This window comes from Engystomops pustulosus, chromosome 8 (assembly GCF_040894005.1).
Source record: "Engystomops pustulosus chromosome 8, aEngPut4.maternal, whole genome shotgun sequence".
NCBI classification, from domain to species: Eukaryota; Metazoa; Chordata; class Amphibia; order Anura; family Leptodactylidae; genus Engystomops; species Engystomops pustulosus.
In genome coordinates, this window is record NC_092418.1 from 66,762,192 (window position 1) to 66,834,280 (window position 72,089).

The 72,089-nt window shown below is 44.4% G+C and overlaps 1 protein-coding gene across 1 annotated transcript; it reads left to right on the forward strand.

Moving 5' to 3' along the window:
* The first annotated feature begins 42,764 nt into the window (after positions 1 to 42,764).
* Positions 42,765 to 58,730, forward strand: LOC140074568 (gamma-crystallin 2-like). The gene is made up of 3 exons (XM_072119561.1): positions 42,765 to 42,853; positions 58,023 to 58,265; positions 58,364 to 58,730. The coding sequence occupies exons 1-3, from the start codon at positions 42,845 to 42,847 to the stop codon at positions 58,637 to 58,639; spliced, it is 528 nt and encodes a 175-aa protein (XP_071975662.1). The 5' UTR covers positions 42,765 to 42,844; the 3' UTR covers positions 58,640 to 58,730.
* Positions 58,731 to 72,089: the final 13,359 nt, after the last annotated feature.

Genomic DNA, 72,089 nt, shown 5'->3' on the forward strand with positions numbered 1-72,089 from the left:
GTACTTTGACAAGCCTAAGTAAGGAATTGTATAACTTGTTTTGTACTCTTTTCAATAAATGTTTATTGACCATAAAGCTGGACATGTGGCACGAACTGGCGCTGTACGCCTTGGAGGTTCTTGCCTGCCCTGCCGCTAGCGTGTTGTCCGAGCGGGTTTTCAGTGCAGCTGGTGGCATCATCACCGATAAGCGTACACGCCTGTCGACTGACAGCGCTGACAGGCTGACGCTTATTAAGATGAATAAAGCCTGGATTTCTCATAATTTCCAATCTCCACCAGGTAAAGGAAGCTCAACCTGAATAATTTATGCACTCCTCCTCCTCCTCATTTTCCTCCTTCTCCTCATTTTCCTCCTTCTCCTCCTCTTTGTACACTAAAGCAGTAGTACACTGGCTCTAGCTATAGTACTTTATGCATTTAATTTTTCTGGAGGGCCACCTACCCGGTCCTCTGTTTTAAACAATTTTTGGGAGTGCCACATACAGGCACTCAATCTATTCAATTTTTCTGGAGGGCCACCTACCTGCTCCTCTGGTTTGAAAACTTTTTTGAACTGCCACATACAGGCACTCAATCTATTTCATTTTTCTGGAGGGCCACCTACCTGCTCCTCTGGTTTGAAAACTTTTTTGGACTGCCACATACAGGCACTCAATCTATTTCATTTTTCTGGAGGGCCACCTACCTGCTCCTCTGGTTTGAAAACTTTTTTGGACTGCCACATACAGGCACTCAATCTATTTCATTTTTTTGGAGGGCCACCTACCTGCTCCTCTGGTTTGAAAACTTTTTTGGACTGCCACATACAGGCACTCAATCTATTTCATTTTTCTGGAGGACCACCTACCTGCTCCTCTGGTTTGAAAACTTTTTTGGACTGCCACATACAGGCACTCAATCTATTTCATTTTTCTGGAGGGCCACCTACCTGCTCCTCTGGTTTGAAAACTTTTTTGGACTGCCACATACAGGCATTATCCAAATTAAATTGTCTCCATAGCAGCCTCCGTCTCCATTGCTACCTCCAAAAGTCGTCCATATAGCTGCCTCCATACATCGTCCCCTTATCAAACGAGGTGTGTCAGGCAGAAATTTGGGTTGTTTTCATGGATTCCACATCAAAGTTGTTAACTTTGTCGCCACCCTGCTGTGTTATCCACAAAATATACTGTCAAACTTTTATCATTTACCGATATTATTTCAGCGCTTCTTGCGCTTCTGTTTACATTCCCCTCACCCGCCATATCCTAAACTTATAAGAACGCTACTACACTTGATCTTATACAAAAGGTTCTTAGAAGTGCAGTTTGGGGAGTAGCCTAATGACAGGGGCTTGGATTGGCGAAAGCTCGCCTGGCAGCGGAGCGCCAGCTCCATGCACATCATGCGCTTCTTGCGCATCTGTTTACATTCCCCTCACCCACCATATCCCAAACTTATAAGAACGCTACTACACTTAACTTGGTGCAGGCTGAGACCGAGTCTGACCCTGGGGCTGGTCATATACTGCCGACGCAGAGGATTGCGGGGCCTACCTCGGTCCAGGTCTCAAAGGCCTAGTATACCTCCTCCTCCTCCCACCCCTCCTCCACCTCCTCCGAATTACCATCCGTGGCCATGGCTTCATCAGTCGGTAGCTCTAGGCACAGCAGCAGTGCCGTCGCTAAGCGACAGCAGGCGGTGCTCAAACTGCTGAGCCTAGGCGATAAAAGGCACACCGCCCAAGAGCTATTACAGGGCATTCCACATCAAACTTGTTAACTTTGTCGCCACCCTGCTGTGTAATCCACAAAATATACTGGCAAACTTTTATCATTTACCGATATTATTTCAGCGCTTCTTGCGCATCTTTTTACATTCCCCTCACCCGCCATATCCCAAACTTATAAGAACGCTACTACACTTGATCTTATTCAAAAGGTTCTTAGAAGTGCTGTTTGGGGAGTAGCCTAGAGACAGGGGCTTGGATTGGCGAAAGCTCGCCTGGAAGCGGAGCGCCAGCTCCATCCCAAGATCCAACTAACATAGTTTTAACTGCAGCACCTTTAATCTACTACTAGTTCACTGCCTCCATAATAATAATAATAATAATAATCTTTATTTATATAGCGCCATCATATTCCGTAGCGCTTTACAAATCATAGGAAACAAATACAAATGTAATGTAACAGAGCACAACATTTGTATGGAACAACAGGAGTGAGGTCCCTGCTCGCCAGAGCTTACGGTTTATGAAGATGATGGGGTAACACGAGGTAAAAGAATATTTAATGGTCTAGCCATTCTTCTTAGGGAATAGAACAAAATATAATAAATGGAATTGCTGTCGCTTGAACCACTCAGCCGTCATCTTATATACGAGGTCCAGGGTGAAAGGGACTGCAGAGAAGTCTGGTGCCTGTTGGTTGCTGGATAACAGATGGGAGGACGACACAGGACGCGTTAGTAGAAGAGTTAAAACTTCATGCAGTTAATGAGTGTTAAAGGCTTGCCTAAAGAAATGGGTTTTAAGAGCACGTTTGAAACTTTGGAGGTTAGGTATTAGTCTGATAGTCCGGGGCAGAGCATTCCATAGAATTGGTGCAGCTCTAGAGAAGTCTTGGAGACGCGAGTGGGAGGTCCGCACTAGGGTAGAGGTTAATCTAAGATCACTGGCGGATCTAAGAGCACGGGTTGGGCGATAGACTGAGATAAGAGAGGAGAGGTAGGGGGGTGCAGCATTATACAGAGCTTTATGGATGAGGGTTATTATTTTAAACTGTATTCGAAAGGAGACTTGCAGCCAGTGCAGCGACTGGCATGAACTGAAGGCATACATGGTCCCCTTATCAAACGAGCTGTGTCAGGCAGAATTTTGGGTTGTTTTCATGGCTTCCACAACAAACTTGTTAACTTTGTCGCCACCCTGCTGTGTAATCCACAAAATATACTGGCAAACTTTTATCATTTACCAATATTATTTCAGCGCTTCTTGCGCATCTGTTTACATTCCCCTCACCCGCCATATCCTAAACTTATAAGAACGCTACTACACTTGATCTTATACAAAAGGTTCTTAGAAGTGCTGTTTGGGGAGTAGCCTAGAGACAGGGGCTTGGATTGGCGAAAGCTCGCCTGGCAGCGGAGCGCCAGCTCCATGCCAAGATCCAACTAGCATAGTTTTAACTGCAGCACCTTTAATCTACTACTAGTTCACTGCCTCCATACATGGTCCCCTTATCAAACGAGCTGTGTCAGGCAGAATTTTGAGTTGTTTTCATGGCTTCCACAACAAACTTGTTAACTTTGTCGCCACCCTGCTGTGTAATCCACAAAATATACTGGCAAACTTTTATCATGTACCGATATTATTTGAGCGCTTCTTGCTCACCTCCTTTGGTTCCTCTCTGCCACCCATTGGTTTGAAGCCTGAGTCCATTTAGGGTATGTCGCCATGCCACTCTCTAGCCTGCCGCTGCTGCCGCTGCCTCTGCATGCCGTCCCCTATAGTGTCAGGGTCAATTATTGGATGTTTTAGATGCTATCTAGCTTCATTCTGTCACTCTGTCATGGCCATGCTGTTGCCCATAATTTTGGCATAATGGTGCGATTAAGCAGCCTCAGAGGCATCCATGCATGCTGCCCCTGCTGTTTCCTGTCCATTTCCGTGGTGTTTCCATCCTTTTCTGAGGTTCCCAGGTGTTTGGCCAAGCTTCCCTGTGCAGAGCCTTGGTCCCCTTGAAAAATGCTCGAGTCTCCCATTGACTTCAATGGGGCTCGTTATTCGAGATGAGCACTCGAGCATCGGGAAAAGTTTGTCTCGAATAACGAGTACCCGAGCATTTTAGTGCTCGCTCATCTCTACTGTACACTGCTGCACTACAGCTGGTCCTACAGGATTTGAATCCTCCGCATTCTGAAGTAGTCCTATTGCAGTAGATGGATGATTTACTTATTTGTGCCCCTACTATAACAGTGGGCTGTGAAGCCACTATCTCTTTAAAACAGCATCTAGCTACAAAACGATGCAAGGCATCACAGTACAAACTACAATTTTGTTAATTGAAAGTTGTGTTTCTGGGTCATTGTATTTCAGCTGGAGCACGTCATCTGACTGATGAAAGGAAAAAGGCAATTGAATTACTAAACCCACCTGAGGGAATTCAACAACTCCATACCTTTTTGGGTCTAGTATTTTTTGAAGGCCTTGGATCTGTTCTACATCCTTCTTTATGCAGCCATTGTATGATTGTTTGGCCACTCAGCCTTTCCAACAGTAGACTGCTTCTACTCACTAAGATTGACAATTGTGTCAGCCCCAGCTCTAGGTACACCAGACTACTCTAAGCTGTTCCTTCTTTACTGCACATAGATCAAAGGACATGCAACAGGGGTCCTAGTTTAAAAACATGGTTAACTGAACGGACCAGTGGGCTACTACTCGGATTGGATCCTGTAGCCAAAGGAGCTCCATTGTGTGCCCAAGCAGTAGCAGCAGTCTCATTACTGTGCAGAAATAGTACTAGACTACCCAGTTACTATCTATACCCCACGTGATTTGCATAGCATTCCTTAACAGGTCCAACCAAAGCACTTGTCCAGGGCTAGATAGTTAAGATTGCAATGTGCCCTACTACTGCAACCAGATGTTTCTTTAAAGAGATGACAGGAAATACTCTTATTTTAAAAACTTTGACTGGGCTCTGACCCAGAAAACCACTGGGGAGGAGAAAAGGGTCTGGTCAAGAGTTGGAGCTTGGGAAGAATCGGGTCTATGGAAGATAGGACCAAGGATATGTCTGCCAAGGTCCTTGTAGCTTCTGATGGCTCACGCTCCTTATTGTCTAACTCATGTGTCTAAAAATGCTATGTGCTCAGTAGTGGACAAGCAGTGGTTTGCTCCAGGGTTTACCACAGTTGCAACTACATTTACTCAAGCATGCTTAACATATGCAGAACACAATCCAGGTAGTGCAGTGAAAGTCTCACAAAAACACACACTGATGCCCCTCTATCAGTTTCAGCGACTGCAGATTGATTTCATACAGCTGCTGAAAATTGTTACATATGAGTATGTCCTTGTGTGTTGATCTTTTTTCAGGATTGCCGTAAGCTTTCCCAATGCCCAAAGCCACTGCAAGAGCTATCGCAAAGAAATTGATGTCTGAAGTTTTTTGCAGATTTGGCTTACTAGAAATAATAGAATCAGGTACTCCTTTTACTGGAGAGTTAATGCAAAATGTAATGGAAATGCTGGGGGGAACACACAAGTATTTCACATGCCATATCACCCACAAGCCAGTGGAAAGGTAGAGAAATTAAATGGTACACTTAAATTAAAATTTCAAAAAGCGAGTTAAGAGACTTGGAGTGTTTACCATTGGCCTTATACTCAGTCAGGTATACACCAAACAGGAGTCTCCATTTGATATTTTATTTGGATCGGCACCAGGGCTAGCCCTATATTTCCCCCAGACATTACAGTTGCAGTGTGATTATTTCACCAGTTATGATGAGAGCCTCCAAAAGAGACTCACAATGGTACATAAAGAAGTATATGCCTCCATTCCAGATCTGGATAACCAAGAAGGAACTAATGCCCTCCAACCGGGAGATTGGGTAGTGATAAAGAGACAAAAAACCCACAAGAGCCGAGATTTGATGGTCCATTCCAAGTCCTCCTCACCACAGCCACTTCAGTAAAGCTTGATGGAAGACCAAATTGGATCCACTCCAGTCATCATGAAGTTTTGGCATCAAAACAAAAAGATGATCTTGTTCCTGATGTTGGTATTAATGACTCCATTGCAGATGGGGAAACAAAAAATAGGTTTATAATATGAAATACGACACTGACGACTATGTGGTTTAACACATCTTTACCAGTATTTACTATTTATTTATATTTCTGTTAAAATAGTAAATTTTATGTTGAAGCTCAAGTTTGATAAGACTTGAAGTGATATAAATTATAAACATCTCACTGCATCCCGAGGGGCTGTCACTTGTAGCTGTGTAACTAGGCCAGGGAATAAATACTTTAATTCCTGGTCAGGGACAGTCTGAAATACAGGAGATGGGATTACACTCCAAATGAGGCTATAACTTGTGTTAGCTAAACAGGGGAGTGCCTCCTTAGAAGAATGACCATAACTAGAACCAATAATAAATGGAAATGTAACCTAACATACCTATATACCCCTATATATACATATATATATATATACCCTGTTATAAATATTAATCAGCCTTCCCCTGGGGATGAAGGCCTTTATGTATTAGGACAATACATTGCAGGAAGAAACACTCAACAAGGGACATTCAGGTTGAGAGCCATTTCCGAACAGGAAAATGAGGTGATTGAGATTTTGCAGGAGTAACAAAGGCTGGTTCAAGTTTTAAGGTTTTAAAAGGTATAAATTATAAGATAAGATAGCTATAGAAACAGGTTACACTGAGAGGAATGAATGGTTAATTTGCATGAGATATACAGTGAATCAAAATAATACCTCAAACTGTATAGCATGTGCGCCGCCCAAACCCCATCTAGGAACTATTCCATCTAAGCTCTCTGAGACTAATTAAGAAGGTCTACAATGTATTTTAGCCCAGCATATGAAAGTACCAATTACCCATGCAATACCCTTTCTATGTTATACCCATCAGCAAGGACAGATCAGTTGCCCCCTAGATTCCTGCATATCCAGGGAATTACACTTGTTTCCAAAGGACCAGTAAAGGAGAGTCAGTAGGGAACTTAACTGCTGACTTCTGTAAAAATACTATTTTGTAAATGATGATAAAGATGGATATGAAGCACAGTGGTTCCTTAGCAGTCCTAGCCATAGTTTGGTTATATGGGGGTTATGTGAAGACTTGAAACTTAGACATATATTGTCTTTAAATTTGTGTGGCAGTTGTCCTTTTACTCAAGTACTTATGTCATTCCAAATGATCTCTTCAGAGGAGATACAAAGAGGTAAAATAGATGTAAAACACCTACAGTCATGGCCAAAAGTTTTGACATGATCTGTTGCCCTCTGGTTTTTATGTGTGTTTGTCAGATGTTTTTATCACATACAGAAATGCAAGTGCAATCATATTATGAGTAACAAAAGCTTTTATTGACATTCAGAATGAGTTAATGCAGCAAGTCAATATGCAGCAAGACTTCTTCAGGACCTCTGCAATTCTCCCTGGCAGCTCTCTATCAACTTCTGGACCAAATCCTGACTGACAGCAGTCCATTCTTGCACAATCAATGCTTGCATTTTGTCACAATTTGTTGGTTTTTGTTTGTCCACTTGTCTCTTGATGATTGACCACAAGTTCTCAATGGGATTAAGATCTGGGGAGTTTCCAGGCAATGGACCCAAAATCTCTATATTTTGTTCCCTGAGCCATTTAGTTATCCCTAGAGATGAGCGAACATACTCATCCGAGCTTGATGCTCGTTCGAGCATTAGCGTACTCGAAACTGCTCGTTGCTCGGACGAATACTTCGCCCGCTCGAGAAAATGGCATCTCCCGCCGTTTTGCTTTTTGGCGGCCAGAAACAGAGCCAATCACAAGCCAGGAGACTCTGCACTCCACCCAGCATGACGTGGTACCCTTACACGTCGATAGCAGTGGTTGGCTGGCCAGATCAGGTGACCCTGGAATAGACTAGCCCCTGCCCGCGCTGCTCGGATCATTCTGTGTCTGGATGCCGCTAGGGAGAGAGCTGCTGCTGGTCAGGGAAAGCGTTAGGGTGTTCTATTAGAATAGTGTTAGGCAGGAGTGATTCTACAAGAACCCAACAGCCCTTCTTAGGGCTACAATAACGTTATACTTTTTTTTTTTTATTTGCTTGTGGCTGGGCTTGCTGGCACTAGTAGTGCAGCATATTGTGAGGAATTTGCTGGGAGACCTGCGACCGTTGTGTTTAGCTCTTAGTGACACGCATATCCACCTCAAACACCGAAGTGGGACAATTTATTAGGGGTTTGATTAGAATTAGGCAGAGTCTGCTGATCTATTTATTTTTTTTACCTTTATTTCATTTTATAGCTCAAACTCATCAGGCACTGCACAAAATCCAGTTGTGTGCTGTCAGTGTAGGTTAGAAACTAGCCATAGCAATAGGATAGAATCGTTTTGTTAAAAAATAAATAAAAACAAAAAAAAAATTAAAAGTTTACACTTTAATTTGGAAAATGTTTAACCCGAGGGCTAGGGGTAGAGGACGAGGGCGTGGACGTGGGCGTCCAACTACTGCAGGGGTCAGAGGCCGTGGTCCTGGGCGGGGTGAGACACCACCTGCTGATGAGGGAGCAGGGGAACGCCGCAGAGCTACACTCCCTAGGTTCATCATGTCTCAAGTTACTGGGACTCGTGGTAGAGCACTGTTGAGGCCAGAACAGTGCGAACAGGTGATGTCGTGGATTGCGGACAATGCTTCTAGCCATTTGTCCACCAGTCAGTCTTCCACGCAGTCCACCCATGTCACCGAAATCAGCACTCCTCCGGCTCCTCCACCTCAGTCTCCTTCCCCCCAGACCGCCCCCTCCCAGCAAAATTTGGCATTTGAACCGGCATACTCTGAGGAACTGTTTTCTGGACCCTTCCCACAGTCACAAACCACTTGCCCGGTTGCTACTGAGCAATTTTTCGATGCCCAGGTTTTCCACCAGTCGCAGTCTGTGGGTGATGATGACATTATTGACGTAGTGGAAGAAGTGTGTAAAGAGGTGTCGGACGATGAGGAGACACGGTTGTCAGACAGTGGTGAAGTTGTTGTCAGGGCAGGAAGTCCGAGGGGGGAGCAGACTGAGGGATCGGAGGATGATGAGGTGACAGACCCAAGCTGGGTTGATAGGCCGGGTGAACACAGTGCTTCTGAGACGGAGGCGAGTCCTATAGCAGAACAGGTTGGAAGAGGCAGTGGTGGGGCCAGACGGAGAGGCAGGGCCAGAGCTGGTGCATCAGCGCCAAATGTTGCCCGTAGTCAAGCTCTCGTGGCGAGGGCTAGATTTTCAGAAGTCTGGAGGTTCTTTAAAGAAACACCGGATAACCGACGGACTGTGGTGTGCAACCTTTGCCAAACCAGGATCAGCAGGGGTTCCACCACTACTAGCTTAACTACCACCAGTATGCGCAGGCATATGAATGCTAAACACCCCACTCAATGGCACCAAGCCCGTTCACCTCCGGCCGGGCACACCACTGCTCCTTCCCCTGTGTCATCTGCTAGTCAGCCCCCTGCCCAGGACCACGGCCCAAACACCTCCCATGCGAAAACCCCATCTTCGCCTCCACGATCCTCCACAGCATCCACCAGCGTTTAGCTCTCCATACCCCAGACGCTGGAGCGCAAAGGGAAGTATAGCGCAACCCACCCACACGCCCAAGCCCTCAACGTCCACATCTCCAAGTTGCTTAGCCTGGAGATGCTGCCCTATAGGCTGGTTTAAACATCATGGCGGCGGCCGCCCCTCGGTATTCGGTCCCCAGCCGCCACTACTTTTCCCGATGTGTCGTCCCAGCCCTGCACAAGCACGTGTCAGAGAACATCATCCGTGCCCTGACCAACGCCGTTTCTGACAAGGTCCACCTGACCACGGACACGTGGACGAGTGCTGCTGGGCAGGGCCACTATATGTCGCTGACGGCACATTGGGTTAACTTGGTGGAGGCTGGGACCGAGTCTGACCCCTCCTCCACCTCCTCCTCCGAATTACCATCCGTGGGCATGGCGCCATCAGTCGGTAGCTCTAGGTTGTGTGTGACAACGGCCGTAACATGGTGGCGGCTCTGCAACTCGGCAGACTGACACATGTGCCATGTCTGGCCCATGTGTTAAATCTCATAATTTAGCGTTTCCTCAAGACATACATCTGTCTGATTTGCTCACGAAGGTGCGCCGCATCTGTGCGCATTTCAGGAAGTCCAGCACAGATGCTGCCACTCTCAGGGCAGCGCAGCGCCGCCTCCAGCTGCCCGCTCACCGACTGTTGTGCGACGTGCCCACGAGGTGGAATTCAACATTAACCATGTTATCCAGAGTTTACCAGCAGCGCAGAGCGATTGTAGACTGCCAGATGTCAACTTCCACCAGAACTGGTAGTCAAGTCAGTCAGCTTCCTCAAGTCTACAATGAGGAGTGGACGTGGATGTCTGATATCTGTCAGGTGCTGAGTAACTTTGAGGAGTCAACACAGATGGTCATTGGCGATGCCGCCATAATCAGCCTCAACATCCCGCTGCTTGGCCTGTGGAAAAACTCTCTGGTCAGCATGAAGTCGGAAGCTTTGCGCTCGGCACAAGAGACGGGGGAAGAAGATTCCCTTGTTAATAGCCAAAGCACCCTTAGGTCTGTTTCTCAGCGCATATCGGAGGAGGTGGAGGAGGATGAGGAGGAAGAGGAGGAGAATGTTGGCGAGACAGAAGAGGGGACCATTGTTCAGTCCTTCACTGTTCAGCGTGTATGGGCAGAAGAAGAGGAGTTGGAGGAGGAGGAAATGGACAGTCAGGCCAGTGAGGGGAGTGAATTTTTGCGCGTTGGGACTCTGGCGCATATGGCAGATTTCATGCTAGGCTGCCTATCCCGTGACCCTCGCGTTCAAAGAATTTATTCCAGCACCGATTACTGGGTATTCACTCTCCTGGACCCACGGTACAAGCAAAATCTTTCCACTCTCATCCCTGGAGAGGAAAGGAGTGTGAGAATGCATGAATACCAGCAGGCCCTGGTGCACAAGCTGAAACAGTATTTCCCTTCTGACAGCGCTAGCGGCAGAGGGCGTACTTCTGCGGGACAAGTAGCGAGGGAGAGTAGGCGAGCAGGCAGCTTGTCCAGCACTGGCAGGGGTACGCTTTACAAGGCCTTTGCCAGTTTTATTTCACCCCAGCAAGACACTGTCACCTGTCCCCAGTCTCGGCAGAGTAGGGCTGATCTTTACAGAAAGATGGTGAGGGAGTACGTAGCTGACCATACCATCGTCCTAAATGATCACACAGCTCCCTACAACTACTGGGTTTCAAAGCTGGACATGTGGCACGAACTGGCGCTGTTCTTGCCTGCCCTGCCACTAGCGTGTTGTCCGAGCGGGTTTTCAGTGCAGCTGGTGGCATCATCACCGATAAGCGTACACGCCTGTCGACTGACAGCGCTGACAGGCTGACGCTTATCAAGATGAATAAAGCCTGGATTTCTCCGGATTTTCATTCTCCAACAGGTGAAAGAAGCTCAACCTGAATAATGTATGCACTCCTCCTCCTCATTGTCCTCCTTCTCCTCCAGGAAACTGGCTATTTTTTGCCAGGGCCAACTGGCTCTAGCTGTAGTATTCTATGTATTTAATTTTTCTGGAGGGCCACCTACCCGGTCCTCTGTTTTAAGCAATTTTTGGGAGTGCCACATACAGGCACTAAATCTATTTAATTTTTCTGGAGGACCACCTACCTGCTCCTCTGGTTTGAAAACTTTTTTGGACTGCCACATACAGGCACTCAATTTATTTAATTTTTCTGGAGGACCACCTACCTGCTCCTCTGGTTTGAAAACTTTTTTGGACTGCCACATACAGGCACTATCCAAATTAAATTGTCTCCATAGCAGCCTCCACATGTCGTCTTTTTAGCTGGCTCCACACGTTGTCTCCATTGCTACCTCCACACGTCATCGCCATAGCTGACTCCAAAAGTCGTCCATATAGCTGCCTCCATACATGGTCTCCTTATCAAACGAGCTGTGTCGGGCAGAATTTTGGGTTGTTTTCATGGCTTCCACATCAAACTTTAACTTTAACTTTGTCACCACCTTGCTGTGTAATCCACAAAATATACTGGCAAACTTTTATCATTTACCAATATTATTTCAGCGCTTCTTGCGCATCTGTTTACATTCCCCTCACCCGCCATATCCTAAACTTATAAGAACGCTACTACACTTGATCTTATACAAAAGGTTCTTAGAAGTGCTGTTTGGGGAGTAGCCTAGAGACACGGGCTTGGATTGGCGAAAGCTCGCCTGGCTGCGGAGCGCCAGCTCCATCTCAAGATCCAACTAACATAGTTTTAACTGCAGCACCTTTAATCTACTACTAGTTCACTGCCTCCATACATCGTCCCCTTATCAAACGAGCTGTGTCGGGCAGAATTTTGGGTTGTTTTCATGGCTTCCACATCAAACTTGTTAACTTTGTCGCCACCCTGCTGTGTAATCCACAAAATATACTGGCAAACTTTTATCCATTAACAATATTATTTCAGCGCTTCTTGCGCATCTGTTTACATTCCCCTCACCCGCCATATCCTAAACTTATAAGAACGCTACTACACTTGATCTTATACAAAAGGTTCTTAGAAGTGCTGTTTGGGGAGTAGCCTAGAGACAGGGGCTTGGATTGGCGAAAGCTCGCCTGGCTGCGGAGCGCCAGCTCCATCTCAAGATCCAACTAACATAGTTTTAACTGCAGCACCTTTAATCTACTACTAGTTCACTGCCTCCATACATCCCCTTATCAAACGAGCTGTGTCAGGCAGAATTTTCAGGTGTTTCACCAGATACATAGTGGAACGCGGCCCATCTGTCGCCGCCATGCTGGAGACCTGAAGTTGCAATCATAGCAACGCAATATGGATGCCCCATACTGTCGCTCTTAATCATGGAACCATTTCCGTAAAAACAATTAAAAATAGAACCCCTATGCTATTCCATTATTCCTAGGTGAAATATTCAAAGACCCGGCCTGCTTTGAAAATTATAATTTTTTCAAAGTAAACGCTTCTGGCCCCCAGGCCCATTTTGGGTGGGGAGGAGCCGAGAGACAGGGGCTTGGACAGGCGAAAGCTCGCCTGGCAGTGGACCGCCAGCTCCATCCCAAGATTAGGCAGCCTCAGAGGCATCCATGCATGCTGCCCCTGCTGTTTCCTGTCCATTTTGCCTCCATGATCCTCCACAGCGTCCACCAATGTCTCATTTCAACTCTCTATACCCCAGACGCTGGAGCACGAGAGGATATGCAGCACATCATCCCCTTATCAAACGAGCTTTGTCAGGCAGAATTTTCAGGTGTTTCACCAGATACATAGTGGAACTCGGCCCATCTGTCACCGCCATGCTGGAGACCTGAAGTTGCAATCATAGCAGCGCAATATGAATGCCCCATACTGTCGCTCTTAATCATGGAAGTCGTCTCCATGGCTGCCTCCACATGTCGTCCCCTTATCAAAAGAGCTGTGTCAGGCTCATTTTTCGGGTGTTTCACCAGATACGTTATGGAACTTGGTCACTATGTCGCCACCATGCTGTGTTTTCGACTAAATATACTGTCAACCTTTTGTTCACATAGGAAATCATTTCACCTCCTTTGGTGAAACCTGAGTCCATTTAGGGTATGTCGCCATGACACTCTCTAGCCTGCCACTGCTGCTGCTGCCTCTGCATGCCGTCCCCTATAGTGTCAGGGTCAATTATTGGATGTTTTAGATGCTATCTAGCCTCATTCGGTCACTCTGTCATGGCCATGCTGTTGCCCATAATTTTGGCATAATGGTGCGATTAAGCAGCCTCAGAGGCATCCATGCATGCTGCCCCTGCTGTTTCCTGTCCATTTCCGTGGTGTTTCCATCCTTTTCTGAGGTTCCCAGGTGTTTGGCCAAGCTTCCATGTGCAGAGCCTTGGTCCCCTTGAAAAATGCTCGAGTCTCCCATTGACTTCAATGGGGCTCGTTATTCGAGACGAGCACTCGAGCATCGGGAAAAGTTTGTCTTGAATAACGAGTACCCGAGCATTTTAGTGCTCGCTCATCTCTAGTTATCCCCTTTGCTTTATGGCAAGGTGCTCCATCATGCTGGAAAAGGCATTGTTGATCACCAAACTGCTCTTGGACTGTTGGGGGAAGTTGCTCTTGGAGGACATTCTGGTACCATTCTTTATTCATGGATGTATTTTTAGGCAAGACTGTGAGAGAGCCGATTCCCTTGGCTGAGAAGCAACCCCACACATGAATGGTTGAAGGATGCTTTACAGTTGGCATGAGACAAGACCGGTGGTTTCGATCACCTTGTTTTCTCCAAACAAGCTGTTTTCCAGATGTTCCAAACAATCGTAAAGGGAATTCATCAGAGAAAATGACTTTACCTTAGTCCTCAGCAGTCCACTCCCTGTGGCTTTTGCAGAATATCAGTCTGTCCCTGATGTTTTTTCTTGAGAGAAATGGCTTCTTTCCTGCCCTCCTTGACACCAGGCCTTGTTCCAAGAGTCTCCGCCTCACAATGCATGCAGATGCACTCACACCTGCCTGCTGCTATTCCTGAACAAGCTCTGCACTGCTGGTAGCCCGATCCCAAAGCTGAAACACTTTTAAGAGAAGGTCCTGGCACTTGCTGGTCTTTCTTGGGCGACATGGAGCCTTTTAGGCAATAATGGAACCTCTCTCCTTGAGTTCCTTGATGATGCGATAGATTGTTGACAGAGGTGCAATCTTTCTAGCTGCGATACTCTTCCCTGTTAGGCCAGTTTTGTGCAATGCAATGATGACTGCACGTGTTTCTTTAGAGATAACCATGGTTAACAGAAGAGAAACAATAATGCCAACACCAGTCTCCTTTTAACATGTCCAGTGGTGTGATTCTTACTTAATAATGACAGAATGATCTCCAGCCCTGTCCTCATCAACACCCACGCTTTAATGGAGCAATCACTAAAACAATGTTTGCTGCTCCTTTTAAGGCAGGACTGCAATGAAGTTGAAATGTGTTTTGCGGGAAAAAGTAAATTTTCTAGGCAAATATTGACGTTGCAATTAATTGTTGTTAAGCCGATCACTCTTTATAACATTCTTGAGTATATGCAAATTGCCATTATAAAACCTGATGTAGTAGACTTTGTAAAAATTAACATTTGTTTCATTCTTTACATAGAACAAGATGGTCAATACCAGAAGGATATTTTGACCCTGGGATTTATATAGACAGTATTGGAGTTCTCAGGAGAGTACCCGATGAATGTAAAGCAAGAAATCAAATAGCCGCTGGGTTTGAATCGGTTCTCTTTTGGTGGGTTAAACTTAATTACATTTACTATAATCAAGAGTGATTTATAAATTACACTAGGGATGTGTTAAGAGGAATAGCAGAACAACTTGGTTCAACATCCCTACTGACATGGCAAAATAGGATGGCCTTAGAGTTCTATATAGGAGGGGTCTGTAAAATTTTTGGTACTTATTGTTGTACTTTTATCCCAAATGAGTGGAACCATATGGTGTCCAGTTTGTTTATCGCACTGACGGTTGTGACGGCATACGTGACATGCGGATGATGCTGTATCCTTGCATCAGAGGACTTCTTCAACGATTAATAAAACTAATATATATATATAGATAAAATCAACTCTTTCTAAAGAAGAACTATAATTCAGAATAAGATATGATCCTGCTTCACTTTGGGGAAAATAACTTGAAAACCCGACAGTAACCTTTTGCTACTGAAGTACCTACAGCAGGGAAGGAAGCATCATTTCTTTTCTCAAAAGGAGGAATTGATGGGAAAACCCTATAATTATAGTTACAGTAAGTTACTCTTTTAGTCAGCATTTAAGACACAAAGGAATCAAGTTCTTCTTTGTGTAAAGTGTATCTTTAACAGTGCAAACACTAGTTTACAATCTTAACCATAAAACTTATATAGCAAACCCACATGTGTCAACATAAGAAGGAGTATAGCAGGTTAAAATAGAGCAACAATTGCTTTTTTTTTGGTCCCATAGAAATAAAAAGTAGAGATGTAGGGGAGACAAGGAGAGACAAAAGAGCACTCCTATAGTGTGTTACCCTCGTTATATTTGGATTTATTGTGATGTAGTGATACACTCACCTTTTGGAGTTGTGCAGGTAGGGCACAACTCCTAGTGATGCTTGGTATGAGACTCAATGCCGCTGCCTCGTTCCGCTGCTGGCTCCCCAAAGGTCCATATGCAGTAACTTGAAGAATAAACAAATAGCATCCAGTAAGGGTGCGTTGTTCTCCTATTTGGAACGTTTGTAAAGGAATCGGCGCTGGCTTGCTCAAAAAGGACTATTTTTTAGAATAAAAAGTTTCTTTTATTTAATCCAATTACAATAAAAGGAATGATGCGTTTCGCGCTCATGCTGAGAGCTTCATCAGATTCATTCATTTTTAATTCTTTTATATTTTATTGCCATAATTGGCTTAAATAAAAGAAACTTTTTATTCTAAAAAAAAAAAAAAAAAAGCCAGCACCGATTCCTTTACAAACGTTCCAAATAGGAGAGCAACGCACCCTTCCTGGATGCTAATTGTTTATTCTCCATAGAATTATAGACACCTTAAATAGGATCCTATTTTTAAGCAGGATCCCCTATACACTAATATTTATACCTCTGAAAACCATAGGCTGATTGTCAGCTCATGTACATACACATAGATTGTTTCAAAATGTATTGCTGTATAAGTTCACCTTAATTCACTCCCTGGGTGACAGCTGGGGCGTTTATCCAAATTTGAGGGTGATCTTGTTATTCATCTTTTGGATGAGTTTTCTAGCTGCTTTCTACACTTCCCACCTTACACCTGGCTTGATTTTGGTAGCAATTCAGTCTCTGTACAAGACCAGTAGCCTTGTAATCCCCAAATGCCTTGTTGCAACCTAGCACCCAATTATCCGCTGCATTTTGACCATACCTGGCTGCCATGGCAGACTGGTTGGCTAGTAATTCCCTAGATGCTTTGCTGCAGTCTAGCATCCAATCATGGCGGCAATACTAACCCAACTTACCCCAGGTCAATCTAAAATAATTCTCCATCAAGAGATATTGCTGTACCATAAGAGTACATACTTATACAGAAAGAAAGCATTGCGTTGTGGACAAGAGAAATCTATTTATAGTAGATTTTATCCATGAATAATAAATTTGGTTTTTATTGTATTTATTTTACAAAACACTTTCATTATCAAGTAGACTTATTTTTTTTATTGATTTATCATGAGAAAACAAACAAACCTGTCTTCTTCATTTTTTTTTGAGAATATATAAACTACTGTTTCAATTGTAATGCATACCTGATGAAGGCTTGAGAACCAAGCCAAAACTCTGAAGAGAAGAGAATAGAAGAGCCAGCTAACCCATACATTGGAATGTGTTTTTTCCTCCTGAGTGCCAGATACCTAAATTTCTCTGCTCTGCCCTTATGATTCATTGAGTGCTGTCCCTTCTTTGTCCCAGAGTATGAAGAGCTGTGTGAAGAAGTGACAGGTGAACGTGCCAAACATCTGCCTGTCATCTTTTATCTACCTCATATATAACATACTGCACTAGGGTTTCATTGTCTGTTTTTTCTTTCACCTCATATGCAGCCTGCCTGCTGTCTCTTCTACTTACTCTTTCCGCTGTCAGTTCACGTTATGAGACCCCGCCACCACGTGGAGGAGCTGCTTCATTCTGCGGCTGAGCACCATTTTCCTGATAAGTAAAGGACCATCTGTTTTCCAGACTCTTCTGTTGACCACCGGCATCCTCTTCTCCCCGTAGCACTCTGCTGGGTATGATACTTATGGAGGCACTTTGCTGGGCATTATACAAATGGGGGAACGCTGCTGGACATTATATTAATTGGAGGGGCTGCTGTTGACTACTGGATATTTTACAACCAAAAAGGAACTGCAATATGTATATACCATCAAACTTTAAACGAACAGTGTATAGAATATTTAAGGCCATCCCAACTACAACATACTAAGCCAAAACTACTAAAAGCGGAAAAACGCCAATGTACAAGATTCATAAAAGTATCTTAATCTTTATTATTTATTCAGACAAAAATGAGACACAATGATAACAAAATTCAATCACCATCATGGAGAATCAAAATATCCTACATAGGATACTGCACGTGGCAGGTGAAGGGTTGTCCTGGTATATGTATGCCAGTGAAAAATGTGACCAGGGGGAGGCAGACCTTATCCTACTCAAATCCCTCACTTCCCCCCAGCCTCAGCATAATTAGCCCAATTGAGCTAGCTAGTGTTACCTAACACAGCAGGTGTCCGAGCTTCAAAGGATATCCATAGCCGCATAGTCTCTAGATGCTTCAGCTGATTCCCCCTCCCCCTGATTCCCCCCCCCCCCCAATAATAGGGTTAAGAGTTATAGAGTTATTGAATAGGGACAGTTATAGAGTGGTCCATCTCAGCCCAAAGGCAACTACATTTTTGGATTTCTTACCATCAGGAAATCACAGTGGCCCAATCCCGAGGCTCTAGCATCCTTGGGCCCAGAGATATCATTATCTCTGGATAGGACCATAGCAAATAGATCAGGTTTGATATCAATGCGATCCAAGGATTCACCCAGACCCAATGATACCAGAACCATGGCTTCCCCAGTCTTCTGGATGTAATACCAAATAGAAGGGACCCATGACCCCTCCTGTTGGGTGAACAGAGGTGTGTCTGCACCTGATATAATCAGACACCTCTAAGGCCACATTGTCTTTCACCTGGGGTAAATCTTACCATCACCAAGTGCAAGAAGGTCTTACAGTGTGGAGTATCCATCCTCATTAGGCCCACACACAAGGTAACTAACTCACTGATCTGGGAAAAATGCAAATAAGTTTTCCAAAGTGTTAAATGGAAAACAATACCTCCTTTTGCTACCTAACTCACTGATCTGCTGATACTCATAGTGCTACCTGTGTATTTTCTACTCTGCATAATTTCTATAAATATTGTGTGGTCTTTGTGGATAATGAGTTAAACAGGAATCTAAATGTGGAGTTTTTTGCACTCTATTAAAATCAGTCAGGCCTTGCTGGTCACATTTTTAAGGCTACCATTTAAGTGTTATATGTAACACATTTGTAAGTTGGGGTAGTTGTATCAGAAGAAGTGATTGAAACAGATGTTATAAAGTGATAAAGAAGGCTGACAGCATAGTAGCAAAAAAATACACAGCGCATAAGGTTACAAACATATTGGTCTTTCAGTGGTCTCTTTGGGGAGAATAATTGGAGAATCGAGAATCTATGCTGCATAAGAGAACGCTGGCCAGCATGGAAGGCATTCGGTCAAATGTCAATCACCCAATGTATTACATTGTGGATGATCCCGAGATTGTTAGGAGTTGCAAATACTACTTGTTCCAAGAAGATAATGGCCATGGATAGAGAGTTAAGAGGAGAACCTTTTATTTTTTTTAATTGTCAATTTATTAATTCTAAAGCCCATACAGATATTTAATATCCACTCTGCTGATGATACTGGTTAGAAGTGGTTATGTGCCTATATTAAGATTTTGTTTGTCTTTTGATTGGAAAAGTATTATGTCAGCACTATATGTATGTATATTTGCTGGAAAAAGTTGTATCAGTGTGTTATACAAAGGGAATTTTTTATTGGTTTTCAAGTTGATCAGACTTTCCACACTGTTGTTCACAACTATAACCTCTACCTGATGGTCTCCAGTGCTCACATCACATTTACATGACATATAATACTGGGCAGGTTGTACAGTAGGTTCCTATGCAGGGCCGGATTAAGGTTGGTGGGGGCCCTTGGGCGCAAAATCTGGTGGAGGCCCCCAATAAGTGGAGCGTACACACACGTCCTCCTGCTTCCTTTCCACTATCCCAGCAGTAACACCGCTACATACAGCCACCTCATCCCCAGTAACACAGCTACATACAGCCGCCTCACCCCAGTAACACAGCTACACACAGCCTACTCACCCCCAGTAACACAGCTACATACAGCCGCTTCATCCCCAGTAACACAGCTACATACAGCCGCCTCATCCCCAGTAACACAGCTACATACAGCCGCCTCGCCCCCAGTAACACAGCTACATACAGCCGCCTCACCCCAGTAACAAAGCTACATACAGCCGCCTCATCCCCAGTAACACAGCTACATACAGCCGCCTCCCCCCCAGTAACACAGCTACATACAGCCGCCTCCCCCCCAGTAACACAGCTACATACAGCCGCCTCGCCTCCGAGTAACTAAACTACATAAAGCCGCCTCATCCCCAATAACACAGCTACATACAGCCACCTCACCCCCAGTAACACCGCTAAATACAGCCTCCTCATCCCCAGTAACACAGCTACATACAGCCGCCTCATCCCCAGTAACACCGCTACGTACAGCCGCCTCATCCCCAGTAACACCGCTACATACAGCCGCCTTGCCCCCAGTAACACCGCTACATACAGCCGCCTGGCCCCCAGTAACACCGCTACATACAGCCGCCTGGCCCCCAGTAACACCGCTACATACACCCGCCTCATCTCCAGTAACACAGCGGCGACAGCACAAAACATATATATATATATATATATATATATATATATATATAGAGTATATACATACATTCCATATACACAGTATATACAAAAACCACATCATTCACATATATATAAATGTACACACATATCTATACACAGTATATACACAGTAGATGCATAAATACACTGTATATACACTGTATATACACATATACACTGTATATACACAGTATATACATATATACACACACAGAAAAACACATATGTATATACTTACCTGTTAGGGTTGACCGGGTGCCTGTTTGTTCGGGCGGGTGGGGGGTCTTGACGGTGCTTGTTCGCCAGGAAGTCGGTCGGTTGCTTATTCGGCCGGGGAGGGGGGGGGTGGTTGCTGGGTGCATGTTTCGTGTGGGGGACGGGGGGTGGTGAGCGGGGAGCGGGGGGTGGTGAGCGAGTGGAGCGGGGGGTGGTGAGCGAGAGGAGCGGGGAGCGGGGGTGGTGAGCGAGAGGAGCGGGGAGCGGGGGTGGTGAGCGAGGGGAGCGGGGAGCGGGGGTGGTGAGCGAGAGGAGCGGGGAGCGGGGGGTGGTGAGCGAGCGCAGCGGGGAGCGGGGGGTGGTGAGCGAGTGGAGCGGGGAGTGGGGGGTGGTGAGCGAGCGGAGCGGGGAGCGGGGGGTGGTGAGCGAGCGGAGCGGGGAGCGGGGGGTGGTGAGCGAGTGGAGCGGGGAGCGGGGGGTGGTGAGCGAGCGGAGCGGGGGGTGGTGAGCGAGAGGAGAGCGAGCCGGGCGGGGAGCCGGAGGCGATGTTAACCTGGGATTGAGCGGGGTTGCTTGTCACCAGTGGCGGGGGGCGGCTCCCCACGCAGCAGGATGAGTGGGCGGGCAGTTTATGTAGGGGCTTGATCGCCGGGGAGGAGCTCACCTATGCCCGGAGGCGGAGGGCGGCGTTCCGCTCATGAGGGGGGGCACGGGAGGTGCGAGCTGGTGGGGGCCCCTAGGGGGGGCAAGATGGTGGGGGCCCCGGGGCTCGAGCCCCGGGAGCCCCGCCTATAATCCGGCCCTGTTCCTATGTATACTAAAGATTTGTAGCGCCACTCCGGCCCTTGAAGAAAAATAAAGAAAAAGGGGAAATATGATAAGATTCCCACACTTTATATTAAGATGTTACCCAACATCTATCCCCAACCAAAATAAGGGGTAGTAAATTCAACAATTTGTTTAAAGAGCATCTACCACCAGGATGAAGGGCTGCATGCAAATGATCCTGAGGGGCTCAAGGCTCCATAGGTGTTAATGGAGCCTGGAGCCACTCAGGCTCATTTGTATACAGCCCTTCATCCTGGTGGTAGATATCCTTCAAGAAAATATAATCATTTTCTTTTAGTGCAGTAAGAAACCTTTTTACAAACATTGCTTTATTTCATTATAATGTAAAGAGACTTTTACAGACATCAAACATATATGTTAAATGATTGCAAATCTACTAGAATCTAAAGAATGTTTAAAACATGGCAGACGTTTACAAGGACACTCCTAAGTATAGTCAAATGAATTGAGTAAAGCAATATCTATCAATACCACAAGGTGGCAGTACAGGCCTATAATGTGTTATACAAGTAATTATTCTATGTAGTAATATCTTTATATTACAATGAGCAGAGAGCCTGATGTATAGATTTTGAAAAACTGCTAATATTGCTTATCCATGATGTAGATTAACCCCTTAATGGTTTGGCCCTTTTTTGTTTTTTTTTTGTTAACATTTTATCACTCCTCACCTTCAAAATTCCATGTACAGAATTTTCCCATGTACAGAGCTGTGTATGGACTTGTTTCCCGCGTAACAAATTGTACTTCGAAGTGACAGTATTTAATGGGAAAAAAATTCTAAATGCCGTGAAATTAATGCAAAAACACATTTGCTCCATTTTCTAGTGGGCGTGGTTTTTACGTGGTTTTCGGTGCATCCCAAATGACATGTTTCCTTTGTTCTTTGGGTTGGTACGATAACGGTAATACCAAATTTATGTCAGTTTTTTGTGTTTTAATACAGTTAAAAAATAAAAACCTTCTGGACAAAAAAATCTTCATTTAGCCATCCACTGGTGCTTATGACTTCTTCTTACATCTTGTTATGGAGCTGTTTGGGGGGGACTGTATGACCTTTTGATCATTTTTTTTTCCATATATGGCCAGATGGCGAAAAAGTGGTGTTTTGGACATTTAGGAGCTATTTTCTGTTATGGGGTTCAACGCTGGGAATAACTGTTATTATATTTTGATAGATTGGACATTTTGGGAAGCGGCGATACCTACATATTTATTTTTATATCAGTTCTAGCAAAATGGGGAGTGATTTGTATTTCTAGGGTTTTTTACTTATTCTTTATTACTACTTTTACAATTTAAGACAATGGCAATCAAAAGGTTGACACCCACGATCGGTGCTAGAACCAATCGAGGATGTTACCGGTGGGTGTTTGCTGCAATTTACCCACCTTATATGAAGAGAGCTCAACCAGTTAGCCCTCTACGAACACCCACAGCCGTTGCGTGACATACTAATACATCACACATTGGTAAGGAGTTAAAGGTATGTCCTCATGACTTCTGGGAAAGATGACCCAACATGTGTTTTGGCTGCACACCAGTCATCGTGTGGGGGCAGCGTCATCCAAGCACTGGAACTCATTTATCTAAGTCCCTAGCTAATAAGAAAACCTTCCATCATGCCTTCCATAAGGCAAGCCAGTGGTCAGGGACATGAAGCACAGGATCAGAGTCGGGGACATGGCTGTAGGTCAGGACAGGCAGCACGGGAACGGAGTCAGGAACGGAAACGATGGGAAATCAGGATAATCGCAACGGCCATGGAACAAAGCTTTCTCTCTGGCATAGAACACAAAGATTCAGCAGGGTGTGCAGGGAGAGGCAGGTTTATATAGAATTCTGGGAAATGGCCAGCGGCAATTAACAATTAAAATTTCTGAAGCCGGCGCGCGCCCTCTAGGAGACAGAAATGCATGCACATGGCCGAAGGACTTTGACGCATGACAATTATTTTGAGGGGTAATATCGCCTCATCATGCGTCTATGATGCTTGGTGAGGCGTTAATGCGACCTCTGGCTAGAAAGATTGCACTTCAGTCAACAATCTATCCTATCATCAACGAATTCAAGGAGAGAGGTTCCATTGTTGCCAAAAAGGCTCTACGGTGCCCAAGAAGGACCAGGAAGCGCCAGGACAGTCTCTTAAAAGTGTTTCACCTTCAGGATCAGGCTACCAGCAGTGCAGAGCTTGCTCAGGAATGGCAGCAGGCAGGTGTCAGTGCATCTGCACGCACTGTGAGGCGGAGACTCTTGGAGCAGGACCTGGTGTCAAGGAGAGCTGCAAAGAAGCCACTTCTCTCCGGAAAAAAACATCAGGGACAGACTGATATACTGCAAAAGGTACAGGGAGTGGACTGCTGAGGACTGGGGTAAAGTCATTTTCTCTGATGAATCCCCTTCTGATTGTTTGGAACATCTGGAAAACAGCTTGTTCGGAGAAGACAAGGTGAGTGATACCACCAGGCTTGTCTCATGTCAACTGTAAAGCATTCATGGGTGGGACAGCTTCTCAGCCAAGGGAATCAGCTCTCTCACAGTCTTGCCTAAAAACACATCCATGAATAAAGAATGGTACCAGAATGTCCTCCAAGAGCAGTTTGGTGATCAACATCTCAAGTGGCAACACTATCCTGAGGGATCAGAAGCCTACCTAATGTGCCTGCTATATCAGCAGTCAGATACCATTCTGAGTTAAGGAAAGGACATATGAATTCATGCATCTGTGAAAAATCAATAACAATAAATTCACGCCATTTTGTGTCATTTAATGTTGCTTTCTCTTTATTTTTACAATTTTAAGATGAATGTATTTCAGCATGATGTCAAATAAGTCAGAAATCTGTGGTACCGTTGGCTAAAGCCATCTAGCTAAAGCCCCTTCTACACTGGCGTTTTTCACGCGCGAGTTCTGTGCGTGCATTTGACGCGCAGAACTTGCATTGCACTCTGTCCCATTGTATTCAATGGCTCTTTCTCCATTAGCGTTGTTTTTGACACGCGTGCTTGCGTTCGTTTGCACGCGCGTCAAAATCGCAGCATGCTCTATTTTTGCGAGTCACGCGCAATTTTCACGCCCCATTCAAGTCTATGGAGATGCATCAAGAACGCATTGCACTCGCAATCATTGCAAGTGCAATGCGAGTGCAATGCGTTTTAAACGTAAGGGTTGCTAGGTGACCAGAATAACAGTATTTCCCCTGCTCGCGAACGATCATTTAATTAAAAAAACACAGTGAAGAACAGTGAAGAATAGAATAAAAACAGTGAACACAGTGAAAACAGTGAACACAGGATCATTTAAGAGAAAAACACAGTGCAGAACACAGTGCAGAATAGATTACAGATGTTCGGCACATCTGCTTACTTGTCGGGACATACGCGCGGAACGGTGCGGCCAAAATAGCATGTGAAGAACAATATATATGTGTGAAGAACACATTGCAGATGTATTTAAACATCTGCAATTTGTTCTTCACACACATATATATTGTTCTTCACATGCTATTTTGTTCGCACCGTTCCGGCGTATCTCCCGACAAGTAAGCAGATGTGCCGAACATCTGTAATCTATTCTGCACTGTGTTTTTCTCTTAAATGATCCTGTGGTCACTGTTTTCACTGTGTTCACTGGTTTTATTCTATTCTTCACTGTTCTTCACATCTGCTAACTTGTCGGGAGATAATATACACGGAGAACAGTGAAGAATAGATCGCAGATGTTTGCAACTTATCAGAAGACATTATTTTTTAATTAAATAACCCATTTTAATCCCAAACCATGGTCCCTTTGAAAAATGCTCGATTCTCCCATTGACTTGCGCGTGAAAAATGCGCCGAAAACGCAAAAAAAACGCTAACAACACGCGCGTGAAAAACGCAAAAACGCTAATTACTCCAAGGAAAAATGGAACAAAAACGCAGCCAAAAACGTCAGTTTTTCACGCATTGCACCCTGACGTGAAACGCAACGCTAGTGTGGAAGAGGCCTAACAAGGCTCTTTTGGCTGCTAGGAAATATACATAGAGGGCTTTTAGGAGCAATTTTTCCAACACATCGCAATGGAAATGCAGCAATAGTGGGTCCAATCGGACCTGTAGTTTAGATTGTACCTGTGTAATTAGCTGATTCCAGAAGGTCTGGTTATGTGCACAGGACATATCACATGGTAGAGATCGATATCGGGAATGGCACATTTTGGGCATGCTCTCAATTTATGGGGCGCTGCAGGGTGGAACGTGAAAGCCCTGTGGTTAAATCTCTTCACATTTCGCTTATGACCACTTTCTTTAGCCAGCCGTCAAGTATTTGAGAGGAGATATCTTGTGTCATCACCACCTTATCCCAGGTAGAAAAAAATTCGGGATTCGGGTCTGCCGGGATTGACTAAGGTAGTGCGCCTGATAACCAACAGGTGTTGCTGCTGCGCCGAGGTCCGCCGGAGTTCACCTTCTTCTTCCCCGTGCATGTGAGTGCGTGTCTTGCGACACAAATCGTTTTTTAAATTCCGTGGTTTTTTGGAATACGTCAGGTTGTCCAACGGCCATGCATCTTCCAGTTCTGCTCAGATTTGGAACCAGTGATCTCGGCCTTCCTGGAGAAGCCCCTGGTCATCTCGTCCGTCATTGGGGAAATCCTTTGTGACCCAGTCCATTATCGCACCAAACCACTATGCCTGCAAGTTGGTGCCTTGCATAAAGAGAGACTGTTTGTCTTTGTGCTTCCTCGCTCCACATCCTCTGTTCTAATGTGACTTCTGTGGTTGCAGCAACACACACCTGTCCTCAACTGGCAGACTGGGGAGGTTCTTTGCTGGGGTCATGAGTGCCAGTCTTGCTGCCTCAAGGCTCTCCAACCAGTGTCCACCGGGTCTTCTTCTGAGTCTTCCAAGCCGTTGGTGGGTCTTCCTGCTGTTTATATGGACCTTGCTGTTGTCTTCTCAGAGAAACAAGCCGAGACTCTGCCTCTGCACCATCCTTACGACTGTCCTCTAGAGCTGCTACCAGGCACATCTCCTCCACGTGGTCGGGTATACCCAATCTCCGTGCCCAAGAGTGCGGCTATGTTGGCCTATATCAAGGAGAATCTGCAGAAGAGGTTCTTCTCTTGCCGGTGCTGGATTCTTCTTAGTGGCCAAGAAGAACGGCTCCTTCTGTGTATCGACTACTGGGGCCCGATAAAATCACAGTGAAAAACCACTACCTGCTACCCTTGATCACAGAACATTTTGACTGTTTACGTGGTGCCAAGGTTTTCACCAAGCTGGATCTGCGGGGCAGGGGCATATACCGCATCCGTGAAGGAGATGAGTGGAAGACTTCCTTCAATACTGGTGACGGGCACTTCAAATACTTAGTCATGCCCTTTGGACTGTGCAATGCACACACCTGTGTCGTAGTCTACCTAGACCATATCTTGGTGTTTTCTTCTGACCTGGAGTCTCATCAAGTCCACGTACGACTAGTTTTTAAGCGCATAAGGGCCAATCGTCTCTATGCCAAACTGGAGAAGTGCCTGTTCCATCAGAAGAGTCTTCCATTTCTTGGATCTCACTCCGGTTCCCGGCTCCTCCATGGCCCCCAGCTTCCCCCATACTTCCTTACCTCTACACGCTTCTGCTCAGGACTCAGGACTCAGCAGCGCGATGAGAGTGTCCCCTCCACCTAGGGCACGTGCACGCCGGCGCTCAAAGATTTAATGGGCCACCACACCGCTAATTGGTGCTGGCCACTTCCAGGAATTTTATAAAAGCCGGCCACTTCCTGGATTCCCTGACGGAGCTTTGTGCTTCATGCCTCAGAGAAAGCTTGTGTCGTTGCCTATTGCCTGTCTGCTGATTTCCCGTTGTGACCCTGGTTCCGTTCTGACTTTGACTCCGTGCTGTCTGCCTTGACCTCTTGCTTTGTTCCTGTTGTTGATCCCGTGCTGCCTGTCTCGACCTCTTGCCTATCCCCAACCACGATTCTGCCTCACAACTTTGTACCACGCCTTGGCCACCACCGCGGGCAAAGTAACGCCTGTGGAGCAACCTGGTGGTACCCTGCCGCAGCAAGTCCATCCCGCTTTGTGGCGGGCCCTTGTGAAAACCAGGTGCCACTTAGACTCCGCTCCCAGGTGATGGCTTACACCATCGCTCACGGTGGTACAGAGGATTGGTATTGATATTTCATAAATATTATATGTACTATGTGCTTTGTCAGGAGCATTCTCATGATACTCCACACATATGGTCATAAGTCTAATGAAGTTAGTTAGTTTGGACCTTTAAGCGGTTGACTGAGCAGTAGAGGGTTAGGGCGACAGGAATCTCAGATATTTATTAGCGGACCATGTTTGTGGAGATGGAGAACGCCTAAGAAAAGAGAGAAGAGAGTAAGACCCCTTCTACACATGCGTTTTTCACGTGCGTTTTCTGCGCGTGCTTTTGACGCGCAGAACTTGCATTGCACTCTGACCCATTGTAATCAATGTTTTTTTTCAGACTTGCATTCCTTTTCATACACACGCGCGTTTTTTTTAACGTGCGTTTAAATTTCAGCATGCTCTACTTTTGCAGGTCACGCGTGTGAAAAATGCACCATACAAGTCTTTGGAGATGCATCAAAAACGCATTGCACTCTGAGACACTTGCAAGTGCAATGCAAGCGCGATTCGTTTTTCACGCATCAAATGCCATAGAAAAGATAGAGCTCAGTCCTGAGTCATTTCACGCGCATTATCTGCGCATGAAAAACGCATTGAAATTGAATTGAAAATGTGCATGAAAAACTGAGACACTGAACAAACTCTGACTGAAAACTGATTGAACTCTGATGCAAAATGTGCGTTTTTCACTGACCAAACCCTGATCGCACCCTGATCAAACTCTGGCGTGATCTGCAATGCAAGTGTGGAAGGGGCCTAAGAAAGTAATTCTTAGATACTGGGGTTTTTTTTTGTTTTTTGAGCAATGTGTATTTTAGATGTATAAAGAAGGAGAAAGGGATAAGAAAGCGGAATTTAAAAAAGAGAAAAAGAGGTTGCCTCCCACACTCATAACAAACCGGTAGGTTGATTATATTATGAGATCTATGGGGGCAGGGACTGATTTGGCAAACTCTGTGCAGCGCTGCATAATCTGTGTGCACTACATATTTTTTCCCTCTCCCTCTGACTGTCCTAATATTAAAGTATGATAGTCTGTCACTACTTAAAGCAGTGATGGCGAACCTTTTAGAGACCAAGTGCCCAAATTGCAAACCAAAGTCCATGTAATCATTGCAGAGTGCCAAGGGACATATAATAAAGTAGCATCATAACCATTACCAGTACAACAAGATAAATACCACCATACTGATAATAAACAGACCAATATAGAAAGACCCTCGAAGAGATGGGGACCAAACTAGACAATAATGATATGTCTCGCTAGACACATGTACAAACATCAAACTGAAAAACTTACACAGAGCCACGTGTCAAGTAGCAAACAAATTTTTATTTTGTAGAAGCAAACCTACAATGTGTAAAATAATTACCGAATGGGCAGGACGGTGGACAAGAACACCGCCCCACGCGTGTCACCGCAAACCGCGGCTTCCTCATTGTAGGTTTGCTTCTCTCCACTCTTTCAGGATTCTGGTCAGTGTGGGGATTCAATTTGGTATGTATTCATTGTATTTGGCATTCCCTCTGTGGCATGGAGTGCATTTCTGATCATTCTGTTTTTTTACTAGCAGTCATTTACCTACCTTTATGTGTATACCACTTATCTATATATTCTTTGCATTGGTTTCTTTGGGCTGAGGACAGTGTTCATTACTGGGCTCTATAGGAGGACAACACCATTATAAGGTGCTTCTGTTCCTTCTGGGTTTTTTGCTACAGGGACACAGCTTGTCTGCTGTTGACCTTTTTAATTGATGAGTTGTTTCATATGCATTCATTCAGAAAGACCAACATCACCAATAATATCACGAAGCAGGAGCAAATACAGTGAGGAACACTACCGCCATACAGTAAGGAACACTACCCCCATACAGTGAGGAACACTACCCCCATACAGTAACACTACCCCTATACAGTGAGGAACACTACTGCCATACAGTGAGGAACACTACCGCCATACAGTAACACTACCCCTATACAGTGAGGAACACTACCCCCATATAGTGAGGAACACTACCACCATACAGTGAGGAACGCTACACCCATACCTTGAGGAACACTACAGCCATACACTGAGGAACACTACCCCCATACAGTGAGGAATACTACCCCCATACAGTGAGGAATACTACCCCCATACAGTGATGAACACTACCCCCATACAGTGAGGAACACTACCCCCATACAGTAAGGAACACTACCACCATACAGTGAGGAACACTACTCCCCATACAGTAAGGAACACTACCACCATACAGTGAGGAACACTACTCCCCATACAGTGAGGAATACTAATGTCATGATGCAGCATGGAGGCTGAGTAGGTAGCACTTCTGCTTTGCAGTGCTGGAGTCCTGGGTTCAAGTCCAACCGAGGTCAACATCTGCAAAGAGTTTGTATGTTCTCTCCGTGTTCGCATGGATTTCCTCCCACACTCCAAAACATACTGGTAGGTTGTTTAGATTGTGAGCCCCATGGGGACAGGATAATTTGGCAAGCTCTGTACAGAGCTGTGTAATCTTTAGGCGTATATAAATAAAGAATTATTATTATTACTCCACATATATGGTCATAAGTCTAATGAAGTTAATGACTGAGGAGCAGTGGTTTAATGTTAGGGAGATAGGATTCTTATAATTTTATTAGCATGCCATGTTTGTGGAGATGGAGAAAGCCTAAGAAAAAGAGAAAAGAGTGTGAGAAGTAATTCTAAGATACTGGTGTTTTTTTTTTACTTTCTTTCCTTCTGTTAATCCACCCCCCCCCCTATGTTTCAGATAAGCCACATGCTATGAGGGAAAAATGATTTGGATGTCCAATAATTTTGTATAGGTCATTAAGGCATCACGGGTGCCCGTGTGACCAATATCGCAGGTCGCAGGTACACCTGTGTACCTCTGTGTGCCCCAGTGAGGAACTCATCTTTTCCGGCTCCAGCAGCAGTCTCCTCGATGCCTGCGCTCCGGTGCGCACATTCCTGTGTCCTAGGGCGTGTGCCTGTAATATTTAAAGGGCCATTGTGCCTATAATTGACGCTGGTCGGCTGCCAATTCTGTTAAATAGCCTGTGTACCCTGCTGGATCTGCCCTGTGCGATTATCCTGATTTCCCTTTGTGACCTCGATTCCGTTCCTGACCTCGCTCCCGTGCTGCCCGCCCTGACCTTCCGGTACCCAACCACACTTCTGCTTCATGATTCTGTACTTCGCCTTGGTGGCCACCGCGGACAAAGTCGCACCTGTGGAACGGCCTGGTGGTACCACACCGCAGCAAGTCCAACCCGCCGTGAAAACCGGGTACCACTTAGACTCCGGTCCCAGGTGTCTGCTTATGTCATCGTCCACGGTAGTCCAGAGGATCCACTACCAATGATCCTAAAGGCAACAGAATATATAGTTTGTAACAATTGTAGCAATGGTAGGAATGTTTTGTGATGTTTTTGCCCTCATCATTTCCTCAGTCGGACTCTGTTGGTAGTAGGTAGAAATGTCAGTGAAATGCAGATGGTATCTTTAAACGCTCAAGGATTGAACACCCCAGAAAAGTGGGTAGCCTTATTATGTCTGTTATGGAAAAGAAAAGCTTCAAAAGCGTTTATTCAAGAGACACACTTTAGAAGACACCAAATTCAAAGATTGTACGACATACATTTCCCAGAAGTATACCATAGCTGTTCAACAGAAGTTAAACAGAAAGGCGTTTCAATAATAATTGCAAGAGATATTTTGGCATAAGGACAAATGAAAATGGACAGTTTCTTTTTGTGAAAGGTAGGATTTTAGGTATTATATATACATTCGGACCCTTTTGTCGGATCAAATTGTTTCTATGTCCGGCAAATGAGAAGTTAAAATAAAGAAAAGCTACTGACTCGGCATACTCCCTTAATATCCCCAAAAAATCGCAGAAATCAAACAGATGTCAGTGCTCTACTCCCTGTGGCAATATCGAACATCAAAGAGCAGTCTCACCACCTTTTCTTGGATTAAAAATAGAAGATCCTCTGGGTTCCTTGCATCATCCTCCGTCACCATCCTCTACCCTAGATCCAAATGTAGTCCCTGTATCACCTCCGTGTCCGTGGCACACTAATGGTCCTGTATCAGGAAGTTACAGTTTGATTTCCAGAGTAAAGGAAAAAATTCTTTATTGTATATATTCACGTGCAATACTTGTTTATTTCCACACCATTCATTACCTGCTATATATTATTCCGCTCGACTCTGTATCGCAATTCTTCGCAGACCCAGCCAATCCCAAGTCCAGACTCAACTGTCCAATCAGCAGTGGAGTTAGGTATCAATTTCTAAAAAAATTGTGCAGCTAGACCAATAAATTTGTAGGAACAAGATCCTCATCCTACCAGTGCTCTACATTCTAGGTTAAAAGAAAGTCCTCTTTTGTACCAAAGAATTCCACGAATTAATGCATTGAAGCATTCAAAAGGGTAATTTTAAATTATTTAAATAAGATGAGGGTATACAACACAAAGGACAATTTAACTAAAGAGGAGAGGGAAGCTTTAAAAGAACTGAAGGCGAATACAAATATAATTTTAAAACCAGGGGGGTGGTCATATTAAATCGGGGGGATTATGACCAAGAAATGAATAGACTTTTGAGCGATATGAACCCTTACCAGAAGTTGATTTCCAATCGAACAGACAAATACAAGAAAGAACTGGAATCCCTCCTGCAGGACTAGCATTATTAACCAAAAGGAATATAATTATCTTTCAATGAAATAACCTAGGATACAAGTGATATATTACCTTCCAAATGTCCATAAGATTAAAAATAAGGATTGGCAAGAACATTAGGAATATAAAAAAGGGTCTAAAAAAATACAGATTATCTGCTCACTTTTGGGAGAAACACAATCAGAACCTCAGTTTCTGGTCACAATCAGTTTTTGGTCCTGAAATCGTCAAGACGAATAGGAGGGGTGAGAATTTGAATTAAAAACTCAATATTAGGGAGGGTTTCTGGATTTACCATCTGGAGACTCTTCCGCCTCACTGTCTGAATATAGATTTTCAAGACTAGGATATAATGCATCATCACCTTGGGAAAGTTATAATTCATCATGAGGATTGGTTTGTGCGATCATTATGTAGGGTTTGAATTTTATTTTAGAACATTAACGATGATGATAAGTGTCCCCATTTCACATATCTAGGAGTTAATATCAATTCATAAACCATAAAGAGCGATCCTCGCTCTATCAAATAGAGTAGGAAATCTAACTTATATGGTAGGATCACATGAAAAATTATTACACTATACGAAGGTCAATCACTATCCTCAATACCTGCATAAGATACCGCAATAGAATCCATTAGGAGGAGCCTCCGGGCCGGAATGGTGTGTTCAGTAGTGTCCAGTGGGAGGAATCCCCGAGCCAGAATGACCCAGGTGACGGGAGCCAGCTCTGAAGTTTCTTGTAGAAGTTTTGTGATTGTATAGGAGAGAGGGGTGGGTTGTGTGTTTATGCCTAACTCCACTGCCGATTGGACAGTAGAATCTCGACTCGGGATTGGCTGGGTCTACGAAGAATTGCAATACAGAGACGAGCGGAATAATATATAGCAGTTAATGAATGTGTGGAAATAAACAGGTATTGCTTTTATTGATTCATTATGACAATTTGCATCCTTTTTAAAATTTGATTGTCAATTGATAGATGAGAACTCCTATGTAACTAGGATAAAAAGAGTATATACTGGTACAGTATCGGCTAACCATAGCATATGTCAATGAACTATTAAGGATACGCTATGTTTTACAATTATTTTTAGAATATATATGGAATGTTTTTATATGAATTTACGCTATTTAAACACATCAGACTCCATGCCCCGGAAGAAGCCTGAAGAGGCAAAACCTAGGTCGGGCAAGGTGGTTGGCGTCTTTTATGTTTTTTGATACGTGCGTTTTTTACCTTGCACTTGTGAGTATATACAATAAAGAATTGTTTCCTTTACTCTGCACTATCTATCTGTAACTTCCTGACACAGGACCATTAGTGTGCCATGGACACGGAGGTGATACGGGAACTACACTTGGATCTAGGGACAAAAGACGTTGATGCAAGGAACCTAGAGGGTCTTCTATTTTTAATCCAAGAAAATGTGGTGAGACTGCTCTTTGATGTTCGATACTGCCATAGGGAGTAGAGCACTGACATCTGTTTGATTTCAGGGAATCAGAAACAATTTACTTACCGAGCACATGACTAAGGAGAGCACTTGAACTAGCTTTATCTGAAGCAGAATATTTTATTGCTGATACATAGAGATGAACGAGCACTAAAATGCTCGAGTGCTCGTTACTGGAGTCGAACTTTTCCCGATGCTCGAGTGCTCGATTCGAATAACGAACCCCATTGAAGTCAATGGGAGATTCAAGCATTTTTCAAGGGGACCAAGGCTCTGCACAGGGAACCTTGGCCAAACACCTGGAAACCTCAGAAAATGATGGAAACACCACGGAAATGGACAGGAAACAGCAGGGGCGGCAAGCATGGATGCCTCTGAGGCTGCCTAATCGCACCATTATAGGGCAGCAGCATGGTGATGACAGAGTGACCGAGTGAGGCGAGATAGCATCTAAAACATGCAATAATTGACCCTGACACTATAGGGGACGGCATGCAGAGGCAGCGGCAGGCTAGAGAGTGGCATGGCGACATGCCCTAAATAGACTCAGGCTTCAAACCAATTAAAAAAATTCCTTTTGGTGAGGATAACGTGTAGCACTGTACTTATCAGTATTTTGCCTGGTTATGGGGAACCAAAGGAGGTGAGCAAAAAGCGCTGAAATGATTCCCTATGTGAACAAAAGGTTGACGGTATATTTAGTCGATAACACAGCATGGCGGCGACAGAGTGACCAAGTTCCATAACGTATGTGGTGAAACACCCCAAAAATGAGCCTGACAAGGCCCGTTTGCTAAGGATACGACATGTGGAGGCAGCTGAAGAGACGGCATCTGGAGGCTGCTATGGAGGCGACGTGTGGAGGCAATGGGGACGGTTATGGCACCCGAGGTGGACGTAAGAAAGTGAGAAAAGAGGAGTGAAAAGATAGATTTTAGAGGTAAATGGTTATAGGTTGTGGGTTGAAGGTTGCTGCAGTTCAAACAATGTTAGTTGGATCTTGGAATGGAGCTGGCGGTCCGCTGCCAGACGAGCTTTCGCCAGTCCAAGCCCCTGCCTCTTGGCTCCTCCCCACCCAAAATGGGCCTGGGGGCCAGAAGCGTTCACTTTGAAAAAATTATAATTTTCAAAACAGGCGGGATCGTTTGAATATTTCATCTAGGAATAATGGAATAGCATAGCGGTTCTATTTTTTATTTTTTTCGGACATGGTTCCATGATTAAGAGCGACAGTATGGGGCATCCATATTGCGCTGCTTTGATTGAAACTTCAGGTCTCCAGCATGGCGGCGACAGATGGGCCAAGTTCCATTATGTATCTGGTGAAACACCCAAAAATTCTGACTGACACAGCTCACTGCTAAGGGGACGATGTGCTGTATTTCCTCTTGCGCTCCAGCTTCTGGGGTATAGGCAGTTGAACGCAGTGCATGGAGACATTGGTGGATGCTATGGAGGATTGTGGAGGCGAAATGGACAGGAAACCGCAGGGGCAACATGCATGGATGCCTCTGAGGCTGCCTAATCTTGGGATGGAGCTGGCGGTCCGCTGCCAGGCGAGCTTTCGCCTGTCTAAGCCCCTTCCTCTGGGCTCCTCCCCACCCAAAATGAGCCTGGGGGCCGGAAGCGTTTACTTTGAAAAAATTATAATTTTCAAATCAGTGGGGTGGCTACAAACAGCACTTCTAAGAACCTTTTGTATAAGATCAAGTGTAGTACTGTTCTTATAAGTAATTGGCTTGGTTATGGTGGGTGAGGGGAATGTAAACAGATGCGCAAGAAGCACTGAAATAATATCGGTAAATGATAAAAGTTTGGCAGTATATTTTGTGGATAACACAGCAGGGTGGCGACAAAGCTAACAAGTTTGATGTGGAAGCCATGAAAACAACTCAAAATTCTGCCTGACACAGCTCGTTTGCTAAGGGGACGATGTATGGAGGCAGCTATATGGACGACTTTTGGAGGCAGCTATGGAGATGATGTGTGGAGGTAGCAATGGAGACAATGTGTGGAGGCAGATATAAGGACGACGTGTGGAGGCTGTTATGGAGACAATTAAATTTGGATAGTGCCTGTATGTGGCAGTCCAAAAAAGTTTTCAAACCAGAGGACCAGGTAGGTGGCCCTCCAGAAAAATTAAATACATAGAGTACTATAGCTAGAGCCAGTTGGCCCTGGCAAAAAATAGCCAGTTTCCTCTGCTTTAGTGTACAAAGAGGAGGAAAAGGAGGAAAATGAGGAGGAGGAGTGCATACATTATTCAGGCTGAGCTTCTTTCACCTGGTGGAGAATGGAAATCCTGAGAAATCCAGGCTTTATTCATCTTGATAAGCGTCAGCCTGTCAGCGCTGTCAGTCGACAGGCGTGTACGCTTATCAATGATGATGCCACCAGCTGCACTGAAAACCCGCTCAGACACCATGCTAGAGGCAGGGCAGGCAAGAACCTCCAAGGTGTACAGCGGCAGTTCGTGCCACATGTCCAGCTTTGAAACCCAGTAGTTGTAGGGAGCTGTGTGATCATTTATGACGATGGCATGGTCAGGTACGTACTCCCTGACCATCTTTCTGTAAAGATCAGCCCTACTCTGCTGAGACTGGGGACAGGTGACAGTGTCTTGCTGGGGTGACATAAAACTGGCAAAGGCCTTGTAAAGCGTACCCTTGCCAGTGCTGGACAAGCTGCCTGCTCACCTACTCTCCCTCGCTACTTATCCCGCAGAAGTACGCCCTCTGCCGCTAGTGCTGTCAGAAGGGAAATACTGTTTCAGCTTGTGCACCAGGGCCTGCCGGTATTCATGCATTCTCACACTCCTTTCCTCTCCAGGGATGAGAGTGGAAAGATTTTGCTTGTACTGTGGGTCCAGGAGAGTGAATACCCAGTAATCGGTGCTGGAATAAATTCTTTGAACGCGAGGGTCACGGGATAGGCAGCCTAGCATGAAATCTGCCATATGCGTCCCAACACGCAAGAATTCACTCCCCTCACTGGCCTGACTGTCCATTTCCTCCTCCTCCAACTCCTCTTCTTCTGCCCATACACGCTGAACAGTGAAGGACTGAGCAATGCTCCCCTCTTCTGTCTCGCCAACATTCTCCTCCTTTTCCTCCTCATCCACCTCCTCCGATATGCGCTGAGAAACAGACCTGAGGGTGCTTTGGCTATCAACAAGGGAATCTTCTTCCCCCGTCTCTTGTGACGAGCGCAAAGCTTCTGACTTCATGCTGACCAGAGAGCTTTTCAACAGGCCAAGCAGTGGAATGGTGAGGCTGATGATGTCGGCATCGCCATTGAACATCTGTGTTGACTCCTCAAAGTTACTCAGCACCTGACATCCACGTCCACTCCTCATTGTAGACTTGAAGAAGCTGACTGACCTGACTACCAGTTCTGGTGGAAGTTGACATCTGGCAGTCTACAATCGCTCTGCGCTGCTGGTAAACTCTGGATAACATGGCTAATGTTGAATTCCACCTTGTGGGCCCTTTGCACAACAGTCGGTGAGCGGGCAGTTGGAGGCGGCGCTGCGCTGCTCTGAGAGTGGCAGCATCTGTGCTGGACTTTCTGAAATGCGCACAGATGCGGCGCACCTTTGTGAGCAAATCAGACAGATTGGGGTATGTCTTGAACTATGTCTTGAACTTTTATAGGCTCAGCAGTTTGAGCACCGCCTGCTGACGCTTAGTGACGCCACTGCTGCTGTGCCTAGAGCTACCGACTGATGGCGCCTTGCCCACGGATGGTAATTCAGAGGAGGAGGTGGAGGAGGGATGGGAGGAGGAGGATGCATAGTAGGCCTGAGAGACCTGGCCCGAGGTAGGCCCCCCAATCCTCGGCAGTATATGACCAGCCCCAGGGTTAGACTCGGTCCCAGCCTCCACCAAGTTAACCCAAAAGTCGAAAAGTAGTGGTGGCTGGGGACCGAATACCGAGGGGCGGCCGCCGCCATGAGGTTGCGAAAGGCCTCGGTCTCTACCAGCCTATAGGGCAGCATCTCCAGGCTGAGTAATTTGGAGATGTGGACGTTGAGGGCTATCGACGTGTAAGTGTACCACGTCATGCTGGGTGGAGTGCCGAGTCTCCTGGCTTGTGATTGGCTCTGTTTCTGGCCACCAAAAATCAAAACGGCGGGAGATGCCATTTTCTCGAGCTGGCGAAATATTCGTCGAGTGTGTTCACTCATCTCTAGTAATTTCCCATGTGGAAACTGTAACCAGTGTGCACAGTTTATTAAAAATAAAGAAGTAAAGTGTGGGGACCAAAGAATTAAGATCAACCAACTCATAACATGTAGAACAGACTTCTCAGTATATGTAATTTTTTGTACATGTGCGAGATTTTATATAGGAAAAACCATAAGAAAGCTCAACATTCGCTTTACCATCTAAGAGATCTAAGATCTCTCAGAACAGGCCATGGGCCCCTAGATTGATTGAGCACATCAGAACACATCACAACTCAGACCCCAAATCATTAAAATTTGCTGGCATAGGACGAGTCACGATTCTACGAGGAGGTGGTGACAGGCAGTGCCTCCTACTGCAAAAAGAAGGGAGATGGATTTTTACAGACGGGGGCCCTAGGACCATTAGGGCTAAATTATAGAATAGACATGTGTGTCTTTCTTTGATTCTTCCCGCAACATCAACAGCCCACTTCCCATTTAGCTGCTATATCTGAGAAATATATATAGTTCCTTCAAACAATATCATCATAAGAAACCAACAATAGATAAATAGTTGCTATGTGCATTTGTTCTTTCAGTGGGAGCGTTTACTGAAGATCGTTTGTTTACACTCCAGATACGCGATTCCCACTTTTTTGTATTGTCACTAAGCAATTGTGACATTTTAAGCTTTATAAAAAGGGCTAAACCATCCCACATATCTTGCCCCACACCTACCTTTACCTTAGTTGCTCACCACCTCACTATGAGCACTAACGCTGTCCGGCCCTGCTGTATAAGTCCATTTGCTGTACAAGGTTCCTATAGCAACCACATAACAAAGCCTATTCCAGTACTATCACGGCTTATAGAGTACTATACAGCTTTAGAGTGGAGGACAAGGCAGTTTTTATGTAAATAAACAGGATAACTATTAAGGCCATAAGGTTATATGTTGTGGAACAGGCAAGTCAGACAAAGCGCTGCGGTGCGAAACAGCTGTTATGTACCTTGTTTTATCTTGAGTCCCTGCGTCTAACCCTCCCTCTGAATGTCTTGACACGTCATGTTTTCACTAAATAGTATCACTAATTAAACCGGATTGAAAAGGAAGAATAATGGTGAGTGTCATTCTACTGTTTTTCTCTTACACTAAGACTAGTGCTTTGCATTGAATAAGAGCACCACCCCGCCGGCTACCCAAACCTGACTTATCTTATACACAAGTCTGACCATCAGAAACTGGTAATTTGTTTACACGAAGTAGTGCCATCCACCCCTTTCCCCTTTCTGTTGTACGTTCACTGTCTAAGTCTTATCTGGCAAGAAATCTCCTCCTTACTGTCTTCTGGCGTAATTACCTATGTTCCACAAGGGCAAGAAAAACAGGGCTTCTATTCTTCTCTCTTGGTAAAGAAACCAAACGGATCAAACCAACTGTTTATCAACTTGAAGCACCTCAACGACGTCATTGTCTACAAGGAATTCAGGATGGAGTCAGTAAGATCTGCCACCCACATTATTCACCAAAATCTGTTAATGTGCACTATAGATTTAAAGGACACATTTTATCACGTCCCCATTCACCCCTCATCTCAAAAGTTCCTAAGATTCTCTGTCGAATCTCCAGGTGGTTACACGTTACATTTCAAGTTGTGTGCATTCCCCTTTGGCATATCCTCGGCCCCCAGAACCTTCACCAAGGTGATGGTAGAGATGGTGGCGTTTCTAAGACAGCAGGATGTATTGATTGTACCATATCTAGACGATCTGCTTATTATTGGTCAGGACAGACAAAATTTAATTTCCTCAAGGGATATTACCATAGGAACTTTAGAGAAATTGAACTGGATTGTCAATTACTAGAAGTCAGAATTGTCACCAGCCACAGTAAGAAAATTCCTAAGTGTGAACCTAAGTTCATGTCTACAAATGTCGTTCCTTCCACAGGAGATAAGGGTTCACATCAAAGAACATATAAGAAGATTCGGAAGGAAATCCCTTAACTCAGTTAGGGACGCCATGAAGGTCCTAGGACTCTTAACAGCGTGCATCTCTTCAGTGGCCTGGTGTCAGGCTCATACCCGAGTCCTCCAGAGATGGATTCTGAAATCCTGGAACAGGAGATTGGAGGAGCTAGACAAGAAATTGATGATCCCGTCTGCAGTCAAAGAAAATCTCAGGTGGTGGCTAGCAGAAGCAAACCTAGGCAAGGGGATTTATTGGAAGAACAGTCCAACAAGCCAGAGCGGCTGGGGAGCAGTCAAAAACGTGCTCAGGGTTCTTGGAAGGAAGAGATTTCAAGAAGGTCATCCAATTACCTGGAACTGAAGGCAGTTTGGGAGGTACTCAGGGCAAACATTTCCCAACTAGCTCAACACCACCTGTTAATACTGTCAGACAATACCACAATATTATCCTACTTGAAAAGACAAAGAGGAACCAGGTCCCCAATACTAATTTCCCTAACACAGCAAATATTTTCGTAGGCTACCCACTTAAAAGGAATAGAAAACAATAAGGTGGGCTTTCTCAGCCGAAGGAAAATACTTCCCAACGAGTGGTGTCTAAAAGAAGAAATATTCCAGGACTTGATATCTCTCTGGGGGAAACCTCAAATAGATTTATTTGCAACAAGAGAGAACACCAAGTGTTGCAACTACTTTTCTCTGGAAAAAGGAGAAACCAGCAGACATCTCCCACTCTTGGAACACCACTCTCACCTACTCCTTCCACCCTTATTCCCCTGATCACTAGAGACTTGCAGAAAATACACCAAGAAAGGACAAAGACTATATTTGTGTGTCCAAACTGGCCGAAAAAGAGCTGGTACCCAATACTGAAGAGAATGACAACTCAGGATCCAGTTATCCTACCAGTATTGGAAAACCTTCCAATCTTCCATCCAAATCCGTGAAGGCTCCAGTTATTGCCATGGATCCTGAATCAGACTACCTGAAATCTCAAGGACTTTCCTCTGGTGTCATAAAGACTTTAAAGGCAAGTAGAAAACCTGTCACATTTGCTATATATCACAAAATTTGGAAGAAATTTTCTTCTTTTTGTTTAGATAAGCCACCCGGTCAATCTAATCCTAATGTTTTACAGGTTCTTGATTTTCTTCAGAAAGGTCTGGAATTGGGCCTTTCCACCAGTACTTTAAAAGTCCAAGTCTTAGCTTTAAGCGCCTTCTTTGATCAGCCCCTCATCGAACACAGTTGGGTCAAAAGGTTTATTCTAGCAGCTTCTAGACTAAGACCCCCAAGTCCTCAAAAGGGCTTCCTCATGGGATCTTTCATTGATCCTGAATACTTTAGTTAAGGAACCATATGAACCCATTTCTCTCACTAGTGTAAAGAACTTGACACTTAAAACAGTATTCCTGATAGATATCACCTCAGCAAAGAGACTAGGTGAACTTTATGCAATATCTATTAAAGAACCTTATTGAAAGTTCTTGACGATAGAATTGTTCTTATGTCGGATCCAAATTTTATCCCAAAGGTGGTCTCAGAATTCCACAGAAAGCAGGAAATCATACTACCTTCTTTCTGTGAAAATCCATCCTCTGAAATAGAACAAGAGTGGCACACTTTAGATGTAAGATGTTCTGTTATTAAATACTGAATCCTGGCGTATTGATTCTAACCATTTTATCCAATTTCAGGGGAAAAATAAGGGGCGGAAGGCATCCAAGGCAACTATCGCTAGATGGCTAAGGATGGCAATATCTTCATGTTACGACATCCAAGGAGTTCCAGTGCCTTCAGGAATAAGAGCACACTCTACAAGGGCTGTATCCACGTCCTGGGCAGAGAAAAGAGGGGCCTCCTTAGAACAAATTTGCAAGGCCGCAACTTGGACTACCTCCTCTACATTCTCAAAAAGCTTGACTTACCCTCCTCAAAGGATCTAACCTTTGGGTGGAAGGTTCTTCAAGCAGTAATCCCTCCCTAAAAGACTACTTATATTGTAAGTCTCCAGGTGGGCCGTCATGGGGGACGAAGTGGAAAGAGTGAATTAGTTACTCACCGGTAATTCTATTTCCATTAATCCACCATGACGGCCTATATATTCCCTCCCTTAAGGTGGTTTTTCTCTTGAGGTTATGTTGTATTCACAATGATAAAGCTTGTATGTGATTGGAAGATATAAATAAAATGATTGTTGTATCTTCCTCAGTGTGGTTATTTTGTAGACACTGGTGGGAGGATGAGGGAAGGGGATTTTAACCTCTCTTCTTCCTGTCCCTACAGAGGTCAAGGGGCATCCTCCTTCAGGTGGACCCTCATGGTGGACTAATGGAAATAGAATTACCGGTGAGTAACTAATTCACTCTTTCTATAGTGCCTACTGATTACGCAGCACTGCACAAAGCATGCCAAATTGGTCCCTGTCCCCATGGGGCTCACAATCTAAACAACCTAACAGTATGTTTTGGAGTGTGGGAGAGAACCTACAAAACTCTTTGCAGAAGTTGACCTGAGTGAGATTTGAATCCAGAATCCCAGCACTGCAAGGCAGAAGTGCTACCGACTCAGCCACCGTGCCGTCCTAACAGATCAGTATAAAAAAATTGGACATTTGAAAAATTTAAAAGAAAAGAATGCTTCATTAAGAAGTCCGTGAAAATCACTGAAGCCAGGAACAGAAAAAATGTATGTCTGAATAGGAAAAATGGAAGCCTAAACACTGATAAATTTACACAGATTGCAGGACAATCAGCTTTCACGTGGCCCATTAGCAATTTTATATTGAACAATAGCTTAAAAAGCTGAAATATTAATGCCATTCAGTCCAAACAGTAAAGCAGAGGAATATAAAACAACTTGCTAGAGTTTGTGATTTTGTTGTTACTATCCCATGACAAGGGCAGTGCTGACAATGTCAATCCGGTGTACATTTATCCAGTGTGAGGCAAGGTGCATTGTGGGCAGTTTGTATAAATTGGAAAGTTTGATTAGTCTTTCCATAGAACATTATTCACATTCACAATGGGAAAGGTAATGTGGCATATATTAGTATGATAGTATATTTTACTGCTACAATGTTATGATATTAATTAATCTGATATAAAATTATTGGAAAGGTAATAGGACTATTACATTACATATATCGGTAAAATATTTGTTAATACTACTTTCTAATACTATTTAATTAATTACATATAAGACAATGCATTAATGCATAAAATAGCATTTTATTATTTTAATACTTCATTGTGTTAAAATTAATTATTTTGGTACATACAACATGACAAGAAAGGTTATCTGACCTGTTCTATGGCAAATTGCATGTATTATTAATATATAATATAAATATAATAGTAGTTAATTCTGCATTTGTAATAGTGTTTTACAGTATAATTAAAAATACTAACCTCATTTGCAAACATACTTAATTAAAGAATGTAACTCACTTGCAATATTTTACCATAAACAGTATATGCAGCGCTATTAAAAATACTAGTGTATTCTTTTATGCCCTTTGGGCACCCACAGACACATTTACTCTAGGTAAATAGTGTTGTCGCAATATACAGTATAACAGACTCTAATTTAAATATTGCTTATTGTCCGCTATATAGGTTTATGCATAGTTACATGGTAGTAGACCTAGCATCCTTTTTAAAAGGTACCTAAGATATGAGGAATAGGGATGACTGAAGAAGAGAGACACACTAAGTATAAATTAAAGGGGTATTTCCATCTGGGCATTCACATACAGTTAAATTAATCTGTCATTTGTAAACATTTTTTTCAATTGGATGTTATTAAAAAAACATATTGCTGTGTAAAGATAATTTCTCATAAATGCAGCCATGTTGTCCCTTTGAAACAAAATAGCTTCCTTGGATACGACCACATCACATTTTGGCAGCGGTGGCCAGCCATGCGCTATTGAGCTCTGCCTGACCATCTGGATTCAGGGTTTATTACCACAGGACAGCTGTGGGTCATGCACGGACATTTCATATGCAAAAGTTTAGTTTTTTTCTGCAATCATTCCAGCATTGGTGGTCGTATCCATGGACACAGTTTTGTTTCTAAGGGACCATATAGCTACATTTGTGAGAAATTATCTTCACACAGATACATTATTTTTTTATAATAACTCATTAAAGAAATGTGTATATATGGCAGATTAATGAATATGAATGCCCAGATGAGAATACCCCTTTAATGTAAGAAAAAGGCACTGAAAGGACACAAATTAGGGGGGGGGGATACAATGCTGTAACATCCATAGCCTTCCCGATTCAGTTTCTAGCAGAATTGTGCCATATTCAAAGTTTCTCTGTGGGGTTCCACTGTAAAGAATGTGCTCTTATGCCTCATGCCCATGACGTGTGCTTTGGTTGTGTCCAAGCCATATAAGCAGCAGCTTAAGCATGACCTTATTATCTTCCATTGGGCATGCTCATGATGCATAGCATGCACTGTGAGACCCTATGCATCTCCAATTGCCTGCACCACATATTATATGGCAGGTACTATATCTGCCTGCGTTTCTGGCGCTGACAGTTAATTCCTATGAACATCAGCACATGGCCCGCTGCTTGTGTGCATGAGGCCTTACATTGCTTTGGGACAAATGTTACAAAGCCACCTTTTATCATTTTAAACTATTAGTAGAAGAGATCCAAGATTCTCCACCATTCTACTCCATACATATAAATTGTGTCTGGTAGAAGGAGAACTCTAGAACATTATATGTAATTAGGCTATAAAAGGAAAATCTAAGGAAGCAGCACTCCTGAAGTAAGGGGGAATTTATTCACCTATTGTGAAGTACAGCATTTCAATGTTTTCCATTTTCTAGTGAATACACAGTGTTCCAAACATATATAGTTTCACTGTCGATGATGGAGGCATATTTCAGCCTAAAACTTAGCTTTAATTCCAAATGATTAAAATGATTAGTTAAATAAGGAATATATTTACCTATAAAGTAATATTGTGTTGTTTTCAATGAGAGCAAATCCAAAAAGCGGTGAATATTTTTTAACTCTTGCAAGTCATCAACACATTTAATGACCTGTTCATGTGCCACTGTCAACAATTAGCCTACAATGGTTGTGGATTGCTCACAGATCATTCACATAAAGTGGAGAGTGCTTCAGCTCTCTCAGCTGCTCACTGCACTCCTCCACTGTGAAAAAGGCAGGATGATGCTAGGGTAATAGTTAAACACAGCTTTGATCCACTACTTGGCTGTTACGCCCTATACTTTGGATCTTTGCTTAGTCCTTACATCATCCTGCCCTGCCCTAGGACCCAATGGGTCAGATTTACTTACCCAGTCCAGTCGCGATCCTGCGGCACATTGTCGGACGCTGATGTCTGGCGCATGTAAGGGCTGATCTTGCGACACAAATTCTTTTTTAAATTCTGCGTTTTTTCCGAATCCGTCGGATTATCCGACGGCCACGCCCCCCGATTTCTGTCGCGTGAAAGCTGACGCCAATGTGCGAAAATCCGATCGTGTGCGCCAAAATCCTGGGGCAACTCGGTGCAAATCAGAAGTTGTCAGGAAACCCGACGAAAGTGTGTGATTGGGACCCCTAATAAATGAGCCCCAATGTGTTTCTTTTGTGCCAGAAAACTCATCAAGGGTCAAATGTTATAAGGCAACTTTCTAGGATATGACAGCACCTGGTCCATGCAGTTGGCACACCGGCATTGATATTAGTCATGGCATGCAGCCCTATCTTTATTCTAACATGGCACGTCAACGCTGACGAGCCCCCTGATCAATCCAATGAACTTCCAAAACATGAGTTGTGACGTATATCTAGGGTGGTGCTTTCAAAATGGTCACATCACACAGGAGAGGCCCACACATCACTTCATGCACCTCCCTCGGGGAAGAGTCTACATCAGTATTGTATCTATGCATATATTGATACCACCCACCCATCCTGTATCATGAGCGGGTTCAATTCATTGCAATGCCTACAACATCATCACATCATGGTCCAACCATCACCCACACCTTTAGTTCTACACCTCCCAGATCAGGGGATGAAAGGAGTACAGGGAGTGGCATACTTGACATTATAACATGTGAGCAATGCAATATGCAATGCAATGGTAACTGTAGGACATTTTATAGATGTTAGATAGAGATGAGCGAGCACTAAAATGCTCGGGTACTCGTTATTCGAGACGAACTTTTCCCGATGCTCGAGTGCTCGTCTCGAATAACGAGCCCCATTGAAGTCAATGGGAGACTCGAGCATTTTTCAAGGGGACCAAGGCTCTGCACAGGGAAGCTTGGCCAAACACCTGGGAACCTCAGAAAAGGATGGAAACACCACGGAAATGGACAGGAAACAGCAGGGGCAGCATGCATGGATGCCTCTGAGGCTGCTTAATCGCACCATTATGCCAAAATTATGGGCAACAGCATGGCCATGACAGAGTGACAGAATGAAGCTAGATAGCATCTAAAACATCCAACAATTGACCCTGACACTATAGGGGACTTCATGCAGAGGCAGCGGCAGCAGCGGCAGGCTAGAGAGTGGCATGGCGACATACCCTAAATGGACTCAGGCTTCAAACCAATGGGTGGCAGAGAGGAACCAAAGGAGGTGAGCAAGATGCGCTCAAATAATATCGGTACATGATAAAAGTTTGCCAGTATATTTTGTGGATTACACAGCAGGGTGGCGACAAAGTTAACATGGAAGCCATGAAAACAACCCAAAATTCGGCCTGACACAGCTCGTTTGATAAGGGGACCATGTATGGAGGCAGTGAACTAGTAGTAGATTAAAGGTGCTGCAGTTAAAACTATGTTAGTTGGATCTTGGCATGGAGCTGGCGCTCCGCTGCCAGGCGAGCTTTCGCCAATCCAAGCCCCTGTCTCTAGGCTACTCCCCAAACAGCACTTCTAAGAACCTTTTGTATAAGATCAAGTGTAATAGCGTTCTTATAAGTTTAGGATATGGCGGGTGAGGGGAATGGAAACAGATGCGCAAGAAGCGCTGAAATAATATTGGTAAATGATAAAAGTTTGCCAGTATATTTTGTGGATTACACAGCAGGGTGGCGACAAAGTTAACAAGTTTGTTGTGGAAGCCATGAAAACAACCCAAAATTCTGCTTGACACAGCTCGTTTGATAAGTGGACCATGTATGCCTACAGTTCATGCCAGACGCTGCTCTGGCTGCCAGTCTCCTTTTGAATACAGTTTAAAATAATAACCCTCATCCATAAAGCTCTGTATAATGCTGCACCCCCCTACCTCTCCTCTCTTATCTCAGTCTATCGCCCAACCCGTGCTCTTAGATCCGCCAGTGATCTTAGATCAACCTCTACCCTAGTGCGGACCTCCCACTCGCGTCTCCAAGACTTCTCTAGAGCTGCACCAATTCTATGGAATGCTCTGCCCCGGACTATCAGACTAATACCTAACCTCCAAAGTTTCAAACGTGCTCTTAAAAACCATTTCTTTAGGCAAGCCTATAACACTCATTAACTGCATGAAGTTTTAACTCTTCTACTAACCCGTCCTGTGTCGTCCTCCCATCTGTTATCCATCAACCAACAGGCACCAGACTTCTATGCAGTCCCATTCACCCTGGACCTGGTGACGGCTGAGTGGTTCAAGCGACAGCAATTCCATTTATTATATTTTGTTCTATTCCCTAAGAAGAATGGCTTGACCATTAAAAATTCTTTTACCTCGTGTTACCCCATCATCTTCATAAACCGTAAGCTCTGGCGAGCAGGGACCTCACTCCTGTTGTTCCATACAAATGTTGTGCTCTGTTACATTACATTTGTATTTGTTTCCTATGATTTGTAAAGCGCTACGGAATATGATGGCGCTATATAAATAAAGATTATTATTATTATTATTATGGAGGCAGTGAACTAGTAGTAGATTAAAGGTGCTGCACTTAAAACTATGTTAGTTGTATCTTGGGATGGAGCTGGCGCTCCGCTTCCAGGCGAGCTTTCGCCAATCCAAGCCCCTGTCTCTAGGCTACTCCCCAAACAGCACTTCTAAGAACCTTTTGTATAAGATCAAGTGTAGTAGCGTTCTTATAAGTTTGGGATATGGCGAGAGAGGGGAATGTAAACAGATGCGCAAGAAGCGCTGAAATAATATCGGTAAATGATAAAAGTTTGCCAGTATCTTTTCTGGATTACACAGCAGGGTGGCGAGAAAGTTAACAAGTTTGATGTGGAATGCCCTGTAATAGCTCTTGGGCGGTGTGCCTTTTATCGGCTAGGCTCAGCAGTTTGAGCACCGCCTGCTGTCGCTTAGCGACGGCACTGCTGCTGTGCCTAGAGCTACCGACTGATGGCGCCATGGCCACGGATGGTAATTCGGAGGAGGAGGAGGTGGAGGAGGGGTGGGAGGAGGAGGAGGTATAGTAGGCCTTTGAGACCTGGACCGAGGTAGGCCCCGCAATCCTCTGCGTCGGCAGTATATCACCAGCCCCAGGGTCAGACTCGGTCCCAGCGTGCACCAAGTTAAGTGTAGTAGCGTTCTTATAAGTTTTGGATATGGCGGGTGAGGGGAATGTAAACAGATGCGCAAGAAGCGCTGAAATAATATTGGTAAATGATAAAAGTTTGCCAGTATATTTTGTGGATAACACAGCAGGGTGGCGACAAAGTTAACAAGATTGTTGTGGAAGCCATGAAAACAACCCAAAATTCTGCCTGACAAAGCTCAATTGATAAGGGGACCATGTATGGAGGCAGTGAACTAGTAGTAGATTAAAGGTGCTGCAGTTAAAACTATGTTAGTTGGATCTTGGCATGGAGCTGGCGCTCCGCTGCCAGGCGAGCTTTCGCCAATCCAAGCCCGTGTCTCTAGGCTACTCCCCAAACAGCACTTCTAAGAACCTTTTGTATAAGATCAAGTGTAGTAGCGTTCTTATAAGTTTAGGATATGGCAGGTGAGGGGAATGTAAACAGAAGCGCAAGAAGCGCTGAAATAATATTGGTAAATGATAAAAGTTTGCCAGTATATTTTGTGGATAACACAGCTGGGTGGCGACAAAGTTAACAACTTTGATGTGGAATCCATGAAAATAACCCAAATTTCTGCCTGACACACCTCGTTTGATAAAGGGACGATGTATGGAGGCAGCTATATGGACGACTTTTGGAGGAAGCAATGGAGACAACGTGTGGAGGCTGCTATGGAGACAATTTAATTTGGATAGTGCCTGTATGTGGCAGTCCAAAAAAGTTTTCAAACCAGAGGAGCAGGTAGGTGGCCCTCCAGAAAAATGGAATAGATTGAGTGCCTGTATGTGGCAGTCCAAAAAAGTTTTCAAACCAGAGGAGCAGGTAGGTGGCCCTCCAGAAAAATGGAATAGATTGAGTGCCTGTATGTGGCAGTCCAAAAAAGTTTTCAAACCAGAGGAGCAGGTAGGTGGCCCTCCAGAAAAATGGAATAGATTGAGTGCCTGTATGTGGCAGTCCAAAAAAGTTTTCAAACCAGAGGAGCAGGTAGGTGGCCCTCCAGAAAAATGGAATAGATTGAGTGCCTGTATGTGGCAGTCCAAAAAAGTTTTCAAACCAGAGGAGCAGGTAGGTGGCCCTCCAGAAAAATGGAATAGATTGAGTGCCTGTATGTGGCAGTCCAAAAAAGTTTTCAAACCAGAGGAGCAGGTAGGTGGCCCTCCAGAAAAATGGAATAGATTGAGTGCCTGTATGTGGCAGTCCAAAAAAGTTTTCAAACCAGAGGAGCAGGTAGGTGGCCCTCCAGAAAAATGGAATAGATTGAGTGCCTGTATGTGGCAGTGCAAAAAAGTTTTCAAACCAGAGGAGCAGGTAGGTGGCCCTCCAGAAAAATGGAATAGATTGAGTGCCTGTATGTGGCAGTCCAAAAAAGTTTTCAAACCAGAGGAGCAGGTAGGTGGCCCTCCAGAAAAATTAAATGCATAAAGTACTATAGGTAGAGCCAGTGGGCCCTGTCAAAAAATAGCCAGTTTCCTCTGCTTTACTGTACAAAGAGCAGGAGAAGGAGGAAAATGAGGAGGAGGAGGAGGAGTGGATAAATTATTCAGGTTGAGCTTCCTTCACCTGCTGGAGATTGGAAATTAGGAGAAATCCATGCTTTATTCATCTTGATAAGCGTCAGCCTGTCAGCGCTGTCAGTCGACAGGCGTGTACGCTTATCGGTGATGATGCCACCAGCTGCACTGAAAACCCGCTCGGACAAGACGCTAGCGGCAGGGCAGGCAAGAACCTCCAAGGCGTACAGCGCCAGTTCGTGCCACATGTCCAGCTTTGAAACCCAGTAGTTGTAGGGAGCTGTGTGATCATTTAGGACGATGGTATGGTCAGCTACGTACTCCCTCACCATCTTTCTGTAAAGATCAGCCCTACTCTGCCGAGACTGGGGACAGGTGACAGTGTCTTGCTGGGGTGACATAAAGCTGGCAAAAGCCTTGTAAAGCGTACCCTTGCCAGTGCTGGACAAGCTGCCTGCTCGCCTACTCTTCCTCGCTACTTGTCCCGCAGAACTACGCACTCTGCCGCTAGCGCTGTCAGAAGGGAAATACTGTTTCAGCTTGTGCACCAGGGCCTGCTGGTATTCATGCATTCTCACACTCCTTTCCTCTCCAGGGATGAGAGTGGAAAGATTTTGCTTGTACCGTGGGTCCAGGAGAGTGAACACCCAGTAATCGGTGCTGGAATAAATTCTTTGAACGCGAGGGTCACGGGATAGGCAGCCTAGCATGAAATCTGCCATATGCGCCAGAGTACCAACGCGTAAGAATTCACTCCCCTCACTGGCCTGACTGTCCATTTCCTCCTCCTCCAACTCCTCCAATTCCTCTTCTTCTGCCCATACACGCTCAACAGTGAAGGACTCAACAATGGTCCCCTCTTGTGTCTCGCCAACATTCTCCTCCTCTTCCTCCTCCACCTCCACCTCCTCCGATATGCGATGAGAAACAGACCTAAGGGTGCTTTGGCTATCAACAAGGGAATCTTCTTCCCCCGTCTCTTGTGAGGAGCGCAAAGCTTCCGACTTCATGCTGACCAGAGAGTTTTTCAACAGGCCAAGCAGCGGGATGGTGAGGCTGATGATGTCGGCATCGCCACTGACCATCTGTGTTGACTCCTCAAAGTTACTCAGCACCTGACAGATATCAGACATCCACGTCCACTCCTCATTGTAGACTTGAGGAATCTGACTGACCTGACTACCAGTTCTGGTGGAAGTTGACATCTGGCAGTCTACAATCGCTCGGCGCTGCTGGTAAACTCTGGATAACATGGTCAGTGTTGAATTCCACCTCGTGGGCACGTCGCACAACAGTCGGTGAGCGGGCAGTTGGAGGCGGCGCTGCGCTGCCCTGAGAGTGGCAGCATCTGTGCTGGACTTCCTGAAATGCGCACAGATGCGGCGCACCTTCGTGAGCAAATCAGACAGATTGGGGTATGTCTTGAGGAAACGCTGAACTATCAGATTTAACACATGGGCCAGGCATGGCACATGTGTCAGTCTGCCGAGTTGCAGAGCCGCCACCAGGTTACGGCCGTTGTCACACACAACCATGCCTGGCTTCAGGTTCAGCGGTGCCAGCCACAGATCAGTCTGCGCCGTGATGCCCTGTAATAGTTCTTGGGCGGTGTGCCTTTTATCGCCTAGGCTCAGCAGTTTGAGCACCGCCTGCTGTCGCTTAGCGACGGCACTGCTGCTGTGCCTAGAGCTACCGACTGATGGCGCCATGCCCACGGATGGTCGTTCGGAGGAGGAGGTGGAGGAGGGGTGGGAGGAGGAGGAGGCATAGTAGGCCTCAAACACCTGGACCGAGGTAGGCCCCGCAACCCTCGGCGTCGGCAGTATATGACCAGCCGCAGGGTCACACACGGTCCCAGCCTCCACCAAGTTAACCCAATGTGCCGTCAGAGATATATAGTGGCCCTGCCCGGCAGCACTCGTCCACGTGTCCGTGGTCAGGTGGACCTTGTCAGAAACGGCGTTGGTCAGGGCACGGATTATGTTGTCTGACACGTGCTGGTGCAGGGCTGGGACGGCACATCGGGAAAAGTAGTGGCGGCTGGGGACCGAATACCGAGGGGCGGCCGCCGCCATGAGGCTGCGAAAGGCCTCGGTCTCTACTAGCCTATAGGGCAGCATCTCCAGGCTTAGCAATCTGGAGATGTGCACATTAAGGGCTTGGGCGTGCGGGTGGGTTGCACTATATTTGCGTTTCCGCTCCAGCGTCTGGGGTATGGAGAGCTGAACGCTGGTGGATGCTGTGGAGGATCGTGGAGGCGACGATGGGGTTTTTGTGGCAGGGTCCTGGGCAGGGGGCTGACTATCAGCTGACACAGGGGAAGGAGCAGTGGTGTGCACGGCCGGAGGTGAACGCGCTTGTTGCCACTGAGTGGGGTGTTTAGCATTCATATGCCTGCGCATACTGGTGGTAGTTAAGCTAGTAGTGGTGGAACCCCTGCTGATCCTGGTTTGGCAAATGTGGCACACCACAGTCCGTCGGTCATCTGGTGTTTCCTTAAAGAACCTCCAGACTTCTGAAAATCTAGCCCTCGCCACAGGAGCTTCACTAGTTGACACATTTGGCGCTGATGCACCAGCTCTGGCCCTGCCTCTCCGTCTGGCCCCACCACTGCCTCTTCCAACCTGTTCTGGTCGAGGACTCTCCTCCGTCTCAGAAGCACTGTGTTCACCCGGCCTCTCAACCCAGCTTGGGTCTGTCACCTCATCATCCTCCGATCCCTCAGTCTGCTCCCCCCTCGGACTTCCTGCCCTGACAACAACTTCCCCACTGTCTGACAACCGTCTCCTCATCGTCGGACACCTCTTTACACACTTCTTCCAGTACGTCAACAAGGTCATCATCACCCACAGACTGCGACTGGTGGAAAACCTGGGCATCGGAAAATTGCTCATCAGCAACCGGACAAGTGGTTTGTGACTGTGGGAAGGGTCCAGAAAACAGTTCCTCAGAGTATGCTGGTTCAAATGGCAAATTTTGCTGGGAGGGGGCAGACTGGGGGGGAGGAGGCTGAGGTGCAGGAGCTGGAGGAGTGCCGATTTCGGTGACATGGGTGGACTGCGTGGAAGACTGACTGGTGGACAAATTGCATTGTCGGCAATCCACGACATCACCTGTTCGCACTGTTCTGGCCTCAACAGTGCTCTACCACGAGTCCCAGTAACTTCAGACATGAACCTAGGGAGTGTAGCTCTGCGGCGTTCCCCTGCTCCCTCATAAGCAGGTGGTGTCTCACCCCGCCCAGGACCACGGCCTCTGACCCCTGCAGTAGTTGGACGCCCACGTCCCCGCCCTCGTCCTCTACCCCTAGCCCTCGGGTTAAACATTTTGAAAATGAGAGTTATAACTTTAATTTTTTTTTTAACTTTTTTTTGTGTTTTTTTTTTTTTGTGTGTTTTTTAGTTTTTAAAACCAAACGATGCTATCCTATTGCTATGGCTATTTTCTAGCCAAGTATGAAAGCACACTGCTATGCCAGATGAGATGACGCTGAGTTATGAAAAAAATAAACGTAAAATAAAAAAGGAAATGGCAGACTGTGCCTAATTGAAATACAACCCCGGGCCCTAATAAATTTTCCCACTTCGGTCTTTGCGATGGATATGTGCGTCACTAAAACACAGTGGTCGCAAGTCTGACTCCATATTGCTCACAATTTGCTAGTAGATGCACTGCAACAACTACAGCCACCAGCAGATCAACCAGAAATCAAATATATATAACGCTACTGTAGGCGTAATTAAGCCGTTTGTATTCTCCTATGGCTATTTTCTAGCCAAGTATTACAGCACACTACTATGCCAGATGAGATGACACTGAGTTATTAAAACAATAAACGTAAAATAAAAAGAAACTGGCAGACTGTGCCTAATTCTACTCAAACCCGTAATAAATTTTCCCACTTTGGTGTTTGAGGTGGATATGTGTGTCACTAAGAGCTAAACACAACGGTAGCAAGTCCCCCTGCAAATTCCTCACAATATGGTACTAGCTGCAAATAAAAAAAAAAAAAAAATTATAACGTTATTGTAGCCCTAAGAAGGGCTGTTGGGTTCTTTTAGAATCACTCCTGCCTAACAGTAAGCTAATAGAACACCCTAACGCTTTCCCTGACCAGCAGCAGCTCTCTCCCTAGCGGCATCCAGACAGAGAATGATCCGAGCAGCGCGGGCAGCGGCTAGTCTATCCCAGGGTCACCTGATCTGGCCAGCCAACCACTGCTATCTACGTGTAAGGGTACCACGTCATGCTGGGTGGAGTGCAGAGTCTCCTGGCTTGTGATTGGCTCTGTTTCTGGCCGCCAAAAAGCAAAACGGCGGGAGCTGCCATTTTCTCGAGCGGGCGAAATACTCGTCCGAGCAACGAGCAGTTACGAGTACGCTAATGCTCGATCGAGCATCAAGCTCGGACGAGTATGTTCGCTCATCTCTAATGTTAGACTAGAATTAACTACAGGAACAGGCACTGCTTAGATAGGATAGGATAGATTTTCTTGAATATGACAGATAGTTTGGTCTGAAGGAGAGAATTGCCCAGGTCACTGTCTCAGTGAAGAACTTTAGAAGCTACAAACATGCCTTTACATTTTAGTCAGTTAAGGTCCATTGTGCTTCTTTTCTTAGGATCATCTTGTCCCACTTACCTCCTCTAGGAGATGGTCTTAGTTCCTAAATATCTCAGTATCAAGGATATTGCTTTAATGTTCCCCTGATAAAGTGACAAGATATGTTTTGAAATGGGGATGTGCAACATCCCTGCCATTGCAAGGCAGAGGGGTTGTTGCGAATACGTCCCAATATGTAGCTCGCAGCCTGTGTTGAGTCTGATCAACCCCACAGCAGGTCACTACACAACACGGGGAACACTGCAGCGGTAGATCCTGCCTGGTAAGGCAGGAGTTAATTGTTTAATGTGATGTCATTCCATCGGCCAATCACATCTGTTATCTTATTGTATTGTAAGCTAGGATGCAATTGGAGGAGTAACCACCACCTGACCAGTGGGAGTAATAAAACCCCTGGTCAGGAAATTTCTAGAGATCAGAAGAAGAATGGAGTTAATCCAGTCAGGTTAGTCTCTGAGAGAGACCAGTACAGTGCAGCCAGTAAAACCAGATCAGACCAGTCTAGTCAGACAGAGGAGAGCTTAGCTCACTGCCTGAGCAGCTCTGAGGAGTTAGTGAGAGTGAGATATCATCCTACCTTTAAGGGTGATATCTGAAGTAACCCAAGACAAGCTTAAGTATCCTACTAGGACACAGCTATCTCCCAGCCTGCCCTTACATCCATGCTGGTGATCAATCCCTGTGGTTCCCTCTCCAAGTGCATCCCCAGCCTGTTACCATTGTCAAGATTTGTTTGGCACGTTATCCACTGTTCCTGTTGGTTCCAATAAAGAACTGTAAGTTACTGTTGTACAACGTCTGCCTCCATCTGATCCCTGCTACTACGGCTGTCACCATCATGGGCACCCTATGCACTACACTGGGACTCATACTCCAGACCCCAAAGGGTTGCCCCAGGGAGAACTACTACAGCAGCCTCTCCCTCATCATTTCTTGCCAACTCCACCTGCTGGAGACCTGCCAGGCTGTTGGACAGTTCTCAGGTCCCCATACCAAGCACCGTGACACTAGCGTGCCTAGGCCGCAACTACCAGCCACTCAGGTACTGCAGGCCGCGGCTGTCTCCAGGCCCCAAGAAAAAGGCTAGACCCTGGTGGGGGATGTTGCAGATGTCTTTTTGATCTTTAATATCCGACATATGTTCCTGGATTCTCTTTTTCAATTGTCTGACAGTCTTACCAACATAGTCCAATGGAGATGTACAGGTGGCAAGAAAGACTACTCCCACAGAGGAACAGTTTATGAAGTCTTGTATTTCAAACCTCTCGCCTGTGGATGCACTTGTAATTAATTTTGGTGGTGTAATGGACTTATAGGCTAAACAGTGGTTGCATCTAAAGGATCCCTTAGGTTTTCTGTCCAACCAGGTATGTCTAAGTTTCTCTGGAGTAAGATAACTGTGGTCTATATGGTCCTTTAGATTTCTTCCTCTCCTATAGCTAATCGCTAGTTGTGAGTACATAATTTTGGCCACTTCCCTGTCATGTGGAAGATTGTCCCAAAAATAATTATGGCTGAGGATAAAAGGGCCTCAACATCAAGGCTAGCTAGATAATGATCTTTTTTTAATTTGTAGGCCTTCAAGCTTCTTCAGGACTTCCATTGTATCACTCACATATGTAAGGAGGAACAGGACAAAAGGCCTTAAATGGAACCTGTCACCAGGAGACCTATTTTTAGCACTCCAACAGTCCCCACAGAGCATAGTACATACTCTGCCAAAGTGTTTTTGCATTAAAAATTGGTTTTACAGAAAAAAATATATGTTATATTGTACCTTTCATTAGCATCTGCTGTGTGACTAGGCACTCATCCACTGGGAGTGGCAGGAAAGGAGCAGCTTCCCCCCACCCTTAGGAAACAGCTCCGCCATGTGTCCTTTTCAAATATATGAAAACACCCATCACTTGGCTTAGCAGCACCCCCTGCTCCCCACACAATTCCGAGTGAGGGGAGTTATTCATATATTTGAAAAGGACACATGGAGTAGCTGTTTCTCAAGGGTGGGGGCGAACTGCTCCTTTCCAGCCACTCCTAGGTGCCTAGTGTCTAGTCACACAGCAGATGCTAATGAAAGGTAAAATATAACATCTTTTTTTCTGTAAAACCTTTTTTTTTTATACAAAAACACTTTGGCAGCGAATGTACTATGCTCTGTGGGGATTGGGGAATGCTAAAAATGTGTCTCCTGGTGACAGCTTCCCTTTAATATTTTATCCAGATAGCAGCTGTCATTCTAAGTTAGACTATTCATTCCTGAAACATTGGGTTTACCCCTTAATGGTGGTTATGTCTAGAGAACTTTCAGGATGGAGTAGAATGAAGCTATCTGGGGACATTTTGGAAACATGAATTCATATTCTGTCTCTGAGATTACCTTATGTGCAACTGCTGAATCCAAGATGTTCCTCAGTTGTTCATCCTTAAAAGCATCTGTTGGATTCTATAACATTGGTCATCCCTAAGAATAGTTAAAGAAACATATTAAGAAATGTGCTTATCTATGCATACAATGTTCTCACCCTTGTCTGATGGTTTCATGACAAGGATGGGATCTTGCTGCAATGAGTTTAGAGCTTCTATCTCTTCCTTACTGAAGTAGTCATGTTGGTATTTTGTAGGATCTAATTTTTCAAGACCTTTTGTGACTAATTCAACATCATCCTGCCTTTCCCAATCTAACCCTAGGATCCAACAAGTTTAATTAGTGCCATAAAACTCATCAAGGTTCAAACATTATTAGGCAACTTTCTAGGGTATAACAACACTTAGTCCATGCAGTGCACATGCTGGCATTGATATTAGCCATGGTGCGCGCCTATACAGCCATATTTTTATTCTAACATCAAGGCACGTCACCACTGACGAGCCCCCTGATCAATCCAACACTATTCCAAAACGTCAGTTATGTCATATATCTGGGTTTTGCTTTCAAAATGGCCATGTCACATGGGAGAGGCACTCGCATCACTGCATGCAACTCCCTCTGGGGCACAGTCTATGCATATATTGATACAACCCACCCATCCTGTATAATTGGTGGTGTCAATTCATCGCGAAGCCGAAAACATCATCGCATCACGGTCCAACCATCTCCCACACATCTAGTTCTGCACCACCCAGTTCGGGGTTCCAAATGTATATACTTTGTGCCCTATTTATCAAAATAGTCTTAGGGTGTGAATACAATGTTAATATTGCATGGTTACTAAAGTTGCTAAAAAATAATTTTGTTATGAATTACTGACAAAATGTATTAACTGAATGTGGCTGGCCACAACTCAACTGCTTCCCAGGGACTTCATGGCCATGTATTTTCACTATTATAGAACAAATGAATTTGCCATCAAATGACAGTATAGTTATCCGTTATCCAGTTTAAGAATTGTAATGATTGATTTGTTCCTCTTTGTTGGACACTTTTGATGAGTGTAGACCATAAAGTATACAAATGAATGAATAGCACTTAATTTCTGAAATTAAAATAAAATTCACACGTTAAAGCAAAGGTTACAGCAACAGTATTTTATTATCTTCTAGATTCTCTTCTATGAGGACAGGAACTTTCAGGGTCGATCTCATGAAAGCAGTGGCGACTGTTCAGACCTGAATTCTTATTTCAGTCGCTGTAACTCCATCCGAGTAGAGAATGGAAACTGGATGATCTATGAGCATCCAAATTACGCTGGTCAACAGTACTTTGTCAACAGGGGAGCGTACCCAGATTGTCAGCACTGGTCAGGTCTCACTGACTCCATCAGATCCTGCCGTTTAATCCCTCAGGTAAGAAGACTAATCTAATGTCTGTGAGACAGATATTATTTTAGCCAATTGATTTACCACCAACTTGTAAAATTGATATGCATGCTATTTGTGTCTAGCACCGTGGCTCCTCCAGAATCAGGATCTATGAAAGGGAAGATTTCAGGGGTCAGATGATGGAGTTCACTGAAGACTGTGCTCATGTGAATGAAGAATTCAATTATCATGACATTCACTCTTGCAATGTCTTAGAAGGACATTGGATCTTCTTTGAACAACCCAACTACAGAGGCCGTCAATACTACCTGGAGCCAGGAGAATACAGGAGATTTACAGATTGGGGAGCCATGAATGCTAGAGTTGGATCTTTTAGACGCATAAGTGATTTGTACTAAAATGATGATTTTTTTTCCATGTACTTAAATTAATTACAATTTGCCTTATACATTCATTTTCCTGAAAGATTAAAAACCTGCATTCACATTGTCTGCATATTATTTTTTAACAGAATGAATATTATTTGGTACCTCTACAGTCACTGCAACACAGAAAATTGCTATGGAATAGTAACATTATTTACATAATTTCCTGGCAAGAAGTTTACCCAGCAGTTTGATCCTAAAAGGAACCTGTCAGTAAAAATTGACCTAAACCAGATCAAATTTCTTTTATGTCCCAACATGGTGGCATTCTCCAGCAAGTGAGCTTTGAAGTGAGAAGTAAAATAGTTGTATATAGTAATGGAGATCAGGACTGAAGTCAAGCCCTCCACACCTAAGAACAGCATCTCTAATGTAACTGACATTATGAGCCAGATATAAGGAGATATGGATCAGATACAGTGAGGTGGCCATTCAGAGGTAAAGAGAGCTTGACTTCAGTGCTAATTTCTCCTTTATATATGTCTATAATAGAAACAGTGGGAACAGGGCCGGATATACAGCTCCCCCAGCAATCCCTGTATACAGCTCCCCCAGCAATCCCTGTATACAGCTCCCCCAGCAATCCCTGTATACAGCTCCCCCAGCAATCCCTGTATACAGCTCCCCCAGCAATCACTGTATACAGCTCCTCCAGCAATCACTGTATACAGCTCCTCCAGCAATCACTGTATACAGCTCCCCCAGCAATCACTGTATACAGCTCCTCCAGCAATCACTGTATACAGCTCCTCCAGCAATCACTGTATACAGCTCCCCCAGCAATCACTGTATACAGCTCCCCCAGCAATCACTGTATACAGCTCCTCCAGCAATCGCTGTATACAGCTCCTCCAGCAATCGCTGTATACAGCTCCCCCAGCAATCGCTGTATACAGCTCCCCCAGCAATCGCTATATACAGCTCCACCAGCAATCACTGTATACAGCTCCCCCAGCAATCACTGTATACAGCTCCCCCAGCAATCACTATATACAGCTCCCCCAGCAATCACTGTATACAACTCCCCCAGCAATCACTGTATACAGCTCCCCCAGCAATCACTGTATACAGCTCCCCCAGCAATCACTGTATACAGCTTCCCCAGCAATCACTGTATACAGCTCCCCCAGCAATCACTGGATACAGCTTCCCCCGCAATCACTGTATACAGCTCCCCCAGCAATCACTGTATACAGCTCCCCCACAGCAATCGCTGTATACAGCTCCTCCAGCAACCACTGTATACAGCTCCCCCAGCAACCACTGTATACAGCTCCCCAGCAATCACTGTGTACAGCTCCCCCAGCAATCACTGTATACAGCTCCCCCAGCAATCACTATATACAGCTCCCCAGCAATCACTGTATACAGCTCCCCCCAGGAACCACTGTATACAGCTCCACACAGCAATCACTGTATACAGCTCCCAGTAATCACTATTTACAGTCCCCTATAACAATGTATACAGACCCCTATAATAACTATATAGAGTCCCCTATAATAACTATATACACCCCCTATAACAACTATATACATATTCCTATTATTGCTATACACCCCCCACATAATAAATATATACAACCCCCCAATAATAACTATATACACGCCATATAATAACTATATACCCCCCTATAATAACTATATACAGTCCCTCTATAATAACTATATACACCCATTTATAATAACTATATACAGACCCCTATAATAACTATATACACCCCCTATAATAAATATATACAGACCCCCTATAATAACTATATACACCCACCTATAACAACTACATACACCCCTATAACAACTATATACAGATTCCTTTAATTGCTATACACACCCCACACATAATAAATATATACAACCCCCCAATAAAAACTATATACACCCCCTATTACTATATACACCCCCCTATAATAGCTATATACAGTCCCTCTATAATAACTATATACAGACCCCTATAATAACTATATACACCTCCCTATAATAAAATATATACAGCCCCCTATAATAACTATATACACCCCCCTATAATAAATATATACAGCCCCCCTATAATAACTATATTCCCCCCTATAACAACTATATGCAGATTCCTTTTATTGCTATACACCCCCCCCCACATAATAAATATATACAACCCCCCAATAATAATTATATACAGTCCTAGATAAAATACTTTTACTCACCCTCCATCGTTCCCACGATGCGCGTCTTCATCTTCTCTCGTGGTGTCAGGGTGGAGATCGAATGTACACAATCCGCGACGTCACACTCTGCAACGTCACATTCCGTTTTGAAACGGCTCTGAGTGGGAACAATGCTGGAACGGTGCTCACCTACTAAACCGAATTTGGACATGTAATGCAGGTAGCATGGCCAGGGTCCCGGAAACGCGGCATCTAGATGAGTGCAAGACAAGAATAGTGTACAGTATAAGCAGAACTTTGGCCAGGTATAGAGGTGCTGCTACAGTCTGGTTGAGTATATTTCATTGTGCGTAGGGTTAGCTAACAACGCATTCCGATTTAGCACCTAAACCTTCTTCAAATGAGAATGTTTCTCAGGTTTCTCACCTGAAGAAGGTTTAGATACCTAGCAGAAATGCTTTGTGAACTGAAAGACTATAGCAGTGCCTCACTCCCTGGCCAAAGTTCTTCTTCCTCGCTACACTATTCCTTCTCTATAACTTGTCATAGTAGATACCATTTGTTATTTCAGATGGTATTTCATTTGTATTTCAGAAAATGTACTATTAAAATCAAGCAAGATAAACATGGGGCACTATCCCATAATACAGGCACTGTTACTGTGGTAATCCTATATTTGTTATCCATGGCCTCCTTCCTTCTAAAATCCACTTTTAAAATTAAGCTAATGTGTCAGAAGGGCTCTGGGGGTGTTAACAGATCTCCTCTGTGCCGTAGCTTCATAAGCGGTTACACTGTCACACCCATGCCTCTGCTTTATGTATTCTCTCTGCAGCAAAGGATTTTTCAGCACACAGTGTGAGGGGGAAAGTGCTCCTGTACAATGTAACAGATGCCTCACAGAGGCCTTCTAAATCTTTAGCATAATTGTAAAAACTGAGTTTTGAAGGAGGCCACGGGTAACAAATATAAGATATGCCTGGATCTATGAGTAAATGCCCCTTTTTTATCATGCTTGATTTTGGTGGTAGACTCTAGTCTATGGTCTATAGACTATATTTCCCATTGAGCTAACACAAAGAGATTCTAAATATGTCCCTTACTGTATTGCAAACAAGAAACCATTCTAAAGCTTGATCTACATCTTCAAAATTCTGCAAAACACAAGACATGTAGTGGAGTTTTTCCCTATTGGTAGAAATTTCTAATTTATGTAAATTAGTATATTAATTAAACTGGACTGTGATTTAACATAGGAATTGCTACAATAGAGAAATCGGTGAAGGCCCCTAAGTTCACCCACAACAGTGGTCGCTTCCTGATTGCCCAGGCTACACCAGTCACAGAACACAACTAGAAAACAGTCCCTACTCAGAAGTGCTCAGAAAAGATGACAAATGAATACAGAGGGACAAAACAGACAGATAAAAGAGTGGTCGGGATAGCTGGATCAAACCAACATGGTGTGAGGTACAGGTAAGAAGAAACAAAAGAGTGGTAAGAAAAAATGCAATAAGTCAGATACACAGTTGAAGCAATATCAAATATCAATCAGAGGTAGAACAATAAGTCCCAGGTCAATAATAAATCCAGCAGCCTGTATTGGAAGGATATATAAAGGAGATACTGCTTGCCACCCCCAGCAGCTAACTGATTCAACCCTCCATCACTCAAGTGACAACTGATACTGACACACAGATCCAGATGACACCACCTAGCCTTTCAGAGGAACATACTACCAACTCAACCGAGGGAACTGCAGCTGAGCTGAAAGGCAACTCTCAATGATCACAGCCAAACAACCCTAGGTGTAGAAGAAAATCGGAAAACTGCAGAAACAATTCATCAAGTTCTGACAATACCCACTCTTTTAGGAGGCCACTGGACCATCAACTAAGGATGATTTATCTGCTCAATGCAAATAAGGTCTTCGGCCTTTAAAGGTTTTTGCGGGCTTGTACCCAATCTGATCATAGGTTGGATACAACTGCATGTGCCAGCTGGTTAATGGACAGGTCAGAAGACAAAAAAGAAAAATGGTGATCAAAACCATAACTACAGAAAAATGGGGACATGTCATTAGATGGAAAAATGTGATGGTTATGCAGAAACTCTGGAATAGCTAACAGTTTTCACCATTCATCCAGGCAGACAGACAAAACTCCTTATGTACTGTTCAATACTCAAAATGGTTAGCTCCGAGTGCCCAGTATTCTCAGGGTGACAGGATGGTGATGAACAATACCTCAGAAGGAAGGGTGGCACTCCAATGTCTTTGCAAAATTGACATCCAGCTTTATTTGTCATATAGACAGCATATAGAATCGGCACGTAGCAAGCTATCAGACGTGTTCCAGACCATCAAGGTCCTTAATCATAAGGACCTGGATGGTCAGAAATGCCTGAGATTGACACTCACCCAAATCACAGTCATACCCTGAGGGGAGGCTTATTTGAGATAAAATTCATAGATAAATGTGTCCATGGTTTAGATTGCAAGGAACAAGATGATTCCACAGGACATTCCATGAGAACTTTTGTCTTAGCATAGACATCACATGCTGCTAAATATTTCTCCAAATCATGTGACCACTTAGGCCACCATTCAGAAATTAGATGACTAGTAGCAGTGACTCCAGAATGTTTAGCAGGTGCAATAACATGACATTCCTGTCTAAATGTTAGGCCCCATGCACACAAACGTACGGGGGACAAATATCGGTCCCCATTGAAAACATTTATTCAAGGATAACCATTCCTCTGCACCTGGAGAAAGCTTCATGGCAAGTTCTGGTGGTCTCCTATGTAGTTAATTTAGGGCTGATTTCTGTCAAAGTAGACAAAAAACGTTGCAAAAGTCAGAAACACAGTTAAAACAATAGTGATTAGCAAGCAAAGGTAGAAGTTCCAGGATACTGACAAAACCAGCCGCCTGTAATGAGAACTGGACAAACATTAAAAGTACTTTCTGGGCGCCAACCCAGCAGGCAACTGCTTCAGCCATCCATCACTCACGTCACAACTGATACTTAGGCTACATGCACACAACCAGATTTTCTGGCCATGTGCTAGCCCCACAGCAACTTTTTTTCAAGGCTAGCACATGGTCCCTTTGTTTTCAATGAAAGATATGGTCATCCATTTGATTGACCGTATTTCCGACTGAAGCATAATTCAGCATTGAGACAATGCCGCAAAATATAGGGCATGTGTAACGTCCGTACCTAAACGTTGCACTATCCGCAGTTTGCGGAACAGATGGCGTATTTGTGTGTGAACTGTGGCTTACTGCTTGTGTTTGAATTAACTGAGCAACACCCTGCTCCTTGCATTTCAGCCCTGCCCAGCAAGGGTTACAAGCCTGATGGACAGTTCCCCCAGTGTGCTGCTGGAGGCGTGTCCGGGAACGGCCTTATATACCTGCCCATTCCCATCATACTTTGCTGGTTATTCTTCTAGTCTTAACTGTGTATCTAGTGCTCTTGCTATCTTGTTTGGTATTCTGTGTTTTGTATCGGATTCTGTACATTTGCAGCCATCTTGGTTTTGACCCGGTTTGTTTGTCTCCGCTTGTCTGCCTGTATCTGGACCTGACCTGTATATAACCTTCTTGATCTTGACCTGACCCTTGTATATTTCGTCTGTCTTCCTTTATCTGTTGTTAGTCCCTCAGTATCGTTTACCTCCTAGTGTTACCTCACTTTCCTGTCTCAGACCAGTATTCTGTGCACCAGTGTGAACACTGGTCTATTGCGGTTACTTTTCCTCTCCACCACCCAGCAGCTGCCAGATTTAGTAAGTCTTCCCTGTCATCTTGTAGGGTCGCTCATGGACCGTCAGTTAGGTTCCTGAAAGTGGGTTTGCCCTTATCAGGGTGGTTTATCTGCTTTAGGCAGGGCCTTAGCCCACAGGGACATTGCAGGGTGAGTTAGCCACCACTTACCTAGTCTGACAGCTAGCGCCAAGCCTGGTTGTGGCTGCGCTGTTGCTGGACAAGTACTGACAGCATGCTCTATATTTGGATGGATCTTTGGTGTGCCGCTTGGCTTTCTATGGAGAGAGAAGGAGTAATAATGGTACATCCCCCCTCTTCTCCACCTGGCCATATGCTATGCCCAGATTCCAAACAGATACATGTTTGTGATTGTGAGTAGCATAATTAGAGGTCCAGATGATACCACCCAGCTTTTCAGTGGAACAAACACCCAGCTCAGCCAAGAGAACTTACTCTAAAATGCAGCTGTCAATCAATGGGCCCAGTCAAGCAGCCCTGTGTGTTTCTAAAATTCAGAACACAGCAGAAGCAATTCCGTGGGGGTCTTTTATCTTTAGTCAGGACATGTTTTTACTTTTTCCGGGTTTTGTACTTATATAATTTATCTTAGGGATAACATCAAAAAAATGTATGCACATGTTCTGGGTGCAGTGTGGCTTTTATCCTGGTCAGCAAAATAGTCAAGTATCCAATTATTGAATGTCTATGACTGAACCACTTTATCCACAAAAATAGACAAATCATCAAGCCCAGAGTTGTCACAGAGTTGTTTTGAAGCCACTGTTCTGTTAGGCCCCTTCCACACTCGTGTTGCAGATCACGTCAGAGTTTGATCAGGGTGCGATCAGGGTTTGGTCAGTGAAAAACTGACATTTTGCATCAGAGTTCAATCAGTTTTCAGTCAGAGTTTGTTCAGTGTCTCAGTTTTTCACGTGCATTTACAATGCATTCTCAATGCAATTTCAATGCGTTTTTCATGCACAGATAATGCACGTGAAAAGGTCCCACGCGCGTGACTTGCAAAAGTAGAGTGTGTGCATGAAAAAAGTTCAAGTCTGAAGAGACCCATTGATTACAATGGGTCAGAGTGCAATGCAAGTTCTGTGCGTCAAAAGCAGTCTGTACTTGGCCACATTTATCTTTCCTTCAATTGCAACTAGTCCTTCTGTCCCTGCAGCTGACTATCCCCAACCCCCCCCCCTCTATAGCATGATGCTGCCACCAGCATTTTTCACTTTTGGCAGGGGATGAGCAGTGCAGGTTTCTCCAAACATACTGCTTAACACCAAAATGTTCAGTCTTCCTCTCATCTGACCAGAGAATTTTATTTCTCTGGTCAGAGTCTGGTATTCCTTCATGTGTTTTTTGCATACTGTATGTAGGCTTTCATATGTCATATGCACTGAGGAGAGGCTTCCATTTCCTCACTTTGCCATAAAGCCCCAACTGATGTAGGGCTGCAGTGATAGTTGACTTTGTGGAACTTTCTCCCATCGCCCTACTGCATCTCTAGAGCGCAGCCACATGTGGATCATTTTTACTTCTCTCAGCAAGGTTTAAGGATTCTGGTGGCCACTGTGCTCTTAGGAACCTTGAGTGGTGCTGAAATTATTTTGCAACTGTGGCCAGATCTGTACCTTGCCACAATTCTGTCTCTGATCTCCTTGGGCAGTTACTTAGACCTCATAATTCTCACATGCTCTGGAATGCACTGCTATGAGGTGTGTGCCTTTGCTAATCAAGTCTAATCAGTTAATCAAGTGCCACAGCAAAACGTGCAAACACTTATGACCATGTGATATTTTCGTATTCCTTGTTTAATAAATTAGCAAAAATATCTACATTTCGACATTCATGAGCAAAAAATAACTTTTTTGATCTTACCAATTGGCTGCAATAAAAAAAATGAAACATTTGAAAGGGTTTGAAGAGTTTCTGTACCCATTGTATAAATTATAAAAATAAGCAGCACATATCAAAATGGAAATATAAAAGGTCCAAAATATATACAAAACTGGTAGCTCTCCAAGATTTCAATGAGAAAAAGGGCATACTTTATTTCCACAAAATGTGTCCAGCTTTGTTTTCAGCTCAAAGGAAGTATACCCCTTTCCTTTGGGGAAGATTAACAATTAGGGTCCCTGCAGGATAGGGCCTAACTTGATATCGGTGGGGGTGTCAATGATGAGACCCCCACAGTTCACAAGAACAGGGGGACCAATGGGGTTGAATGTACCCCAGGCAGATACCGTGTGGCCGGGTTGCGGCATTCACCTCTATGAGAAATGGGTGGAGCCTTGTGTACCTCCTGTTCCTAGGATTATCTGCTGAAGCATTATTCCACCTTGAGAGACTTGATGCAGAGTGGGCAAAGTCCAAATTGGCCACAAAACTGTTTAAGAAATTGTGCTATTTTATAGTCAAATACTTTACTTGGATAGAGAGGGCTCACTTTCTATGTCATAGGCTCATCAGCCAGTGTTATCCCATGTCATTAGAGATTGATAGGTGCAAGATCCCCACCGGGGCCTAGCCTTTTCTTGGGGCCTGGAGGCAGCCGGGACCCAGAATACCGGGGTGGCTGGCGGTTGTGGCCTAGGCACGCTAGTGTCACGGTGCTTGGTATGGGGACCGGAGGGCTGTCCCACAGCATGGCAGGTCTCCAGCGGGTGGTGTGTGCAAGAAATTAGATGAGGGAGAGGCTGTGGTACTGGTTCTCTCTGGGGCAGCCCTTAGAGTCTGTAGTATGGTAGATAGATGGGGCGCCTTTGATGGTGATACAGCCGTAGCAGGGAACAGACGGAGGCAATGTTGTGCATAAAAGTAACTTACAGTTCTTTATTTGAACCAACAGCAGCAACAGGCCAACGATTCTGTACAAAGGCAGTACTGGAGTGATCTTGGAGAGGAACCTCAGGCTTTAGGTCACCAGCCTGGATGCAGGGGCAGGCTGGGATGTAGCTGTGTCCAATGCTGGAAGCTGCAGCTTTGTCCTGTTTGTCCTGTGTCACTCTGTGTAGTTGATGAGGCCTAGGAGGACGAGCTCTGAGGTGGTCCTTCTCAGTCAGAAGCTAGATGTTAAAGGGAACCTGTCACCAGGAGACCCATTTTTAGCACTCCCCCAGTCCTCACAGACCATAGTACATACACTGCCAAAGTGTTTTTGTATAAAAACTAGGTTTTACAGAAAAAAAGATATGTTATATTGTACCTTTCATTAGCATCTGCTGTGTGACTAGGCAGTTGCCAAAAAGGAGGGACTGGAAAGGAGCAGTTCCCCCCCACCCTTGGGAAACATGTGACCATTTCAAATATATGAATAACTCCCCACCCTCGGGATTGGCTGTAGAGGAGCAGGGGGCATCGCTAAGCCCAGTGATGGGTGTTTTAATATATTTGAAAAGGTCACATGTAGTAGCTGTTCCCCAAGGGTATTCCTACACATTGCCTTATATCCATTTAGCCCTTTTGCTCCGTGGACCCTTTTCTTTTGATGTGGTAATTACATTTTAAGCGAAGTGCCAGATCTTTTTAGGTTGTGCCATCTTTTTCATTTATTTCATGTGGTTATATGTTATGACTTTCTAAAACCTTCTCTTGCACATTAGCTGTTTACAGTTGGGGCTTGTGGCAATATTTATTTAATTGAGTATTACTCTTGCAATGTTATGTATCTACTTATCAGGGTTTGATACAGTGGTCTTTCTAATATGTACTTATGTACTTTTTAGATGTTTTTAACTATGTCTTGTTTGGTACTGCTTTATGAAATGTAATAAAATTTTGTATAAAGTTTTGGCCCTTATACACACTTCCTTCTTGTTTTCTTTCCAACAATAAATAACATTTAACCCTTGCCTATCCAGGCAGAATCTACCGCTGACCTAAGTATATGTGTAGTGTCCTGCAGAGGAGATGATCAGACTCTCTATTAGGGGAACACACATATTAGGGACTTATTCGCAACAACTCCTCTGCCTTGCATAGGCAGGGATGTTGCACAGTACTTCCTGACTTCTGCGGTCAATGGTGGAATTTCTGAACACTGGTTCAAACCTCTTCAGTAATTCAGGTTATGCCCCTGAACTAAGTCTATAGATCTAGTATGGCGGAGCCAGTATCCCCACACAGGATATAGAAAATTCAGCGAGTGTGCAGGTGGAAAATTGTGTTGCTAGGTATTGCGATTTTTTTTCATGTTTGGACATCAAAAACTGGCATACCTGACAAATGCCCTCTTCTGTGTGCAGATACAGAACAAGAGCGAAAACATATCTATATTCTACCCATAATCTCAACATAATTCTCACAGGCAAGCAAATACAAGACAATAGAAATCCACTTTAAGGGGAGAATTGGAAGAAAAAATGAAGGTTTATGTGTATTACAGCGACCACAATGTAAATTGGGTCAAACTGGAAGCTGTTTTCCATGTTTTGGTCTCTTGGAAGACCTGGCACAGGACCCTAATTGCAGGAGTGGAGACAGAAGTGTGATCACTGCTTCAGACCAAAGCTTCCAGTTTCTAATGAGTCTAACAATGTACCAGGTGTGCGATCCCTTAACCCCTTAACGCTGAAGCCACTTTTCGCCTTCCTGACACGGCCCATTTTTTAAAATCTGACATGTGTCTATTTAAGTGGTTATAACTTTGGAACGCTTTAACATATCCAGTTGATTTTGAGATAGTTTTTTCGTGACACATTGTACTTCGTGTTGGTTGAGAAATTTAATCAATATATTTAGTATTTATTTATGAAATAAATGGAAATTTGGCAAAATTTTCCAAATTCAAAATTTTCTACTTTTTGGAAAGTTGGTCATATCACTAAAATAACGAATACAAATAGAGAGAGGAAGGACGGCACTCACCCAAATTCTGTGTGAAAAGAGGTTCTTCTTTATTGGGAATAAAATCCAGACATCAACACCAGGGTACAGCGGGGAGGGAGTGATGCATGATGCTCAAGGGAAGGCTACGGCCGTTTCGTGCTGTCTGCGCTTCTTCCGGCCTCCGTGTGGGGATTAAAACAATTGACAGGTGTATAAGCTCCTAGGGTGGGGCAAACGCCCTCCCTATTCTGGTAATACAGCCAACAATAGGCTGTATTGGCACCACATTATTCTGGGTTCTGAGCACGAGCAAGATTATCTCCGATCCAACCCTCCGTGAAGCCGTCTACCTTGAAAGGGTTGTTGGAGGTGCCGCTATCATTATCTGTTTCTATTGAAAGACTCTTTTTGTTTGGCACTCTTGGATAGCAAGGCACACCACAGAAACCATATTACGGCTACACACCGAGTTTAATGGAACATATGGAGACGGCAAGTGTCTCAGGAGAAGGGTTAATCAAACAAGGGAGGGAGGATGCAGATGCTTTTTTTGTACAGTGCAACGAAAAGGATGATATATTTATGATTAGCACTAAAGCTCTAGAATACAGGGTGAAGAATCTAGCAGAAAAAGAAATACGCTTATTCTGGTCTATAAATTCACAAAGGTCATACCACGAATGTAAAAGGGTCCCGAGAGGACTAAGAACGTATAAGGAACCCTCACAGTTTGAAAATGACCCGACTTTCAGAAAAGTATGGGATGAAGCACACCTGGAACACGCACTCACCCTGTTAAGGATCATACTAAAGAGGAACGAAGAGGAGTATGAAAAGGTGACGGAGGATCTGTGCAAAACGAAGTTAGAACTAAGGAAAAGATTGACACCCCAACAATACGATACCTTCCTGAGAAATTTGGAGAAGAAACTAGTACCAATTCAGACAGACATAAAGGAGAGAAAGAAGGACAAATTTTTAAGAGATAAACAAGATTTCGCCAAAAGTAGAATATTCAATTGGAGACAACAGAGGGGCCCAAAAAGGAACGAGTTCACGCAAAGGAATCGTAACCCGAGACGATCCGGGAAAGACTACTGGACCACTGACTCAGACTCAAGTGCCTCAGAGGAGACCCTTCAAAAACAAAGAGAGAAGGAGACAGAAAGATCAGATAGAGGTCCTAACAAAATCGTCCCTTTAGGAAGCGCACCAGAAGAGGAGGAAGAAAGAGGAACCGCAAGAACAAGAAGACAAAAGAGGAAGCAAGTAACCTGGAGGAAATGACAGAACCAACAGAAAAAAGGACGTTTTAGTCATTAACCTCTCTAACAGGACTCTAGATAAAAATTGTGTGTCAGCATTACAAAAAGGGTTGAGTTTTTGTTTTACAGAACAGTTCAACAGAGTGGAATTTGAAATCGATCTATTTAAAGGGTTAAGGAGGATGAATTTGAAAAAATTATTTTCACATAATGAGCAGAATAGGAGGAAAGACACCACTAAAGAAGTGGAAGTACCCCTAGAAATAGGCCCTTTAGGTTTTTTCGCTATGGGGGAACTAACGTAAAAAAGTAGAAAAAGAGTGCATTTTGTTTCTAGCCAGTGAAGAGGAGAAAAGGTTAGTTGAAGAAAAAGAAACCTTTAAAGGGGGCAACACTTCTAGATTTAATCCTCAGATCCAAAAAGGGGGCACCATAGACCTCTTCCGTAAGTTGGTTATGAAAGACATGGAAGCACTGATTTATAAAAAAGATAATTATAATATGACAAAGGAGGAATATTTGGCACTGGAAGCGTTAAGAAAAGATGAAGGGGTCACAGTCAAACAGGCCGACAAGGGGGGTAACATAGTGGTAATGGAGAGTGCCAAATACAGGGCAGAAGCCATGAGATTATTAGGGGATGAGAGAACATATCACAAATTACCCGGGGATCCAACACAAAAGTATGTGACACAATTAAGAACATTCCTAAGATCACACGTGGAGAAAGGCACATTGTCCAAAAAAATGGCAGAGAGATTGCTACCCCCCTTCCCTAAAAAACCAGAATGGTACTTTTTGCCAAAAGTCCATAAAAGCCTGGAGAACCCCCCGGGGCGCCCGATCGTGGAGGGCATTGGCTCAATAACGGAACCGCTTTCACAATATATCGACTGGTTATTGAGGCCAGTTTTAATTGACATCCCCTCATATTTGAAGGACACAAATGAATTCTTAAATGCTTTAAACCAACAGACATGGGAGGAACACTGGTTGTTGGTCTCTATTGACGTAGAGAGCCTGTACACCCGCATACCCCATGAGAAGGGGGTACAAGCAGTGAGGGAAATAGTAGAGAACGCACAAAAAGGTGAAGACTACACGAGGTTTATCTGTGAGGCCCTATATTTCATCCTTAGCCACAACGCATTCCTGTTCGATGGTGAGTGGTATGTGCAGGGTGACGGCACAGCCATGGGCACCCCCGTATCCTGCACATACGCGAACATCTTCCTTGCAGTTTTTGAAAGTAAATACATTTACAACACCAGCAACCCCTATCTCACACACATTAAAATGTATAGAAGATACGTGGATGATGTGTTCATCCTGTGGTCTGGGACCAAGGAGATGTTTGAGGATATGGTCAAATCCCTGAATAATCATAATGACATGAACATGAGATTCAC

Coding starts and splice junctions, on each gene's coding strand:
- LOC140074568 (XM_072119561.1), top strand. Junction 58,266..58,363: donor CCTGCCGTTTAATCCCTCAG/GTAAGAAGACTA, acceptor ATTTGTGTCTAG/CACCGTGGCTCCTCCAGAAT.